Source organism: Ambystoma mexicanum, chromosome 13 (genome assembly GCF_040938575.1).
Source record: "Ambystoma mexicanum isolate Mex_15411 chromosome 13, UKY_AmexF1_1, whole genome shotgun sequence".
In the NCBI taxonomy this organism is placed as follows: Eukaryota; Metazoa; Chordata; class Amphibia; order Caudata; family Ambystomatidae; genus Ambystoma; species Ambystoma mexicanum.
Window position 1 is genome coordinate 71,006,736 of NC_090938.1, and position 72,089 is coordinate 71,078,824.

Here is a 72,089-nt window from a genome sequence, read left to right on the forward strand (position 1 = left end):
AGGGTCCCTGAGATGCAGGCCTGCTTGCGGGGGATCCCATGCACTGTTTGAAGGTTGCATGTAATCGCGCCCACAGGAGCACGCAAAGGTAGCTGTTCTGCTGTTTATGCTTTGTGTGAGGGTGTGTCGGGGGCATTCCGGGCGCAACTTGCAAATACGGTTACTTTGCGCAGTAAATTCCATGAATATGCAGGGCATGCATTTTTTATTCTGCATGCAGGCTCGCACAGCAATTGCATGAGAAATGCACACTTTTCCGTGAATCCGGCCCTTAATTGGAGTTGTAACATGCTACTGGTGTAATAAAAATATCTTACCAGGCATGCTTTCAACAACTCAATTTATAAGCACTCTGCGTGTACTTTACTGAAGTCCTGTTAAAAACAAGAACTGGCAAAGCCACTGAAGTCTTGTTTGAAACAAGCTTTGGCAAAGCCAACATTTCTGTGGCTTCTGCATATGTTTTAAGCTTTTGCTTGTCACAACTATTAGATGCCTAGGTACTTGCAACGTCTTGCACGTGCCACCAACAAAGGGTAGTTAATGCCCCGATGGCTGTGCCTGGTGAGTGTCTTTCCCATGCCTATACAAAAGCCCAAACTGCTGTCATTGGGAATTCTGGGCAGGGTCTCCGAACAAAAAGGTACCCACAAGACCACTTGAAAGGGTCACCTATAGCCTCCGAAGTATATCCTATTGGGATCATAACAATATGGGTGCTTTTTGGCTGTGACGAATCAACTTCCGGGGGACCAGTGGTCCAGGGATGAATATCGGTTTCTAAACCATCAATCAACCCCACACCTCCAGTGCACCAGAACAGATCCCAACAGATTGAAAACATAAGCAAATTATAAACCTCCTTGTACAATTTTGGTAAGCTTATCTCTGCAAGGTCATGGATCGTTGGTAAGTTGAAACACAGCGAAATTACAATTATTACCCAATGATAAAAGGGACTGTCCAGTCGAGGTTGTAAAAAATATCTACTTTATTATTACTACAACAGTCAGTTCTAGCACACTACAACTACAACACACACTGTAAAGGAACACAGAGGACAGACAGTTTCACGAAGGAAAGGGATGCACGCTGGATACTGACAGGTGAGTAGTTGGTAAAGTAATCAGTCTTACTGTTCAAGATTATTGGTTTAGGAACCAAGGGGGCAAAGGGTCGTGTCTGTCCCTATGGGCCTTTGGGGAAGGCCCAGGGGAGCAGAACTGCAATGTACCTGGTGCTGAAGGAGTTATTGGTGCTCGACAGCGTCAAAGGTGGTTCCAGGGCGCTTTGCAGCTCCTGAGACAGAGTTTGTTGTGGGAGACAGCTGCGGGTATAAGACGACAGGCAGTTCGGCAAGCAAGACTGGACGGACAGCTGCAGGCTGGCCGGTACAGTGGCAAAGGGCCAAGAATCATTGTCTGTGTGCTGGTTGGCAGATCTAGAGCGCTGGTCCAGGCGTATCGGATGGCGCTGGTGACTGCGGCATGACAACAGTCAGCCGTGCAGCCGGATGCGGTTCGAGGACTTGACTGTCTCAAAAACTGTCCTTAAAAAGATGGACGCAGGATGATGCTTGTTTGGCACTCCTCCTTGCTTCTTCGCAGGCCTCGTGTCGTCCTTTCAAGTCGGATGGCCCAAAGCTCAGGAGAGTGTTTGCAGGCACAGCCTTGTCCTTTCTCCAGAGACTCTCCTGCACTTCCCACCTAGGAAGCTTGCTGACAGAACCTAGCAGGGCACGCAGTGTGCTGGCTGGGTACTGGTTCTGGAGCTGCTGGACGTGTCCTCAGAGTCCCGTATCTCCCTCTGTTCCCTGGGAGATGTTTAGGGGAGGGATCTTGCTTTCTTCTTGGAACACCTGCCCTTCCTTCACTGTGGGAGATGTAAGGTAGACTATGCCTTCAGCCGGGTTCAAATGAGTCCTTCTTCTTACTCCTTTCAAAGTCATCAGATGATCTCCCAAGTGAGGGGCTCAGCCAAGTAAATGGGCCCCAGTGATTGGTGCAGGCTAAGCCCACCTTAATTAACCAATCATGGGTCCTCACAAACAATCTTCTATTATGCATGAGGCCAGGACCACAGTGCTCTGCAACAGGACAGGTAAGGGATGACAAAATATACCTAAGACCCACCCATCTCCCTGTCTGTTGTAGATCAAAGTGTCTCTCTGGTTAACTGAGCCCTCACTGACTCTTGATTAAAGTGCAGGTTTCCCTTGAAGCTTGTGATGGGAGTGGACTTCCTGTCTCCCCCAAATAACATCCTTCGTCCCTCTGAAAGGGGTCTACTCTGCAGGGACACCTGCAGTAACTGCTGCACCCAAAAAGGCCTTTCACTGCCTTTCATACAGAGAGTTGGGAACTAGCTTCAAGCTGACACATTGCATACCAAAGGGGTGTTAGCCCAACTTTCTTTTTGTCTTATTCGCAAACCAAGCCCCTTCAGACTTGCCTCAATTATCTCTCGTTAGTATGCACTGCCAACAGCCAAATAAACACAACAGGAAAGCAGATCCATGGACATTTGATATTTAAATTAGGCTTCCCATGGCTGGAGGAAGGTGTGCCTTCCCCCTTCTTGAGATGCTGTGATGTACCTGTGGCTGGTACCTTCCAGCTGAATGTAACAGAGGAAGACTACACTTGTAGGCTGTGTCTTCTTGGAGTACACAGGACTATGCCTTTTCTGCGGGAAGCAGATAAAATGTGTGCAGAATGGCCTCACACATTTCTTGGACGTTGATGTCCCATCATTCATTTACATTAATGAAAAATCAAAAAGCTCAGGCTAGCGTTCTCTCCCTGTGCGGGTGGTCGAATTCCTCATAGTGGCTAAAAGGAGGGAACATTTTATAGTTTGCCAGAAACATACTAGGAAAATCTCTCTAGTTTTCAAATTGTGATTCATTTTATGGAGCGCAAACGCACATTTGTCCTGTGCATTTTCTTCGATTTGAACTTTGAATATAGGCTGGGCGAGGTCTAGCGGCATGCAGGATGGCCACATAGGATTGCCCATTTGCTCCAGCAGCTTCTTTAATAGTGTTTCATTCTACTTATAAAGGCATTTGTCCGTACATTTACCTTATATTTTCTTGGTGGTCCACGGCGACAGTGTACAACAAGTCTATGCTACCTTGGAGGTGTGTTTCCAGGAGGTTCGCCGGCAAGGCCTCACGCAGCGAGGTCCCGTGATTGATGGTACGAGGTTCCTGTCAGCTGTTCGGTTGAAACACGTGTGGAGCCTATGCGTGTTGGGAAGCATTTTCTCCTCACAACACAGGCTGTCTATGTAAATAAAAGCCTAGAAACAAAGATAAAGTGGACAAGGGCTTATAGGGCTCCAAACCAAAATAGAGTCCAAACGACAACAACTTACTTGTAGCAAGGCTACCAGCCTCAGCACTCCTCCTACCACCGACACTAATTCAGGCTTCACATTCAAGAAGGTAACTATACCTGAAGTACAAAAAAAATATAGTCTCTCTGAAACCTTCCAACTGTAAAGGAGATAGTTGTCCGGCCCAGATTGTAAAAGATGCAGCTAGAGATCTATCCCCTTTCATCACTAAACTTATAAACCTATCTTTTTCTACCAACTCATTCCCTAGCAATCTGAAACAATCTTGGGTTCTCCCACTTCTAAAAAAACAAACATTAGACCCGGCCATACCCACTAACTACAGACCCATCACCACCGTCCCATTCCTGTTAAAAATCCTAGATAGAGTTGCTTATCTGCAAATTCAAGATTACCTAGAGACCAACCAACTACTGGGAATTCGTCAATCTGGCTTTAGAGCCCAACATGGAACCGAAACAGCCCTTGTCGACCTCCAAAACCAGATTGATGAACTTAAAGATAAAGGCAAGGCTTCCATCCTACTTCTGTTAGACCTCTCAGTAGCCTTCGACCTGGTTGACCACGAAATCCTCTGCAACCACCTATCATCAGCAGCTCACTTCTCCTCCTCTGCTGTCACGTGGATTCAATCCTTCCTCACTAACAGAACCATGAGGGTCTTCTCACCTGAAGCGGCAGCTGACCCTATCCCCATCACATGTGGTGTCCCACAAGGCTCCTGTGTTTCATCCACTTTGTAGAACATATTTACAAAGCCTCTTTTTGACAAGCTGGACCATCTGGGTGTCACCTACACCAATTATGCAGATGACACCCAGATACTCCTAACCCCATCAGGTAACTACAACGCCAACGTTACCTGGATCAACGAAATCTTCACCATCATTCAGGCATGGATGGCCACACACGGCCTCTGCCAAAACGATGAGAAAACTGAACTCCTCTTTGTCGGCTCTCCCAACAACCTGCTGAAACGCAGCCCTAATTACACTAGTATCATCATCGAAGGAAACACTATTCCCATTGTTAAAAGCGTAAAAACTCTAGGTTTCTACCTTGATGCCCACACCAACCTCTCTAAACAAATCAACATGACTGCCTCAGCCACTGCACAGGTTAGATGATCAGAACGTGTAGACCCTTGTTGTCTTCCAAAAGTTGCCTCATACTGGCTAGGGCCCTTATACAGTCCAAACTGGACTATTGCAACAGTCTTTACCTAGGTACTAACCAATCCATAATCAACAAACTGCAGATACTCCAAAACAGGGCTCTACGAGCGGCATTAAACATTCCCAGGCGAGAGCACATCTCTACCATTAGAAAATCATGCAAATGGCTCTCCATACAACAAAAAATCAACCTAAAAACGATCTGCCTCACATATAAAGCCTTGAACCACCAAGCCCCCCTTATCTCACCAACAAGTTTACTTTGAAACCTTCCACGAGAACCACAAGATCCACTAACACCCTATGCCTAGTAGTGCCCAGATTCACTCTAAAAAGAGCTGGAGGAACTAGCTTCACGACCCTTGCCTCCCAACTGTGGAACACTTTACCATTGAACATCAAATCCATCTCTACCTTTCAATCTTTCAGAGAACATGTCATCTCATGGCTACTGAATAAAAACGAACACTTCTCTCCCATATCCCCCCTTTTCCCTCCTCCGCTCGACATTCTTGCCCTCTATTTTGTTGTAGAACTTGCAAAATGTATAAAATGTATTCTGTAACCGCCTACCTAAGCGCCCACTTACCTCCGGGTCTGGAGCGCTATATAAATAAAATAATCAAACAAACAAACAGACAAGGTACTCTCCTTTCACCATTTTATGCAACGGTTTAGTGCTGGGGATATAATTCCAAGTATTTCAAGGCTCAATGAGGGAAAGTGAGTGCAAATCTGGATTTAAGCCACTGCACAATTTGTGTTAATAATGACAATATCCAGAAGGTAAACTTTATTCACAAGATTAAAACAAGTATGGAAGTAACAAACTGTTCATTTGCAAATGCCACTTGCATATAGGCACTGAATTAATAATATATTCTGGTGTAACAGAATATTATAAAGCATCTGCATATTCATACTGGCCCATATTTTGCGCCCTAAAGAGGGCTTTTATTGTTCGCACTTGTGATTTAAAATATATGATACAAGTCCGAGATTAATACGTGGCTCGTTATTGCTAATACAAATGGAGTAACATACTACTGCGAGTCACATAGGCTCATCGTCAATGTATCCTGCGTAACCCTCTTTGGCCCTGTAGTTTTTTCAAATGTTTAAGCTTTTACAAACTACGTGCAACAGCTAATTATGGCATCCTCAAAAAAGGGTAAAGCCAAAGAAATGACCTCCTCACTGTCTAACACTTTCAAATGGCAAAAAAGTGACTCACCCATGCCAAAAGAGGATTCTTTAGATCCGGCTATGAAAACCATTCTAATGGCAATTAGGACCCTGAAGCCCTTCATGGAGACCACTAACACTAAATTACAACAGCTTGATGATAAATGGTCTACTTTTGAGTCAAGGATGATGGAAGTGGAGCAACATGTGAGTGATGCAAAAGATGTTACCAGCAAAGTGGCAATGTTCAAAATCACAGTCAAATCTCTACAAAAGCAATTTGATAATCTTGAAAATAGAAATAGAAGGAACAATCTACACATTGTGGGCCTTCCAGAGGGGAATGAAAAAGATTACCATATCTTGTCCCTTACTACTATGCTCCCAAGGCCCCTTGATCTTCCTGCGTCAGTGCAACTAAATGTCCAGAGGGCTAATTGTGTGGGTCCTATTAATGCAGTGCACAGTACTAACAATTCTACTAGAACTCTCATCTCTGCTCTTCTGGGTTATACTCATGTACATCTTATAATGAACAAGGTGAAGAAAATTAAGCAACTTGTATGGGAAGGCAGAAAGATATATATACCCCATGGCGTGTCTAATGCAACGGCGCAAGGAGAAAAGAACTATTCACATTAAGACCAGCTCTAAGGCAACTAAATGCAAGAGAAGGTATTATTCATCCAGCAATCCTCAAAGTTACCCTCAATGGTCACACTGCTACCTTTGAAACCCCAACAGATCTGAGACATTTTATTCAAATCCACAAAATGGAGGAAATGGATACCTCAAAACCTACTCCAAAAACAGATTCATAAGATTTAATGGTTTATAACTTTATGACCTATCACTGATAATTTCAGCCAGAGTGGGGGTGTGGTTGCCCATCCCTCACTAGACTCTCCACCCCTGTCATATTATCACCAACATGAATTGGTGTGACTGTATCCTGTTAGCCAAGTTTTTATCTATAGATGCATCCTACTTTTTCTCGTGGAACATCTCCATGCTGACTTTGTTTGTCTATCCCTCTTCCTCATGTGCCTGACCTTCTGTGTTATTGTTATTTTGGCAGGGCAATCAGTCTATTTATGATAAGCGGTTTTCCAACTGTCTTTCTATATATAATGTCATGTGAGCATCTAAAATTATAATATATGTTTTTAATATTAGGGATCTTGATTTTTATGTGCAGCTAAGTCTAAGGGCCTCATTGCACGGACGGTGGTGGACCAAGGTGCTATTAGCACCTTGGTCCATGCCGGTAAAATACCGGCACCGCCTTGGTGGAAAGGAGAATTACCGCCCTATTCCAAGGTTGGTGGGGCGGTAATTCCCCCTTACCCGATTGCCCTTCCCCATTCCCATTTTTGCCCCATAGGGCATAATGGGAATGGGGAAGGTGCTAATTACGGTACCGCAAATTGCGGTACCGTAATTAGCTCTGTGGTCCCTTTGCGGGTTGGTTTTTAACGCCTGCAAAAAGCAGGCGTTAAATTCTCCAACCCGCAAAGGGACCTCGTAGTAAGGCGGTAAGGGTTTACCAGTACCGGTAAAATACCGGTACCGGTAGACCCTTACCGCCTACCGTGTAATGAGGCCCTAAGACATGTCACTTAATATAACCGCCCGGAATGTTACAGGAGTACACAACCCTATTAAGAGGAACAGGGTGGTATCCCATCTTAATAGGACAAAACCATCGATTGCATGCATTCAGGAAACGCATCTGTCACCGGATGAAGTTGCTAAACTTAAGCCCCTCCGGTTGAGTCAAGTTTTTTCAAGAGCGGAGCATGGCAAGTAGAATGGGGTTATAACTCTTATTAATAAAGCATTCAAATGCAAAGTTGTGGGGACTGACTCCGATAATATGGGATGGTGGGTATTAATTAAAATTTTAGTTAAATCAATGAATATACCATTCTTATTGTTTATGGTCCCTCTTCTCCAGATTCATTTGGTTGGAACTAAGGAACTATCCCATTGAATCTAACTCTCATAATTTAAGTGTGCGCTTTAAAAGCATTAGATCACATAAACAATTCTTAAATTTCATATCAGAATTAAGCCTCACTGACCCATGGCAGATGAATCATCCTTCTGATTTAGAGTTTACCTTTTTCTCCAATTCTCACAATTCCTTTTCTAGAATAGATTATATATTCCTTTCTAAATCTATGTCAAATCTTTTCCTCATTGCTGGTATAGAATGTATTTCATTATCAGACCATAATCCAGCCCACATTCAGCTTCCAATTTTAAAAAATAGTCATCATTCTAAGAGATGGAGACTTAACACAGCTCTTCTGAAGGATGAGTTATTTACGGCCTTCATTACTCAGTCGCATAGTCATTTCTTCGCTTATAATAGTCAATCTATTGTCAACAACTGGGATTGTTATAAAGCTGTTCTTAGAGGTCAAATGATATCAGTTATCGCTAATAAAAAGGAACAATTAAAAAAGAATCTAATGTTATTCTAAAACAATTGGAATCCCTTGAATCTCAATACACGTGTAGTAATACAGCTACTTTTAATGGCATCATTAAATTGAGACATCAATACAATAAAATTACTTCAGAATACATGTTCTAATTTAACAAGTAAATCACTTGCATTGTACCTTAAAATTATACGGCAAAAAGCTAGGGTGGCTGTTATCAAGGATCAGATATTGGATAGGAAGTTTTCAGATAGAGAAATAGTTGAAGTCTTTTCTAAATTGTACCAAAAATTATATTTGTCTGAGTCAAAGCATAATAACCCTCATTGTCAAGAATTCCTTCTGCATGTCCCTCATTCTACATATCCCAATGTAGATCTCAAATCATTAGATGACTCTATCTCCTAGTGAAATCTTTAAAGGCATTAAAGACCGTAAAAAAGATAATGCCCCAGGCCCAGACGGTTTCCCTATTTATTTTTACATGCGCTTCAATAACTTATATGTGCCTAAACCTAATGAACTCTTTTCTCATTTTATTGCAGTAAACAAAGCACAGGAATCTTTCAAAGAAGGCATGTTAATTGTTTCCCCCAGGTTTAATAAAGATCCGATCTTCCTCAAAGCTAACAACCAATTTCCCTCATAAACACTTACTGTAAAGTCTTTGCTAAGATTTTATCAAATAGATGCCTACCTCTTACCCAACTTTCTTAAAAATGACCAGGTCAGGTATGTCAAAAGGTAGACAATCCTCTTCTAATTTGAAGTTATTTCTGCACATATTAGATATTATTCATAAATCCAAAGATCCTTGCACAGCCTTATCCCTAGATGTGGAAAAAGCATTCAATAGCATTGAATGGGACTACATGTTTGAGCCTCTCAAGTGGCATGGAATAGGAGGCCTTGTTCTCTCCATGATTAAAGTTCTATATTCTAATAATAAAACAGCCATTTTTACTAATGGTCAAATGTCTTCATACTTTCCCCTTTTTAGAGGTACACGTCATGGCTGCCCCTTTCCCCATTTCTTTTTATATTGCCGATGGAACCATTTCTAGAAGCAATCAGACGGGATAATGACATACAAGGCATCGATGCTGGTGAAATACAAGTAAAACTTGCAGCGTATGCAAATGACGTCCTACTGCTCTTGAAAAACCCAGATATTAGTATAAAATATTTGTTGGACATTATTTCACGATTTTCAGTAGCATCCGGTTATAAATTAATCACAGATACATCTAAAATATTACCTCTTAACATATATTGCATTAGACATCATAGCCAAACCATGGGGTCCAAAGGGAATTCAATATTTAATTATTCATATTTCTTCATCTATTCAAGATATCATCAAGCAAAACACTACGCTCTTATCCAGAATCCGAGTTAGGCGATTCATGGTCACTGCTTCATCTATCCTGGTGGCATCATATTGAAACCATTAAAGTTATGACATCCCCAATTATTTTATATCTTCTCTATTTGCTACCAATCCCCTTCCTTCTTCTTTCTGCAAAGCCATCGATTCATGTTTAATACAATTTTATGGGGAACGAAGCGGCACAGAATATCAATAGCTAAACTTAAAAAGACCTTCTTTCACCACAACACGACACTCAGTTGGTATCGTATAAGTGCTGTTACCTGGTGCCTAGTTAAAAGGTTATCGAGCTCCATTAAGAGCCTATTGCAATCTGCCGGCAGGCGTAAGCCAGCCCCCTCTTGTAAGGCCACGCTTAGAAGGCCCCTGTCTAAGCCCCTTATAACCATCTTGCTGTAGGAGCTGTGTACTACGTTGAAAGGGCTGAAGTTGCCCCACCATTCTGCAGGAGCAGCACAGTAAGCCTATGGAGGAAGTCACCTCCACCCTGCGGCTTCATCCAAGAAATCACCTGATGCCTGCAATCTATGCAATTGCATATTTCAACCCCTCTGAGTTGCCACGCACCTTGATGGAACCTGATATGATGCGTAGTGGATTCCCTCTAAGCAATTGAGATGACCCTCGTGCACTTTGCAATCAACGCTAAAATGGCTGACTCCATTTCGGCATGGCACAATGCTCAGTTGGTATTGTTTTAGTGTTGTTACCTGTTGCCTAATAACAAGGTTGCTGAGCTCTATTAAGAGCCTATTACAATCCGCCGGCAGGGATAAGCTAGCCCCCTCTGGGAAGGCCCCACTTAGAAAGCCCCTATCTGTGCCTGTCCATGCAGGGTGTGCCAAAGAACATTCCCTCATGGACGCCGAACACTTGCAAGGGACATGAACGACTCAGCGATTCAGAAACTAAGTAAGTCCTTATACATTCGACTGTAACTGAAATACTTCATGACAATATACTGCTGCACAATGTATAGCCCTAGTTTCCATACATATTTTATATACCTGTATGCCAGGCGATTAACTTATAGAGACCGATCAGTCTAAGAACAGCACAATGTTGATTGAACTGCATTTATGATTTCAAACACTGCCACACCTATATGTACAACTCGCACATATAGCTGCCCTAAATTGTTTATTTAATCAAATTTTATGGAGCATCTGATTCAATATTTATTAATTTGTTCATGTGACTATGTATGGTGATGTTTGCATGTACACGGGTACCGCTGGACAGTTAACCTATCCATTCCTAATTGACATCCCCATTGGTAATGCCAACTACTGAGCTAACCAGACATATTAGTTAAACACTTCTTGCTTCCATAAGTGCTAGGGCAACACTGCTAAATTACAGGTCACCTATTGGTGCCTCTTACCTCCAGTCACCGACCAGATATTATTACCACTTAACCATGGTCAAGTCCACGGGGCAGGAACTAGACAGCCATTGGCCCAAGTCCCACACTTTATACAACCCCCACATATTCAATAAGTATAAGATAACACTAGCTATGTCCATTCAACTACCCCAAACACACTCCATACCACCAACACATTTCTTGCCCACACTACAATCTAACATCCTACAGCCCATATAAAAAAAGGGACCTTACCTGATGCCAACTGCCCACTTACTCCGATCCAATGGATCCTGCAATATGCCGGTCGACCTATTCCTAACCAACTGTGCTCAGTAAATATCAGGAATAACAGACTAGGATCTCGATTCATGATAGCAAAGTATCCTCATACAAAATGGCCTACTAACGAGAAATGCTTAACATCAAGTATCAAGAATTAGCCCATAACAGCCAACACAGACAAACATAACCCTGACAAACCTTGTAGCAAAAATATGCAAAACAAGTGTTAAAGACGTTCACTCCAACCCAAGAGATTTGTGTATACCCACAACTGCAAGGGATAGTCCTTTATCCAATTTACCCCAGATCTCCAACATACCTAATCCGGGCACATCTATAATTAAGGGTACCCTCATTAATGCTAGATCGCTTCTAGCACATGCTCTAGAGATTTCTGACCTTATCCTAACTAATAACTTGGACTTCCTAACATTCACGGAAACCTGGCTACATTCTGCGGCAGGCCCAACCCTCTCTCTGGCTATCCCGGATAACTATGCTATTCTCAGAATGGATAGAGAAACAGTAAGGGGGAGGATTAGCATTCATTGCTAATAATCAGCTTGTCTGAGAGAACTCCATAGTCAAGTATTTGCCTCTGGGGAACTCCTATCCATCAAACTTCCTCTCACTGCCCCCATTCCCTAACTATACACCTTATCTACAGATGCCCTGGCCCCATATCATCATTCGAGGAAGATGTCATACAACTCCCCACTTGGAATACGAAACCAGGATCCCAAATTCTGTTGCTTGGATACCTAAACCTAGGCTGTAATGATGTCAAGGACGACAACGCCATAGCCCTAGCCAACTCCATCACTGAATTAGGCGTTGTGCACCATATTACCAACCCCACGCACAACAAAGGTAGAACACTGGACTAGCTAGCAGACCTAAACTGTGAGACTAAGATTCTTTCCAATACCTCATGTGCCTGGTCCGACCATCACACCATTACCTTCACTATTCAGGATACCCCACTCCTCGACACAGGTGCCACACAAGCTCCCACAGCAGTTACTAGAAATAAACGGAACATTACAGCTGAGAGACTACTTCCTCTGTTGCACCCGATTACCAATCACTCTAGTCATGCTAACATGGAGCCATCCTCTATGGTAGAGCTCTATAACCGTACACTATTACAAGCAGTAGACAAAGTAGCCCCCCTAAAATTGCACAAAGCTAAACCGTTTGCATACCTAAATACTTGGTACATTACGAACCTTAAAACATTGCGTAGCTCCAAAAGAGCAGCTCAAATGCACTGAAAAAAAACCACGTCAGTGAATAAAGAAATGTTCACGACTGTATCGAACAAATATAAAACTGCCATCATCCAGACCAAAAGTGCTACTCACAAAGAAAGAATTATGAATGCCAATTCCAGTATTAAGGAACTGTTTGCCATCTTTCGTGAACTAGAATCACTGGCGCCACCACATGAATCGTGCACCAAACTTGGTGTACTAATTTACAAAAAGCTCTGCTAGACAAAATCACACTTCTGCAAAAAAAAATTTAAAATAAAAACTTAGCCTGCCACTGGACTCGGAACTATCTAAGCCAATAGACCTCCCCCAGAAACAGATCACTCCATTTGAGTTCACTACTGTCTCAGGAACCGAAGTAAAAAAATAATCTCTTAAACCATCTAGATGTCAAGGAGACATTTCCCCAGCCACAGTTATCAAGGAGGAGGTAGAAGAGCTCACTCCCTTCATCACCTCCCTAATAAATGCATCCTTCGAAACAAGTACTGTCCCAACAAACCTCAAAGAGGCCTGGGTCCTTCCTCTACTAAAAAAAACAACACTAGACCCAAACATCCCTACAAACTACCGGCCTATAACTACGGTACCTTTCTTACTGAAAATTTTGGACAGGGTGGCCAACCTGCAAATACAAAACCACCTCGAAGACAACAATCTTTTGGGCCTACGACAATCAGGCTTCAGACCAGGCCATGGCACTGAGTCAGCCCTGCTAGATTTAAAAATCCAAATGGATGAACTTAAACATAGAGGGAACCTGGGGACCATAAAATCCTGTGCAAACATCTGACATTAGCTGGTCAATTCTCTGATAAAGCCTCTATATGGATAAAATCCTTTTTATCTAACAGAACAATGGGGGTATTCGCCCCATCTACAGCTGCCAAACCTGCCCCAGTATCGTGCAGAGTAACTCAGGGTTCCTGTGTTTTGCCGACACTTTACAACATTTTTACTAAGCTCCATTTTGACCATTTGGACAAATTGGATGTCACCTACACTAACTATGCAGATGACACCCAAATCCTCATTCCCATCTCTGCTTCCTATGACACTGATACTAAACTGAGCTACTCCTTATCGGATCTCAGAACAGACTTAACAAATTAGATTCCCAATTTAAATCTTTTAACATTGACAACATCACCATAAATGTCTCTAAAGAAGTCAAAAAGTTATCCCTCACACTTACAAGGCAAGTAAATGCTTCTGCTTCGACGGCGGCCTATACTTCAAAACTTATCAATGCTGCTAGATGCTTCCTCTCCTCAGAAAGTTGCATAACCCTAGCCAGAGCCCTCATAATGTCTAGACTGGACTATTGTAACGTCCTGTACGCTGGCACCTATAGTCGCAACTTTATAAAACTTCAGGTATTACAAAACAAAATGCTCTGAAGGTAGCGCTCAATATCCCAAGAACCAGTCACATAACAGCGGCAAGACGGAATACCCATTGGAACCCGGTCAAGATAGGATCACCTTCAAAAAGTTATCACTTACTCATGAATGTCTTTCAAATTCAGCCCCAAAATACCTAACTAATACATTCTCAAAAAACCAAACCAACAGAACTATGCGGTCCACAAAAGCCCACCTCCTAACCATACCAAGATTCAAACTACAAAAAGCAGAAGGCAGCAGCTTCCCAGTACCAGCGGCAAAACTTTGAAATACCCTGCCTCTGACCTTAAGAGAGGAACCATCCAGCTGGACTTTTAGGAAAAAGTTGGAAACCTGGCTGATCGCTCAGGTGTAGTAATATACATTGCTGCTCTGGCCTATGATTGTAATTCCACTGTCAATTTCTACTGTACTGCGTCTCGTTACGAATTATTACTGCATGACTAATGCCAATCCTATGTGTAACAAACGACAACATAACAATGTTTTGTGCTCACTACGTCACTCTGCACTGAAATTGAATGTAACCAAGATGTAACCAGAGACATATGGGTTTGCTGCAGTATAAAAAATAAATAAAAAATAATATGGTGGCGTAGGGTTCCCTGATTTAAAAAAATATCATTTAGCTTTTGTCTTGATGAGGCAGACGCAAACGTGGTTTGCCCTGGCAGATTATAATAGCGTTCATGTGTGGTTGCTCATAGAGAGAGATGTGGTTTCTCCTTTAACTCTTGCTGATTGCTACACCATCAAAGGGAAAAATAGATCATCAAATGTATGAGTATAATCTTATCTGCCCATTACCTCAGAACCTATTTGTAGCCCTCTATTGTTAAGCCCTCTCAGTTTGTCTCACAATATCTCTGGTTTAATGCTTTAATAAGAGTAAATGGTAAATCTTTTTTTTGGAAACCATGGCACTCTCGGGGCATTAAATATATTAGTCAGTTATTCTTAAAGGCAGTACCAGTGACCTTTAATCAATTTGCTGAAAGGTTCTTGACTCTGGTTTCTTATGTGCATCAATATGCAGCAATTATCAATGGAGTATTGGAATTGTATGATCTGTTACAGTGCAAGTCATATACTCCTCATGAAGTGAGCCACCTCATGCAAAATCTTAATTGGCAGATGATGGAGCGGGTTACATGATGAGGGATCTTTTAAGCATATGTTTGTGGACTGTGACCATGTTAATACATATTGGAAAAGTGTGTGGAGCACAATGAAACCTATTTTCAATATACAACAGGGCTTTAGTTTTACATTTCTTTTACTAGACAGGGCACTGCTACATGGTGTTTTGTAAAGTAATGCTTGTTATTTGTTGCACCTTTTTATCCTAGTTACAATTCAAACTATATCATCGAACTGGAAAAATCTGGATCCCATTTATTATAAAATTTGGTGAAACTCTATATGTCACATCCATAGATTAGAAAGATGTAATGCCTCCTCCCATTTCCTTCTATAAGTGTTGTATCTTGGGTGGCAGCCTAGAAGTCCATCAGTGGCATTGATGGATGGAAGGAGTATAGGGATTGTTCTGTTGGTGGAGTGTGTGTAGGTTTGTGGTGCGGTCTTCTGTGGTAAGTTAGTTATGCCTGCTCGGGCACCTCCATCTTTGTTTAAGGTGTTTGCATGGTGATTAGAGGTGTTTGTCAATGTGTGAATGTTGTGTCTTTGGTGAAAATGTAGGAAAGGAGAGGTGATGTGTTCTGCTTCCCCTTGTGTTGGTGTGTTCTGTCTCTCCTTGTGCTGGGGTTTTTTGTGGTATGGTAAAGGATGGGAGGAGTATTGTATCTTGTTTCCTCCAGTGTTGGTGTTTGCTTGTAACATTGTAACATGTCAAAGGAAGGAAGGTGTGCTGAATCTTGTTTCATCTACTGCATGGAAGCCTGCATGAAAGCTGTGATGTCAGTGGAATCTAGTGTGAGAAGGTGCAATGTTTATGTTTGTCTCAGAGTTACGAACCAGGCAGTTGGTGGAAATGTAGCCTAGGTGGTGGGAGCCATTAGGCTCTCCCCATAACACCTTTACTCCAATGATTATACTACTTGATCTTGATGACATCTGATTTACTATAAAACTGAATAAACTACCTTAAAGACATACTGCTGCCGAAAGAATATTCTTTACAACAGTAAGCATTAATTGAAGTGTCAGCTGTTACTTAGATTCTTATCTAATGAGGCTCCTAATTGGTGATGATGTAAGCAACTAGTTATTATTTCCTGCTCAACTCCCCCTCCTTTTGTGTATGTCTGTTTCTCTGTTTTTGTCATTGTTTGTCTTGTTATATCTCATACCTTAAATCTGTCTTTCTCATCAATTTCCATAAGTATACTTGGCCTTGATGAATTCTCATTACTAATACTTGGATCAGTTTGGATCATCTATTATAGTATTTCTTTGTCTTTTTTTATTATAACCTCTGGAGTTATTAAGTGCCTTGTATTACCCTATTTTCCAATAAAAAATGTCAAACTAAAAAAAAGAACTTTGAATGTTACTTTTCGATAGGTTCGCTTCCTATGACGTCATGCATGTCAATGAGTCCCCTCACTTTATTTGGACTTGTGTCCTCATACAAATGCTCCTACCTTGGTCCCCCTGATGCACTAGTACCTGCTCCCATAATCACCTGGGGTTAAGGTTGGCTACCACTAAAGAGTAGTGGTTAATCTGAGCGTGTGTGCTCCAAGTCCTGGGACAAAAGAATAGAACAGAATCATGTGCAGGCAGATTCCATTGGTCACATTTGCATAAATGATGAGGCCATTGGCATGGGATCCGCTCCAGACTAATTATGGCATTATTGTATGTAGGGCAATCCCTATGGGTTGAGCTATTTATTATGAAACATGATGTGCGCCAGCACCCTTGGGCAAAAGGTCTCGTAACATCAGTACATAACACATTGTTAGAATTAAGCAGCTGTATTCAGGACATGCTCAAAATAATGTTCAAAGTTTAAATATTTGAACAGCTCGAAGCAAGGAAGAGGGCAGAGATCCTGCCCACGTAATGCTGCAGGGGTTTGTAGAAGACTTTGAAAGTGAACGGAGGTAGAAACCAGAAGCTGGATAGCAGTGAATTTGAAGGTGAGGACATGGTAGTCAGAGGGAGGGGGCTGACGGGATAGACCTGCAAAGAGGGAAGTTATCTAGCTTCCTGCCTACCTTGCAGAGTCACACTGCCTATCTCCCAGCTCTCTTCCCACTGTCCATCTCCCAGTTCTCTTCCCACTGCCCATCTCCCAGCTCTCTTCTCACTGCCCATCTCCCAGCTCTCTTCGCACTGCCCATCTTCCAGCCCTCTTCCCACTGCCCATCTCCCAGCTCTCTTTGCACTGACCATCTTCCAGCTCTCTTCCCACTGCCCTTCTCCCAGGTCTCTTCCCACTGCCCATCTCCCAGCTCTCTTCCCACTGCACATCTCCCAGCTCTCTTCCCACTGACCATCCCCCAGCTCTCTTCCCACTGCCCATCTTCCAGCTCTCTTCCCACTGCCCATTTCCCAGCCCTCTTCCCACTGCCCATCTCCCAGCTCCCTTCCCACTGCCCATCTCCCAGCTCCCTTCCCACTGCCCATCTCCCAGCCCTCTTCCCACTGCCCATCTCCCAGCTCACTTCCCACTGCACATCTCCCAGCTCTCTTCCTACTGCCCATCTCCCAGCCCTCTTCCCACTGCCCATCTCCCAGCTCTCTTCCCACTGACCATCTCCCAGCTCTATTCCCACTGACCATCTCCCGGCTCTCTTCCCACTGACCATCTCCCAGCTCTCTTCCCACTGACCATCTCCCAGCTCTCTTCCACCTGCCCATCTCCCGGCTCTCTTCCCACTGACCATCTCCCAGCTCTCTTCCCAGTGCCCATCTCCCAGCTCTCTTCCCACTGACCATCTCCCAGCTCTCTTCCCACTGACCATCTCCCAGCTCTCTTCCACCTGCCCATCTCCCGGCTCTCTTCCCACTGACCATCTCCCAGCTCTCTTCCCACTGCCCATCTCCCAGCTCTCTTCCCACTGACCATCTCCGGGCTCTCTTCCCACTGACCATCCCCCAGCTCACTTCCCACTGCACATCTCCCAGCTCTCTTCCCACTGACCATCTCCCAGCTCCCTTCCCACTGCCCATCTCCCAGCTCTCTTCGCACTGCCCATCCCCCAGCTCTCTTCGCACTGCCCATCTCCAAGCTCTCTTCCCAATGACCTTCTCACGGCATCCTCCAAAGCACACAGCCTTTCATTCATCTTTGACAGCAATCTCAAACTCCAACAATTGTGCACCCTCGCCACCACTGCAGCCTGCCTCAACCTCATGAACATACAGAATAACCACCATCATCATCTCTTCATCACCTACCGACATTCCATGCCAGAAAATCTCTAATATTTGCTGGTGTACTCAGTCGACTTGACTGCTCTTCTGGGCAACGTCTGGGCCTCCCTCTCTTCTCTTTCTCTCCTCTAAGCAAAATGTTAAATGTCACGACTCACAATCTCTCTAACCTCTCCCACTCCTTTCCCACCTCACTGACTTCCGACGGGATGGCTTTCCATGCAGCACTGTTGCCTCTTCAAATTGCCAACACTTGTTTTCAAAGGTATCCAGGGTATTGCCAACATGCCCAACCTCTACTCTCCCATCTGCACTCTTTGCTGTAATGCCACAATCAACTTATCTGTCCACTGCATACCTCCACCCAATTGTTCTCTTTTTCTCACTCGTTGTCCCGTTGTCCCTCTTCTCTGCTTTCTCAATCTAAAACACTAACATTAAACTCAGACTCAAATACGCACTGAAGGGCTAGATCGTCCCCCATGAATGATACCCCCCTCCCGATCTGTTCCTTTCGCCGCTCCACAGAAGTTCTTTCTATACTTTAAAGAGTGTTTCTTTGTGAATTGTCCTGTAAAAGGAATTCTTTAAAGTGGGGGCGAAATTAGACATCAAAGATGACATCACAAATGTCATTGATGACAGCACTGATGATATCACATATCTGGCCCACTTATTTTCATTCACTGAAATATCTAGGCCAGGTGGTTTTGTTCACTGACAGTCAGTATATTAAAATTCAAAGGGTGCTGTATATCGAGACGTTAACCTTGTCATATGTTCTTAAAGTACTTTCCCTAGGGTTTGGTCTCAGCTCATGGTGCACATACATGGGAAAATGAGCAGGCCTCAAACACACAATTCATTTGTATACATGAAGATAAACTTTGATGTCATTAACTTTTTCTGATTATGCTGTTTCTTTCTTCCTTACTTTTGTTTCCCTGTATGTGCCTCCGATGTGTATGCATTGTGGGTCTGCATATGTATTGTTTGTACGAGCACAAGTGTGTAGTAAGTCTTGAATTGTTAGCTAGTTATTACATGTTTAACATTACACAATCCTGACATCTTGTTACCAACATTATAAACACAACCCCTTGTAGGGACTTTTCATTAAAATTAATTTCACATGTGATGTCATCAGTGACATTTGTGATGTCATCTTTGATGTCCTGGGTGTTAGTTTTACCAGTGTACGATGGTGGCGCGAGTTATGGTTGCTTAGCTTACCATAACTGGCGAATTTCTGAGGTTTGTCGGTTTTACCTGTAACCTTAACGTCCCTGTATCAACATTTTTCCATTGAATTTCATAGGTTTTTATTAGTGCAACTTAACCGTAATGTCCCTTTAACAAAGTGTTTTCATTGAATATTAGTTTTTGATAGGTTCGCTTCCTATGACGTCATGCATGTCAATGAGTCCCCTCACTTTATTTGTACTTGTGCCCTCATACAAATGCTGTCACTTTAGTCCCCCTGATGCACTCGTACCTGCTACCCTAAACACCTGGGGTTAAGGTTGGCTACCACTAAAGAGTAGTGGTTAATCTGAGCCACTGGCGTAACGGGGGCTCCCGCAGCCCCCGCAGTGTGGGGGCCCCACTAGCACATGTTCTGGGAGGTGGCCCCACTTGGAGAGAAAAAAAGGGGAAAAAAAGTTTTCCCCCCCCCAAAACTTTTTTTTTTCTTTTTGATTTCACTTTGCATTCATAAAGACATTAATTCTGTGACAGAAATAATGTCCTTATGAAGGCAGAGGGACTACAAAAAGAAACTTTCTTTTTGAAGTCCACGGGATCCCCCCACATCATGCAATAGAAGACCTTTGGCTGGAGGCCTCCATGTCATGGGGTGAGGAAACCCTATGACTTCAAAAAGAAACAGTGGGCCTCATTATGAGTGCGCTGGTCTGAAAACAACAGTACCGGTAAGTCTGCCGGTACTGTTGTTTCTGGACTGGCAAACTACGAGTTCTGCGAGCGTGCACCTTTCAGCCCGCCAGGTCTGACCTGGCGGGCAGAACAGCACCGCCACTCAGAACTCAACGGATGCACCGGCACCATTGATTAATGGTGCCGGTGCATCCGGCCTCCCCATTCCAATTAAGTCCAATGGGACTCAAATGGGACTGGGGAGTAATATTTTCCAGTGCACGGGAATGGGCAATTACTGGGTCTGCCGGGGCTATAATGCACCGGTAATTGCCCATTCCCAGGCACCAGAAAATTCATGACTCCGGCAGCAGCAGTGTCGGTATTTACCGGCACGGCTACCGCCAGGGTCATAATGACCCCCAGTATCTTTTTGAAGTCACTCTGCATTCATAAAGACATTATTTCCGTTATGGTTCAGTCCTTCAAGGAAATCATTTCTTTATGAAGTCAACGTGACTTCAAAAAGAAACATTTTCTTTTTGAACTAATAGGGCTCCCATTAACCCCATGACGTGTGTGAGTGTATGATGAAAGGGTTCACATTTAAATGTATGCGTGGCTGCCTGGGTGTGGCTGTATGGTGACAGAGTGCACACTTAAATGTATGGATGGCTGGGTGTGCATGTGTGAATATGGTGAATGGTGTTTGTGCTCGTGTTCAGGGGTGCACCAAAACCTACATTTCGGGGGGGGGCTAATCCTTCAAATGTTGGGAGAGGCGCCAACTTCACGGGCGGTTGAGGAGGGGCAAACTTATCTGTATGGTGGAATCCAATTTATTTACGCATTTTAATGAGACTATTCTAGTGCAGCTTCAATGTTACACTCAGTTAACTCTCTCCCACTTATGAACTGCTGCGAGAATTGAGTGGTCTCCTGTTCCCTCTCAACCCTTCCAATCACTCCCCTGGCATGCAAGTACTAAACCCACAACACGATTTCAATTGGCTAAAAAATGTGGCATTTGAATGCAGGTACTAACAGTGAAATGCTTTATGTTAGTAATTGCTGGGCTCTTGTTAACAGTAAAACCCAGGTGCAGTTTAATATCTTTGTCCTGCTCTGTCCAGCAAGTGCTCTGAAGGTCAGCCAGGTCGAGTCAACAAAGCCCAACATTTCGTGGGGCGGGAGGGGAGGAGTGCTGAATCCCAGTCAACTCAATGGTGTTGCACCACTACTAGTGTTTAATGCCTTGATTACTTATTTGGTAATCTTCATTATTCCTAGCCCTATTCTTCCTCGTCCCACTACTTGTGTATGAGGCACTTTGCCTCATACACAAGTACTGGGATGAGATAGAGGTACATGGAGGTAATGCCTCATTTAGCTGCCTGTAATCTTCATTATTCCTAGTCCCACTTTTCCTCATACCCATACTTACCTATGTGTGAAGGAGCCTCATATGTAAGCTCTGGGACAAGGAAGAGGGACGTGGAGGTAATTCTGGGCCAAGGAGCCGATTTTGGAGGTTGGGGTAGGGGTGGGAGGGAGAGGGGATGTTTGTGGCAAGGCGAGATTGTGTGACAAATCATAATGGTTGTCCATCTCCAGTCTAAGCAGGCATGATATGTGGTATTAGTGGCTAGAGAGGCATTTTGGTGCAGCCAGTCTAGTCATTCCTCAGTTTGGTATGACTTTTTTTTATAACTGGGCAGTTATGATAAAGCAGTCCTACTAAGTTTAATTACCTGGCTAGACTGGCATTTTCGGTGCTGTCAGACTAGTCGTTTCTTACTGGGCATTGGATATTTTTCAGGGAATCTGTGATAAAATTCTATGATGTAAGTCATTTATAACGCGCCAGTGTACAAGTGTTTCGGGGCGTGACAAGACACGGGAGGAAAGATAGAGGGAGGACAAGACAAACAATCTTACTAGGCATTGTGTCATTTGGATCATGCAGGTGTGAGAACGAAAAGTACAAGGTGAAAGGGAGGGGGGAAGTGCAAGGGAGAGGGGAGGACAACACAGGGCAGCAATTCTCTGAGTAAGTGCAACCAGGGCAGTGCAGTTCTGAGTAGTGCAAGGAGAACAAGGGACTGTAGGGTTACAGTTACAGCCCCTATGTGTTGGTAGGCCCAGAGGCAGTGCAGGGGTCACTGATCAAGAAAGAGTCTGGACACAGTGAGACTCTGAGAGTAGAAGAGCAACCAGTCGGTACAGCAGACAAGTAGGTCAGGTAGGTCAGCAGGGGATGGTGATAGAAAGCCGAGGAGAAGAGGAACGTTTTGATCTGCTTCCGGATATTCAGGTGGTCCGGCTCAAGTTTGAGAGGGACAGGGAGGCCTTTCCAGAGGGAGGCACCTGCAGAGGAGAGAGATCTACCCCCGCCCCCCACTCTCTACCTGGGGAAGTGTCTAACCCTTAGAGAGTTGGAGGTAGCTGAGTGAAGGGCTTGAGAAGGAAGGTATTTTGGAAGAGAGCGATAGATGTAGTGTGGGCCCGGGCCCAGAAATCTTTGTTGACAATGCAAAGGGTCTTGAAATTGATCCTTGCAGCAACCGGGAGCCAGTGGAGAGATTTCAGGGCTGGAGAAATATGATCCCTCGGCTTGAGGATAAGTCTTGCAGTCCTGTTCTGGATTAGTTGCAGAGGGCAGAGAGTAGAGGAAGGCAGGTTGAGAAAGAGTCTGTTGCAGTAGTCCAGCCTAGAGAGAACCAGGGCTCTGGAGACAGTGAGCTTCTTGGGGAAAGTGAGAAAGGAAAGAATCGCTTTGAGGAGGAGCAGCTGGTAGTGGGACTTCTTGGCGATGTCCGAGATGTGAGGAGAGAAAGAGAGAGTGGAGTCAAAGATGACAACCAAGTTTTTTGCTTCACAGGAAGGTGAAAGAAGGGGGTCCAAGGTGGGCGGAGAGAGTACGAGAGGGAAAGCAGGGGTCCCAATGAGAAGGATCTCCATTTTACTGGCATTAAGGAAGAGATCGGTGGATGTGCACCAATCCTGAATCGCAGCGAGACAGTCAGGAATGAGAGAGAGAGGAGAGGAGTGTGAGGGGAGCCTGAAGGAAAGCTGAGTGTCATCTGCATAAGAGGAGAAGGTATAGATCAGGAGGGCCAAAGGGGCCAAGAAGAGGTTAAAAAACAAAGGTGAGAGGATGGAGCCCTGGGCAACACCACAGGTATAGATAAATGAGGGAGAGAAAAAGGGATCAAGGTGCACCTGGGAGGGACAGTCCAAGAGGAAGGAGGTCAGCCACTCAAGGGCCTGATCCGTGATGCCCGGGTTCTCATGGAGTCGATTAATCAGGATGGCGTGGTTGACCCTGTCGAAAGCAGAGGAAATCTCAAGAAGGATGAGGACAGAAGGAATGCTGTAATCAAGGTTAGAGAGCAGATCTTCACAGGTATTCAGGAGAACTGTTTCCATGCCTCTGGCAGCTCTGAAGCCAGACTGGTTGTGATGGCGACAACCAACAAATTCAGTGTGGAGAGTAAGCTGGAAGATGGCCAGTTTTTTTCCAATAGTTTGCCCAGGGAAGGGGTGATGGATATTGGGCGATAGTTTTCCAGCCAGACAGCTTCTTGAGGAGTGGGTGCACAAGGGAGTGCTTAAGGGGAGGAGGGAACATACCAGTGGTGAATTAGAGATTACAGAAATCAGCCAAGGCTGGAACGAGGGTGTCAATATGGTCCTTGATGGTTCTAGAAGAACAGGGGAGCACCTGTTTGGACAACACATTCAAAGATCAGAGTTGTCTAGAAACCTCATCAGGTATTGTCAGAGAGAAAGAGGAGAAAGGAGGAAGAGGAGTATAGCTGGCCAATGGGGGGTCAAGAGAGGAAAAGGGAGAGGAAGGGAAGATGTGGGACTGGATGTCCTGAGTTTTAGCAGAGAAGTGAAAGAACAGAGCCATACAAAGGGCCTGGGAGGGAACAGGAGAGGTAAAGACTGCAACAGGATTGACCAGTTACTTACAGATTTTAAAGAGTTTTGCCGTGTTGTTAGAGGCCACAGAGACACACGCTTGAATGTGTGTTCTTTTCTTGATGATTGTTATTGCTTCGACTAGCATTTTGGTGCAACCAGTCTAGGTATGTCTAAATGTGGCCTGGCATGCTTTACTGTAATGGGAATACACTGGTCTACATGCTGTAGCCAGTTGGACATGTTTTCATTGTGCCATGGCATTTTTAATAGCAAAGCATTAATGTTCCTGTGCACTGTTGGTGACTTGCATGTATTGGATTGGTGTTACCCTACAAAACCATTGCAAACACTCTGGCTTTTTAGCCAATTTTTCTCAGAAAGTGTGCTGTATATTGCATTAAAACACATATTTATATCTTTCTCCTAGTGCAGTGTGTTGCATACCCCTTCAACAGCACATTTGTGCGTATTACCCAAGCATGATAATCTAGGCCAGCCCAGAGTTGGCGTGACCCGTGATTTGTTGCTCAGTTGGGGGGGCCCCCTCAGCATGGCTCGCATGGGGGCCCCCACATTTTGTGTTATGCCACTGTTCTGAGCGTGTGTGCTCCAGGTCCTGGAACAAAAGAACAGAACAGAATCCTGTGCAGGGAGATTCCATTAGTCACATTTGCATAAATGATGAGCAAATCGGCATGGGATCCGCCCAAGACTAATTATGGCATTATTGTATGTAGGCAATCCCTGTGGGATGAGCTATTTATTATTAAACATGATGTGCGCCAGCACCCTTGGGCAAAAGGTCTCGTAACATCAGTACAGAAAACATTGCTACAATCAAGTAGCTGTATTCAGGACATACTCAAAATAATGTTCAAAGTTTAAACATTTGAACAGCTCTGAGCAAGGAAGAGGGCATAGGTCCTTCCCACATAATGCTGCAGGGGTTTGTAGAAGACTTTGAAAGAAAGGGGAGGTAGGGACCAGAAGCTGGATAGCTGATGGGATAGACCTGCAAAGAGGAACGTTATCTAGCTTCCTGCCCACCTTGCAGAGTCCCAATGCCCATCTTCCAGCTCTCTTCCCACTGCCCATCTCCCAGCTCACTTCCCACTGCACATCTCCCAGCTCTCTTCCCACTGACCATCTCCCAGCTCTCTTCCCACTGCCCATCTCCCAGCTCTCTTCCCACTTACCATCCCCCAGCTCTCTTCCCACTGCCCATCTCCCAGCTCTCTTCCCGCTGCCCATCTCCCAGCTCTCTTCCTGCTGCACATCTCCCAGCTCTCTTCCCACTGCCCATCTCCCAGCTCTCTTCCCACTGCCCATCTCCCAGCACTCTTCCACCTGTCCATCTCCCAGCTCTCTTCCTACTGACCATCTCCCAGCTCTCTTCCCACTGACCATCTCCCAGCTCTCTTCCCACTGCCCTCGTCCCACTGCCCATCTCCCAGCTCTCTTCCCACTGCCCATCTCCCAGCTCTCTTCCCACTGACCATCCCCCAGCTCATTTCCCACTGCACATCTCCCAGCTCTCTTCCCACTGACCATCTCCCAGCTCTCTTCCCACTGCCCATTTCCCAGCCCTCTTCCCACTGCCAATCTCCCAGCTCTCTTCCCGCTGCCCATCTCCCAGCTCTCTTCCCGCTGACCATCCCCCAGCTCTCTTCGCACTGCCCATCTCCCAGCTCTCTTCCCAATGACCTTCTCACGGCATCCTCCAAAGCGCGCGGCCTTTCATTCATCTTTGACAGCAATCTCAAACTCCAACAATTCTGCACCCTCACCACCACTGCAGCCTGCCTCAACCTCATGAACATACAGAATATCCACCATCATCTCTTCACCACCTACCGACATTCTGTGCCAGAAAATCTCTAATATTTGCTGGTGTTCTCAGTCGACTTGACTGCTCTTCTGGCAACTTCTGGGCCTCTCTCTCTTCTTTTTCTCTCCTCTAAGCAAAATGTTATATGTCACGACTCACAGTCTCTCTAACTTCTCCCACTCCTTTCCCACCTCACCCACATCCGACAGGATGGCTTTGCATGCAGCACTGTTGCCTCTTCAAATTGCCAATACTTGTTTTCAAAGGTATCCAGGGTATTGCCAACATGCCCAACCTCTACTCTCCCATCTGCACTCTTTGCTATAATGCCACAATCAACTTATCTGTCCACTGCATACCTCCACCCAATTGTTCTCTTTTTCTCAGTCATTATCCCTCTTCACTGTAAGCTGTTCCTTTCTCAATCTAAAACACTAACATTAAACTCAAACTCAAGTAAGCACTGAAGGGCTAGCTCGTCCCCCTTGAATGATACCCCTCTCCCGATCTGTTCCTTTAGCCGCTGCACTGAAGTTCTCTCTATACTTTAAATAGTATTTCTACGTTGAATTGTCTGATGGGTTCAGGTGTGCCCACGAAATCCCTTGAAACATTTATATGGGACAGAAGAAGAGCACATTTTGTGCCATAGAACCGGCATAGCTGTTTTTCCTGGACTGAGTAGTTTAAGAGAGGCATGGTATCACAGGTATGACACTGACACAATAGATTAAATTCCAAAATCTTCATTCAATTTTCAGGGTTTGGAAAAACTTCTGCATTGCCTTACAGCTAGGATGGAAGTAGTCTCTCCCACCAAATAATAATGAAACACTGTCCTAGTCAGTCTCTGTCAAATCAGAGATAGCCTATACTATCATAAATATAATGCCTGCCCTATCTCTTGTACAAAACGTGTGTGAAGGGGAATATGTATGCAAAGGAAACATAAAGAATCAATGTGGCTGAGTCAGCTCTCCTTCACGTTGGACAGGGAGTAAGGTGGTGCCTGTAAACAAGACGGCACACTCTGGCTCAGGTTCTCAAAATAAAGGCAGTTCAAAACGTCAATCGAGGCCCGCTTGGCCTTCCACGTTAAAGTCACTTATTTTGGTTTTCAAAAGTTCTTTCACAGTTTAACAAAGATTCACGCAGGCTCCCCAAAATTTGGCTCGGACCCTTCAAAGCAAAAAGTTCATGTAGGTCTCCCTCAGTCAGGCTCGGACCTTTCACTCAAAGCACTTGCAGGGCTTCCCTTCCCCAAGCTTAATTCACATTCTGTAAGGGTTCCCTTCCCCTAATTTAGCACACGTTCGGTCTCCGTCAGTCGGGCTCTGACCTTTTCCTGATGGGAAGACTTTAGAATGTGCGAGGTTTTTAGTATAGACCTTCGCAGGACCACTCAGACTTTCCCTTCAGCTCAGACTCTTGTGTTGTTTGACCCAGTGTCTCTTGGTCCAGGTAGTTCAGTATCACAAGCACAAAAGTTCAACATTCAGCTTTTCACTTCCCCTTTTCTCTGGGTTATCCTTGATCATAACGCATTTTAAAGTTCATTCACTTTGTCGCTTTATGACAACACATTTCACCTTTCACAGAAACTTTTGAGTCGGCTACTTCCTTTCGCTCGGACCACTCTGCTACTCTGTATCACTGGCTTCACAGTTATCGGTAATTAAATGTTCCCCACAGGTCTGCCTTCCTTTGCGTCTCATCCACGCACGTGCAGCCTTCAATTGTGAGATATGCAGTTGCACTTTCAGTCTTTCCTTAACACACGCCGGACTTTCATGTCTTTTCTGTTTTAATTCATGAGTCAAGGTTAATTCAACGGGCTTGGCCTCGCCTCCCCAACTCTGCCGTTCACCCAGGAGGGTCGCTGGTGCCCTTGAAACACAATGCAGTCTTCTTGTTTAGGATTTGGCCTTCTCAGCATATAGTGGTTGTGTAAAAAATTGGGGGGGTGGGGGGGGAGTTCAGACGTTGGAGGATCCTATAAAATTGTATCGGTCATGGCTACAGGAAAAGGGGGAATATCGCGCCTCACCATCGGTTGTCTCACCCCCACTCACCAAAGACCCCTCACCCAAGTGATCCTCCCGCACTGGTCCACCACAGGGTCTGGATCCAAAGGTGATGGCCGTCCCTGGCCACCTAAGAGATCCCCGGGGGCTAGCAGGTGAGCCTCCCTTTGGTTTCTCACAGTAGGGAATGAGTTGTAGGTTATCCACATAGCGTTGTGTGGAAGCAGCCTCTTGATTATGATCATTTTAAGAAAACTCTGGATGTATGTTATTGTTATTTTGCATTTATATAGCGCCTTATATACCATTGGTATGGTCTGAAGGCGCTGGTAGGTTGAACGCCCTTGGGAACCGAAGTTCAGGTCAGTAGAGAGAGTAAAGAGAGTCCAAAGGTGCGTGTGCGCACCAGGTATGTGTGCAGCTGGTGCGGAATTCGTGTGGTAGCTGCTTCTTAGCGGTAGGTGTGGTGTTTGAGAGATCAGGAGTATGTGTTCGCTCTGGCAGGATTTATCCAGACCGAGTGTGGCTGCGTTAGGCCTGAGGTGAACGCCTGGCTGGGGGGTGTGAAACCAGCAGTGTTTACTTAGAGTGATGGTGAGTGAGCGGGAGATGTTGATATGAGAACAGTTATACCGAATGGTGTCATAGTATCTCTGTGTTCTAGTTGAGTGGTGGTGTAAAGAAGAGAGTAAGCGTGGGGTGTGGTATGATATATGCTCTTACAAATGTTCCCTGCGTTCCAAAGCATAATATGTACGTCACGCAACTCTATGGGGTCAGGTCCGTTCTATGTATTTTTATTCCTTTCATGCGTTCAAGGTTGCCCTACACATTCCTGTCAGCTCGACACACTCACGCACTCTAGTCCACCTTGCGTGCTCTGGTTTGTCCCTCATTCTCCAGTGTGCCCCACGCATACACTCATGTGTTCCATGTATTCCAACTTTCGGAGAGGCTATTGGGCATACTTTTAAATGCAACTTTCAAAGAGAGTACACTTCTAAATGCAATTGGGCACACTTCTAAATACAACTTTTCTCAGAGAGGCTATTGGTCACAACTTCTAAATGCAATTGAGTACACTTCTAAATGCAACTTTCTCAGAAAGGCTATTGGTCACAACTTCTAAATGCAATTGGGTACACTTCTAAATGCAATTGGGCACACTTCTAAATGCAACTTTTCTCAGACTGGCCATTGGTCACAAATTCTAAATGCAATTGGGTACACTTCTAAATGCAATTGAGTACACTTCTAAATGCAACTTTTCTCAGACTGGCCATTGGTCACAAATTCTAAATGCAATTGGGTACACTTCTAAATGCAGTTGGGCACACTTCTAAATGCAACTTTCCTCGGAGGGACTATTGGGCACAACTTCTAGATGCAGTTGGGCACACTTCTAAATGCAATTGTTCTCAGAGAGGCTATTGGGCCCAACTTCTAAATGCAACTTTTTCTCAGACAGGCTATTGGTCACACTTCCAAATGCAATTTCACAGAGAGGATATTGCCAGACATCTAGATGCAGCTTTCTGAGAGGCTATTGGGCACACTTCTAAATCCACAGAGGGGTTATTGGGCACACTTCTGAATTCACAGAGGGGCTACTGGGCACACTTCTAAATGCACCTTTCACAGAGAGGATATTGGCACACTTCTAGATGCAACTTTCACAGAGGCTATTGGGCACACTTCTAAATTCACAGAGAGGCTATTGGGCACACTTCTAAATTCACAGAGAGGCTATTGGGCACACTTCTAAATGCAACTTTCAAAGAGAGGCTATTGGTCACAACTTCTAAATGCAATTGGGTACACTTCTAAATGTAACTTTCTCAGAGAGACTATTGGGCACAACTTCTAAATGCAACTTTCACAGAGAGGATATTAACACACTTCTAGATGCAACTTTCAGAGAGGCTATTGGGCACACTTCTAAATTCACAGAGAGGCTATTGGGCACACTTCTGAATTCGCAGAGAGGCTATTGGGCACACACTTCTAAATGCAACTTTCAAAGAGAGGCTATTGGGCACACTTTTAAATGCAACTTTTCTCAGAGAGGCTATTGGTCACAACTTCTAAATGCAATTGGGTACACTTCTAAATGCAATTGGGTACACTTTTAAATGCAATTGGGCACACTTCTAAATGCAATTGGGCACACTTCTAAATGCAACTTTCAAAGAGAGGCTATTGGTCACAGCTTCTAAATGCAATTGGGTACACTTCTAAAAGCAACTTTCACAGAGAGGCTATTGGGCACACTTTTAAATGCAACTTTTCTCAGAGAGGCTATTGGTCACAGCTTCTAAATGCAATTGGGTACACTTCTAAATTCACAGAGAGGCTATTGGGCACACTTTTAAATGCAACTTTCAAAGAGAGGCTATTGGTCACAGCTTCTAAATGCAATTGGGTACACTTCTAAATTCACAGAGAGGCTATTGGGCACAACTCCTAAATGCAACTTTCACATGTAAAGGACAGAGTTTCTGAGTGCAGATATAATGAGTTTACAGTGGTGATGCTTTGTTAGATGGGTGGTAGGGTAGTATGGCCTGAAGTAGTTGCTTCTGGCCCCGCCCTTGCCACACTTACTTGTTGTTGGCTTCTTGCTTCTCCTGCGGATACCTGCAGATACGATCAGGAGCTGTCCACTGTATGCGCCGTCCTTTGCCTCGGGTCCTTAGCCGCAGGGGCTGCACGGGCAGAGGGCTGCCCGGGGAGGACTGGAAATGAATGCTGATCTTCTTGATGGGACCAATCAGGGCGCAGAGGCGGGTCAGGGGGCGGGATTGGTGGGAACCAGGAAGCGGGTGGTGGCGAGGGCGGATTTCGGGGCCTGGGGCTGTCGGGTTGCGCTTTGGAGCAGGGGCGCCTTAATACAAGTAAAATGGAGCACAAGCGGGGGCACACTCACCGATGGAAATCAGCTGCATTATGAGGGAGAACGCTTCCCGGAGCCATATTCCATTGAGACCTCTTCTCAGGTCTTCGACCACCGTAGCCTGCACTTCGGGGCCTTACTACTCTGTGTGGTCTCTCTCCGGTGTCCTTGTCCATTGAGGCAGACACCCTGCATTCTTAAAATCACTGTGGAATACACCATGTTCAAGGGACTGGCGGTCCATCACGGAGGTCCCGTGGTCTCGCCACCACCTTCCTACCGGTTTCTGCCCTGCAGGTTTCTCCTCTTCAGGTTTCTTGTGCAGGGTTGGCGCTGGTGTCCCAGTCCCTACCTCTGGGTTCCTTTTCTGCTGGTTTCTCGTACTGGCACCCCAGTCTCTCTACTCAGCGTTCCAGTTTCCTGCTTCAGGCAAGTTTCAAACTCGCAGGCTTCGAACGACTGTGCCTCTTGTCTTCGGGCGTTGAGTATCCATTATTTAATCCACTCGCCCCAGTGAATGTGATATTGGGATTTTAAAAAGACATGGTTTTTTCCCTTAGATTTTAAACATCTATTAAGAGTCATCCCAGTCATGATGCTTAAAGGTTTCTGGTGTTGTGGAACATGCCATGTAAGCCATAATGTGGGCATCTCAGCTCACTAGCCTCACCTTGGGGAGAAAGGGTAAAATACCTTGACTCATTCATTTCCCAGAAATGTAAATTATTTCTGTAGTAAGGTATTCTGTGTAAATCTGGCTGCGTTTACAAGTGTAATAGTAAACAAAATTAAATTTACTATTTAGTAGCAAATAATTTAACAAGTAGTGGGTTCTGTAAAAACAGATTGGCACTGTTACACAGATTTATGGAGAATGTATAGGGAAGCTTGCACATCACTAATTAAATCAAATGACGTAACCTATTATCTCCACTGATTGACATTCCAGCTATATCGTTAATCTTGTTAGGCCACCTAGTAATTGTGCCCAACAACAAGATGTGTCCCCCTTCTTAAAGAGCAGCACAATTATTGCTCAATTCCAACTCTGTGGGATGCAATTAGTTTTTATTGTATTAAAACAAATATAAGTAGCACCGCCCACAGGTCTACTACTCTGAAGTCAATAAACGAACATAGCAGGAAACTGTCGCAAGGTGGTTTTAATACAAATGCAGCCAGTGTGTTGCCACAAAGCACCGAGTCAAATACAAAAACTATGAGTTATGCATACACCAGCAAAGAAAATGTTATTCTAAAAATGTGCAATAAGAACCAAATAGCAACCAGAAAGAAAAAAAAATCAAAAGCAAATACCTTGCGAGCATTAGGCATGCCAACACATGCCTGGGACCAGACAACACAACAGTGGGACACCATTAACTACTAAACCTCAATATAAACTGGATGAAAAGCATAATTTTCTGACAGCGAAGTTTCAATTGACAGGCTTACAGTACAGCAACATCACACTATGCCAGCCACTCGGATACTGAAGTAGACAAAAGGAGCAGCTGGACCCACTTTTAGGTATCAGACACATTCTGGGATAGGGAAGGGTGCAGAGAGGTTCTGGAAGGCAGAAGACGGGGCAGTCAGGTAGAGGGAAGTCCAAAGCAACCACCCCAGGAGGCTGTGTTACTACCGCGCATAATTCTGTAGTGTCCTTGGCTTTCTACCTCGGTTCCAGAGTGAAGAGAGCTTGTGAGAGAAGAGCAGAGTGTGGAATATCACTGCTAAAGGCATTGTCTGTTGTGCAACACAATGATTGCAGTACTAAGCAAACACACGTGGTTCTAAATATATCATCCACGCTCATTACTGTGTGAAAAAACACTCCCAGGAGATTTCTCCGAACTAATACACATGGCATAGAAGATGCCCAGGATAATTATGGACTTATGTTATGTATATGTAGGGCAGGGCTGGTTAATATGATGAAAGAATGAGTGCTAGAAGTCTTGGGTAAAAGGTGTGGTTTCGCCATTATGGAGCCAAGTGCTATTTTGCAGGCCCGACTGAACCAAACGGTGCTGGAAGAGTCTTACCCGAAACAGACTCATAGTTTAAAGAGAACACTTCTTCTCAGCCTTTTCCTTCCAAGGAACTGTAGCTCAGATGTCTCAAAACTGAGCCAGAAGCATTGCAACTCCACCTGGCGGTGGCAAAAAAGCCACGCATTTCATCCATCATGCAATATACACACATTTAAACTTGCAATCACTATTCTTGTGACACGTATTATGGATGCAAAGCAACTTCTTCTGTTGGGACCGTAGCCCCCTCCAGCTCCTGCCCCACCCAACGTTCGATGCTGTTTTAAGACCAGCTATTTAAGTACTAACATTAAAAAAGCAAAACAAATGTACAAGTTCCCCAAAATCGGACCACCAAACTGATTATGGGTCGAAGGAAATCAGTCCATGATAAACCAACAATTGGCACCTGCCATTGCCCCTCCCCCCCATGGTGAAAAAATAACCAGCCAGAAGGATTCTGGTCAAGCAACCTTGCCCATGGCCAGTAACTGTTCTCACTCAAAGCCCCACAGTGCACACCCAGGTAATGGAGTGTAAATACACCCGCCCGCGATGGAGATACTTTAAGGCGATTGTTGCCGAGCGCTGAAATGGTGATAGCTGAAATCAGAAAATGGCTGGGGGCAAACCTTCCCCACTGGGTTTGCAAAGTGAATAGTTCACCCCCGGTTGAACCAGCTGTTCCAAGCCCACAGGATGAGTGGCAGGAGACAAGATATTGAACCGGTTCAGAGAATATTCCCGGCCAATGCCAGGCTGCACAGCTCTGGGCAGGAGAGAGGGCACGTGCCCTGTCCAGGTAATACTGCACAGCTCTGAGCAGGAGAGAGGGCACGTGCCCTGTTCAGGTAATACCGCACAGCTCTGGGCAGGAGCGAGGGCGCATGTCCTGTCCAGGTAATACTGCACATCTCTGAACAGGCGATGGAGTGTATGACCTTCCTAATTAACACTGCACAGCTCAGGGCAGGAGAGAAGGCACGTGTCCTGTCCAGGTAATACTGCACAGCTCTGGGCAGTAGAGAGGGCACATGTCCTGCCCAGGTAATACTGCACAGCTCAGGGCAGGAGAGAGGGCACGTGTCCTGTCCAGATAATACTGCACATTTCTGAACAGGCGATGGAGTGCAGGAACTGCCTAATTAACACTGCACAGCTCAGGGCAGGAAAGAAGACATGCCCTGTCCAGGTAATACTGCACAGCTCTGGGCATGAGAGAAGGCGCATGTCCTGTCCAGGTTATACTGCACAGCTCTGAGCAAGAGAGAGGGCACGTGTCCTGACCAGGTAATACTGCACATCTCTGAACAGGCGATGGAGTGTATGTCCTGCCTAATTAATACTGCACAGATCAGGGCAGGAGAGAAGGCACGTGTCCTATCCATGTGATACTGCACAGCTCTGAGCAGGTGAAAGGGCACGTGTCCTGTCCAGGTAATACTGCACAGTGTCAAGTTAGTCCAAGTCTTGATCAGGAGGCCCGGTAGAAGAACTCGAAGAGTAGTCGTTGAGTTCTTCCTACCAATATGTCCCTTTGTATTTCCAAAGTAAACTACAAAGGGACCGATTAGTCGAAAGATGGATACACTGGAGGAGATGGGGATGGACACGGACAACGTGGAATGCAGAAAAGGTAGCTGACTCGGAAACGCTGCTGTGACTGTTGATGTGTACGGACAACGTGGACTGTAGAAATGTAAAGCCGTATATCAGAAAAGGTCAAGAGACATAGCATGAGAGAAAAAGTCAAGAGATGAAAATAAGCACTTTTGTTGTAGGTCTAACAAATAATAAGCATGGATTGACTTACCAACGGGCAGGCACCGGGAAGGCCCTACCGAGGAACTCTGCAAAACCCAACCTATCCCTAACTCACGACGAAACGAGGACGCCTAGGCGGGATTGAGCAGTCTCTAGTCCACAGACTACCCCGACGAAACGAGGACGCCTATCGACCTGAGCGAAAGGGGTCAGTCTCTAGTTCGTGCGCTATTCTCTTGGGTTATGCAGATTCACTCAGGTAAAATGGTTGGGATGATGCCCAAGTAATGCCGTGCTGTCGGATCGTTGTTCCTTTAACCCGGCGGGATGAATCCAATTGTCAATCAAGGGTGAATACTTATTGTGTTGTTGCAAGGATGATCAAGAATTCCGGAGTTTAACAAGGTGCAGGCATTGCAGTGTAGATAGACAGGAGGCAAGGAAAACCAATAGCGTTCCGGGGTTCAGCAATGTCCAGACAGTATAGATAGAACAGTAGGCAAGGCAGGTCAAACAGCGTTCGGGGATTCGGCAACGTGTAAGCAGTTCAGTAGCAGACAAACAGTAGGAAAAAGGCAGGTCAAGAGCGTTCCGGGGTTCGGCAGCGTGTAAGTAGTCCAGTAGCAAACAGGAAAACAAGGCGGTCAAAAACACAGACTGCGATCAAGGTCATAAAACAATTAGCAGGCGCATTCAAGGGAAACAGGACATAGGTACGAGAGCTGTGATTCAAACGAAATCAGAAGCAGCGAGTACGGCTACCTGGAAGCGTTATAACGGGTAGCCGTGACCTCGTTTCGCTCCTCCTCCTCCCTATAGCGCGGTAGTCTTGCTTGTGGAGAGGACACCATAATCGCCATGGTAACATGGCAGCACGTGTTCGGAAAGAGCATTTTGGCTCGTTAAGAGAGAGGCGGAGTTTACTTGAGATGTGCAAAGTACGCTGTTGTAGACTTAGGTCTGAATGTTTTGTGGTAATCCTGACACGCAGCTCTGAACAGGCAATGGAGTGTATGACCTTCCTAATTAACACTGCACAGCTCAGGGCAGGAGAGAGGGCACGTGTCCTGTCCAGATAATACTGCACATTCCTGAACAGGCGATGGAGTGCAGGACCTGCATAATTAACACTGCACAGCTCAGGGCAGGAAAGAAGGCACATGCCCTGTCCAGGTAATACTGCACAGCTCTGGGCAGGAGAGAGGGCGCATGTCCTGCCCAGGTAATACTGCAGAGCTCTGAGCAGGAGAGAGGGCATGTGTCCTGACCAGGTAATACTGCTCATCTCTGAACAGACGATGGAGTGTATGACCTGCTTAATTAACACTGCAGAGCCCTAATTAACACTGCAGAGCTCAGGGCAGGAGAGAAGGAACGTGCCCGGTCTAGGTAATACTGCACAACTCTGAACAGGCGATGGAGTGTATGACCTTCCTAATTAACACTGCACAGCTCAGGGCAGGAGAGAAGGAACGTGCCCTGCCCAGGTAATACTGCACATTTCTGAACAGGCGATGGAGTGTATGACCTGCCTAATTAACACTGCACAGCTCAGGGCAGGAGAGAAGGCACGTGTCCTGTCCAGGTAATACTGCACAGCTCTGAACTGGCGATGGATTGTATGACCTTCCTAATTAACACTGCACAGCTCAGGGCAGGAGAGAAGGCACGTGTCCTGTCCAGGTAATACTGCACAGCTCTGAACAGGCGATGGAGTGTATGACCTTCCTAATTAACACTGCACAGCTCAGGGCAGGAGAGAAGGCACGTGTCCTGTCCAGGTAATACTGCACAGCTCTGAACAGGCGATGGAGTGTATGACCTTCCTAATTAACACTGCACAGCTCAGGGCAGGAGAGAAGGAACGTGCCCTGCCCAGGTAATACTGCACATTTCTGAACAGGCGATGGAGTGTATGGCCTGCCTAATTAACACTGCACCAGAGAGATGCAAGTGTCATATCCAAGTCATTCTGCAGAGCTCAGGAAAAGAGGGAGAGTGTTGAGAGGAATATAAGTATGTTATCTTTAGCTTCTGCCCCACCCCCAGCCCAATATTGCACAGGTGAGAAACATTACGCACTAAGGCAACTGGAGCACCCTTATCCCAGGCAGGTACAGCAGCAGATGGATACAATCTAACTCTAAGGATGGCACAAGAAAACGAAACCAACATTATGGCAATATGTGTGCATTGACTAGACACAAAGCAAATGGGCACTCAAAATGAAGAGGAAGAACACTAGGAAACACGTGCATGTATACATAAAAAATATTAACATAGCATCCATAGGACATGATGAATACTAATATAAGCAACGTATAGCTGAATGCAACATGAACACTATGCGAATATAATTCAATGATATAGCAATGCAACAGTAACAGACAGCCATCTTTTCCAAAATGGAAGCTGTGACATGCTTCTAAGTAAACAAAAGGCCTCAAGGCTTCATGAGAATTTAAATTACGGAAAAAAACAAAATACCGATCCGTGCAGAGCTCAGACAGGAGTTGTTAACCACAGATAAGGTTACCGTGAATTTGGGGAGGGTCAGAAAGTTGCAGTGAAAGCTTGAGATAGCAATTACCAGGACGCAAACAGGATACTCCTAAATTAAATAAGGTTTTATAGGGGAACAACCAGCCTTTGTAAGCCAGGCGCAGGAAAATTATATGCCCAAAACACTCCATGGGAATGGCTCAAGAGTGTCCCCAGTGGTAAAAGAAACCATAACACTTGCATCAATACTAGCTAAAATCCTAATAAATGCAGGAGGAAATAATTATAAACCCAGTCCCATAACACGTGACCTATAATTGAAGAACACTGTCTATTCATTAGTAGCGGACACAGATAAGGCACATGTCTTACTCCTTACACATATTCCCAGACATAAGACGCTGCACAAGGCCAAATACAAAGGGATCACACTGGCTCATTGCCTAGAAATGAGAGATGGTATCCTTTTTTTAATTGGAAGGAAAGCAGTCCTTGGACCTCTCTCCCCCTACTCCTCTCTAGCTCATGTATTAACAACCTGTCAGTTCTCCAAGTTTGGGTAGTACAAAGCCAACCAATGAAAACTCTGCAATGTTTTGCCGCACATTATGAATTATACCAGCCAATACTTTATTGTAGAGATGATGGGCCTCATTACGCGATAGGCGGTAAGGGATTACCGGTGCCGGTAATCCCTTACCACCCTACTACGAGGTCCCTTAGCGGGTCCCCTTCCTAACACCTGTTTTTACCAGGCGTTATGGAAGGGACCTGTTGAGGGACTTCAGAGCTAATAGCGGGTCCGTTATTAGCTCCATCCCCATTCCCATTGAGCCCTATGGAGGCTCAAATGGGAATGGGGAATGGTTCATGGAATGGGGACTTACCGGGTCCTCCAAGGTCGGAATGACCCGGTAAGTCCCTATTCTGGGAACACGGAGTCGGAATGCGGTAAGGGGGTAGCCATGGTGCTAATAGTGCCATGGCTACCGCCTACCGCGTAATGAGGCCTGATGTCTTTTTACTATTATCAATGTAGAGGTGGTCTCAGGAGGAGCCATCAGACAAGTGTAACCCAATTTGAAATGTAACCCCATAGAACGTAGCCACCATTATTATCCAATCCCTGTAACATGTAGGTTTTGGTAACTAAGATTACAGTATGATGTGAGTAATTACAAATATTGAATATAAAACCTGTTGGTTTTGAAAAACACGCCAAGAGTGATGCCATTTTAATACTTGTATGCTGTCCCTGCTTTATTTTGATGACAATAAAGCTGGTTTTGACTTGCACTTGTCTGATTCTGTTATTGAGTCTGGTTTGATCTGGCTCCAGAACCTCTGTGTAATTTGGTTTTCCCATACCGTCTTAACAGCTGGTAGCACGGGATGGTTCTCTAGAGTCGTCGGATGGTGTAGGGGTCCCTGCCTGTGGAGAGCGGGATTACACAGAACAGAGAGAGGGGTCATCAAGAGCCGCCTTGGAGAAAGCTCTGTTCGGTCCCGCAGGACGCCTCGAAGGGCGAAGGGCAGCTGGCTGTTAGGGAAGACTCGACACCAAAGACTCTCTGCCGATCCACAGGTGTAAGTATGACATAGGCCCGGTGAAACGGGCAGGGGGGATTGTTTGTATATTGGTGTATTGTGATAAAATAAAGAGATAAGCGATTAAAGAGTTATATTCTGATAAGGGTCAGAAGAGATCACATGGTACACCTCGTTATGGGGTAACAATAAGAGAAGGGTACCTCACCAGGAGTTGGGAAGACAGCCGTAGTGTATTAATTTGTGTATTAGTTGCTGGCGCCATACTCTTGTTGTAAAATAGCTTAAGTTTTGTGAAAAGGGAACATTTGTGTATATTGGTATATATTGTAGAGGATGTGAAGTTGTGGCGTGACAGAGGAGTATGGACTTGTGTGAAAGCAGTGAGATGTGGCTGCTCAGAGCATGAGTGACAGGTGTGGTGTATCTCGGAAAGTTTGGAGGGAACAGCGAAGTGGGCCTGTTCAGAGCATGAGTGGCTTTTGTGGTGCCACTCTGAAGCACTGGGTGACGCAGGAGGCATGGTCTCAGAGAAAGACGCAGAAGTATCACATGCAAAAGAAGTATTATTGGAGAAGGGTGAGTAAGATTTGAAATAAAAGTTGGTAAGTATCGGAAAGTTAAACTGTGAAGTGTTACCATGGGAGACATTCCGATTATTCACCTATGCAACGTATTACCCTGATGGAAGGACAAAATCCTTAAGTACCACATGCAGTGGGTGCGGAACAGTGCAGGCAAAATGTTTATCCCCTGGCCGCAAGGGACTCCTCTTCCTCAGAGAAGTGACACATCTATGGAAGTACAGGGATTATATCCATTACGAGCATTAAAAGCAGTGGTGGGGGTACACTAATCCCACATATGCGTCCCCCGTGTACAGTAGTGGAGACATTATAGGTGGGAAAAAAATAAGTAAGCAAAAACCAGTATCCACAAGCGTAGAATATAAAATGCACCACGATCTACTGGCAAAACTGATAGATGCCGAGGGGGTGCTCCAGAGAGAGAGAAAGGGAGGTAGGGCAACAATATGAGATAGCGAATTTACCGAATATATGGGTAGGAGGATAGATAATGCTCACATTAGATGGGAAGGGCATGATTTGAAAGAAAGGGAAAGGGAAGTTAAAGAAAGGCAGGAGAAAGAAGAAGAAGAGAAAAAGTAATAGAAGGAGAGAGATAATGAGCGGAAAAGAGAGTATAGAGAGAGAGAGAAATAATTCATGAGAAAGAGAAAAGAAGCAAGAGGCAGACAGTGAAAGGGAGAAGAGATGAGAAGATGAAAGAGAAAGAGAGAGACAAAGACATAGAGGGAAAAAGAAAGATAAAAAGAGAAAGAGAGGGACATAGAGAGACAACAAGAGGTGGAAAGAAGCAGGGAAATGTAATGAAAAGTTGTTAATGATATTATTAGGGGACGAGAGAGACAGGAAACAAGAACAGAGAGAAAGAGAGAGGAGCTCTTCCAGATGAAGGAGAGGAAGGGGCCACACAAAGGAGGATTGGCAATCTGTATAGGAATAGGAGGGATGGCACTGTCAGCATGGAGGGGAGTAGAGGCAGGTCTCCACAAAATGGGGAAGGAATACATTGGAGGAGGTAGTGAGTGGAACGTATAGGATTAGTCCCCGTGGCAGACTAGACTTTGAAGACAGAGAAGATGATGATGAAGGTGATGTTAATGATGACACTATGTTAGAAGATGAAGAGAAATAGGAAATCAAAGAGGGCGAGGGAGGGCGCATGAGCCCCTTCTACAAGCATGGGGATAGGGAAAGAGATAGCATGGTTAGATTTGGAAGAACCAGCTATAAGGCCACACCTTGTTGAATAGCCCAGACACCCAAAGGTGCGATCAAATAGTTTAGAGGAGAGAACACCATTCATGAACAGACTGAGGAACTTACCAGAATGAAAGAGAGCTAGTATGACAGATTCAGGGATAAAGACAAAGTATGCAGCTGCACTCTGACAGGGCACTGGGTTCACACAAGTCCCCTTATTAGAGAAAGAGGACGACTGCCTCAATGTATACTGTGGCCACAAATGGACAACATTAATGTAATTTGTAAATTGCCATCACTTACATCAGGGGCGGGTAAACAGATCTTTGAATTAGAGAGAATGATAACTGGGAAGACCTTATCAGTCAGTGACATAAAATGCTTGCTAACATATTGAGGGAGCAATCAAATAACATTTGGAAGTGAGCAGAACATTCTGAGGTGACAGCACAGATTACTAACCATGATGGAGCACCTTTTAATAATTGTCAAGCTAACGTGTGGAGAGCACTTAGGGTTCAGGATCCAGATTCGTCAGACATGAGCTCCATATTGACTTGTAAAATGAGAGCAGGTGAAGATCAGGCAGCTTATATTCAGGACATTCAGGAAAAATGGCGTTTAGAAACCAGAGAACCATGGGACAAACACATAACTATTATTGATCACATTTTATGTCAGGGACTTCCCAAAGTAGTGAAAAGACAATTAAGAAATATTGTGGGAATGGAAGAGTCAACTGACGGTTGTTCACCATTTTCGGTTAAAACAGGAAAAAGACAGAAAGAAATTTGGCGACTGTAAGATTGATAAAGCAAAGTTATTTCATAAGAAATTGTTAAATTTCTCAGTGGAATTAGCAGAATTGACAAGTGGAGGAGAATATGTTAATGTACAAGGGGCACAACAGGTACAGAAAGCGGTAAACTGAAACTTTTCAGGAAGGGGATAGTATAATTATTTCTCATGAGGGTTTGCACGCAGAGGCAGAGAGTTTGGATTTCAAGCATCAAAAGGAAAAGGGTTTAATGGGGGGGCAACCTAAACTTGGGGGACAGACACAACAATGTTTGACATGTGGGAACATGGGGCACATTTACGTGTATGCAGAAGCAGGGGAGGGATGCAATAGAACTGGCAAGCAGCAGATACAAAAGGGAGACAGCATACCCCTGAATTTTTATTGCATAGCAGATGCACATGAATATTTTGTTTCTGAAAATGTAAAATCCAAAAATTACGAATTTCTAAAAGGCAATAATCACGAACATCACCCTCAGCCCACTATCCCCCCTCTATTCACCTCCTGAAACCTTAATACTTACATACTTACCTCTGACACCCAACGTAACTTTTCTCCTTCACCGCAGTGCTCACCCTGCAACGGACGTTCTATCTCCACATCTAGACGCTGGACATCTGCCACAGGGTGCTTTTCTTTTTTCAATTTAAAAAAAAAACTTTTTGTTCCCTGCTTTCCTTTTCATGGAAGATTAGACACACCTGCAACCTTCAAAGTCCCATAATGTCAATGACATGGAAAGGAAACATGCCATGAACTGAAGGTCCATATGAATGCACAAGTAGTACATAGAGCTGATATAGTATCTGTCCACCCCCTCACCCTACTCGCTGTCTAATGTCTGTGCCTCCCCCATGTAGGTGACTCTGAATCCCCACATTTTCCCTGGTCAATGACCTCTGTGCATGATCCACAAACACTGCAGCATATTGCCTAGAACCACACTCACAGCAGGACCCGTGTGTGCATCGAGCGTACCTCTGGCCCCCTGAAGGCACATTTCCACTGCCTCGCCCGCACTGGTGGAGCCCTGATGTACGCTCCAGAGAAGGTGGGACAAATTGTGCTTGTGCGTGCCATGCTGCACAACTTATGCTTGAGGAGAAACATCCCACTAACCCCTGACGTGGACATGCCACACCCAGAGGATGAGGAAACAGTGTCAGTGGCTGAGGCAAATGCACGCATTGCCAGAGATGATGTGAGGGATGGGAGATTAACATGCCAGTTGCTGTTGGACAAATTCTCATGACACCTTCACATGGCACAAGCCATGCACGACTGTGTGACACCACACAAAAAATAAACAGGATAATGAAAAGTGGTGACACCAGGCTGGTGTCCCCCTGTGGCTCCATTTGCCCTGGCAGCAGGTGTGGGCTCCGTGTCTGTGCCTTTGGTGGCAGATATAGTGCAGTGTGCCCTGCACTGCTCCTGGTGGACCCTGGTGCCTCTGGAGATGCGTGTGTGCCTGTAGGGGACATATTAAATGTCAGGTATGGTTCCCCCATGTGTGTTGGAATGCAAGGCACAATTATGGTACAGGGTGTGACCCCACAGACATGGGAAATTGGGCATGGTTGGTCATGGCAATGCATGTGGGCCCAGTGTCATGGGGTTTCTTGTAGCGATGCGTGTGTGACCCATGGACTGTTGGTCTTTGACCTGTGTGTGGGTAGGGCAGGGTGTCCATGCTGGGGAAGTTTATGTCTGATATGCATCCTTGTGGTCCTTCATGGCCCCACATCCTCTCGCTGGGTTGCACTCACATGGTGGGGGGTGACATTGTCATGGCTCTCCGGGGCAAGGCTGTGTAGAAAGCAGGGCTGCACTGTGGTGCACAGTGATTGGCAGGCTATGCACATGTCGTTGTGTGGGATGTGTACTTCCCTGTGGCTTGTCTGCCATGCTGACATGGGGCAGGCCTACTGGGCCTGCAGCATGCTGGTGTGACTGCTGCACACTGCTGTGGTCGCTCACACATCTCAATCCTACTAGCACAAGGTGTGCCAGTAGGGGTGTGTCGCGCTGCTGTGATGCTTAGGGGTGCCCTTGGTTCTGTGGAGAGTGGATTATGTGCCACCCCGTCACTCTGCCTTGTTGACATGGCATGGGTCTGCTGACTTGTGTCACTGTACACTGGGGCATCTTATGCTGGGCTGTCATTTGTGCATGAATTTGTGTTTTGGCAGGGGTGGGGTTCACTCACTCCTGCCTACTGGCTGCTGGCACCCGTCTCCGCATTGCTGACTCCCTGTATACCTTCGAGGTGCAGCACTGTGCTGCATTCCTCCTCCCATGCAGTGAGTACCAGTGGCTCTACTGTGCCTCCTCCAGTCAACGGGGACTCCCAGCAGTGTTGGGACAGCAGACCCCGCACCCTGACACTCAGGTCCTTCCACCGCTTGCAGCGGTCCTCTCCATCACAGAGTATGCTTGAAACTGCTGTCATCTTCTGGCAGATGGAATTCAAGATGGGTGTCCTGCGATGCCCAGTGGTCTTCTGTCGGCGACTGCCGTAAAGTACCTCACAGTGGGCAATCACCACATCTGTGAAGACCACCAGATCCGCTCGCTGAATTTGGGTTTGCGCAGGAGATGTTCGGCCACCTTGCCTCTTATCCTCTCCTGGGACATTTTTGCTTGTTACCAGGACCAGATGGCTGCAGGAAGTGGAGATATTGAATGGATTGTGTTTTTGAAAATGGCTGCTGCAATGCTTCCCATTCCGGTGGTGACGCAATTTCCGCCAGCCCCAATAGCATCGGGATCGCTAGTGGTAGCGCTATTAGCACTGCATTCTCGGCGGTAGTCATTTTCTTCCACGCAGTTACTGCTGGGGCACTAATAGCGTTACTCCCGCATAGGGGGTGAGTTCACGCCAAGTTGTGATGCAGCGCTTCTACCACTGCATGATGCAGCATTAACTCTGTTTCAACCCGCTGGTAATTGCACCGGATTACCGCCAGACTTGTGATGAGGCCCACCGTATTTTAGCGCCTAGATGAGAGTTTATTCACATAGATTTGGAGAAAGTAGATACCGCAGCAATAAATATGATAATGTTTTTTAACATTTTGCAGTCTTTATTTAATGATTTGTGTTGCAGGAAGAGAAATGGTCATTCATAATACTGCTAGACCAGTAAACATGAGTATAACCACTGTAACAATAACGAACAAAGTGAACGCAGAAGAATTCCCAGTAGTTAACACATAGATGAATAGATTTTTAAAAAAGTGTGCTAGACGACTCTATGCACATGACCAAATATATTGAACAGTCAGCCCATATTACCAACAATATGTGGTATAAGCACATGAACAAAGTGGGGAGAGAGATGTCTAATGAGAGTTGCTTTGTGTGTTCCCTCATTCCCAACTCCATGAGCGCTTCTAGAATGTTCATAGCCACAGAAGTACCCACAAATACAGCACATTCTACAACACACCCTGTACTATTTATGACCCGAGGACAATATCAAGGGGTTTGTTTGTTTGTTTTTGTTTATTATTTGTAATGCGCCAGAATACCCTGGGGTAACAAGGCGCAGCAGTTACAGGATGTTGCGAAGCTTATTTGCAAAAATAATGGTATATACATACACATATACACAATAAAAATAATAGCAGGGAATATATACATATAAATAGGTTAACACATGTGAGTACAATATGTCCAGATGGCAAAAGGGAGATACAGGTCTTGGGCTCGTTATGCTTAGAGAGCGTGAGTCTTCAGCCAAGAAATAATGTTGGAACGGAGGTTTTGGTAGGGTAAGTCCATTCTGAGAGTGGGTGGTAAGGAGTTCCACAGTTTAGCCGCTTTCACTGGGAAGCTGTTGCCTCCTACAGTGGAGAGTTTGTAATTGGGAACGGAGAGGCAGTCTTAGTATATTGTTCTTGTCGGTCTCAGGGAGGTCTGTCTGTGAAATCTGTCGATCAGGTAGATAGGAGCAGCGTTATTAAGGGACTTGTGGGTGAGTGAAGCAGTTTTTAGGGAAGTTTTATCTAAGATGTGGATCCAATTGTTCTGTTGGCTGTGTACTGTGATATGATCTCTTGATGTTCTGGAGAATTTGTAGTTTATTAGTGGTAGCTTTGGAGGACCCAAGATAGAGAGCGTTGCAGTAGTCTAGACGGGATAGTATGAGGGCAAGGGTCATGCAGCTGGTGTCAGATAGAAAAGGTTTGGCTACACAGATCAATTTACACGTTTAGGCCTTAGAGGAGGCTAGTGAGTTCACCTGTCTATTGAAGGAGAAGTTGGAGTCCAGGTAGAAGCCCAATGTTTTGACTTCATGTCCCACCCTGATAGTATTGCCATCGATCATGAAAGAAGAGTAGGCCGGGCTTAATTTCTTTAGGCTGGCAGTGGTACCTAAGGTGATGAGTTCGGTTTTATCATCATTCAGGCATAGTCCATGTGTGGCCATCCATGCCTGGATGATGATGTACACTCTGTTCACCGAGGCCAAATCCTTTCCATAATCTCCAGAAAGCAGAAGGAGGATCTGGGTATCATCTGCATAGTTAGTGTAGGTGATACCAAGATGATCCAGATCATCGAAAAGGGGCTTGATAAATATATTGTACCATGTGGGGGAGACACAGGATCCCTGTGGTACGCCATAAGTGATGGGTATGGGGTCTGCTGCATCTGTAGGCGAGAAAACCCTCATGGTTCTGCCATTAAGGAAAGATCTAATCCATGTAATGGCTTCGGTGGAGAAGTGGGTGGAAGGGTGTAGGTGTGTGCCTAGGACCGCGTGGTCAACCAGGTCAAATGCTGCAGAGAGGTCGAGGAGGAGGAGTACGGCAGGTTGGCCATTATCTCTGAGCAAATCAATCTGTGTTTTAAGGTCAATAAGGGCTGTCTCAGTCCCATGTTAGGGACGGAAGCCTGATTGTCTGGCTCCTAGTAGGCGATGTTCTTCCAAATGCTTCTGTATTTGTACATAGGCAACCTTGTCCAGGATTATTAGGAGGAATGGTGACAGCCTCTATAGAGTGGGTGACAAAAGCAAAGTCTCCACAGGAGGATAGTTTCATAAAACAAAAGAACACCATGATAAAATCTGATATGCAAGACAAAGTAGTCAAATACCTACCAGTTATACATGAGGAAGGGATCAAATAGAAGAACATAACATGCTACAATGTAATGATGCACAAGGAAAAGAAATACCTGGGTGTTGGGACAGAGGACAATTATAAATAAAATGATACATACTTAGGGCAGAAGGATGGGGGAAGAGTAATATGTTGCAAAGCATAACGACTCCTAGAGCAACCTGAAGAAACTGTGCATAATGCTAATAAAGTGCGTTCTGCGGAGTGGCCCAAAAACACCAAATTGCTTACCTGGTTAAAAGATGAAAGAGGACCAGTATCCATAATAGCCTTGAAAGATGCCATCTTGTGCTTCAGAAATAATGGCACAGTGCGTGTTGGAACGAACCCAAAGTGTACGCGCATTTTCGATGTACCAGGCATGAAAGTAGGACCTGCCATGATAATGGACCACTATTGGGCTTGCGGTTCCGACCCCTACATGCAACTTCCCCCAAATTGGAGAGACCTATGCTCTCTGGTAATCTTAAGTGCACCCGCATTGGTAGTTCCCCAGAGTTTGGTGTAGAATGGTTATTTAACCAAAATAAACACACACACAAGAAATAAGAGGACCGTCATACTTGTACGCATGAAGAGGAGCAACTGCAATTCAATGAAGATGGAAGAGGCATATGATGCCATACCAGACGATCATAAATTCTTCAGTAGAACTGAAATGTTCTTTACATCTCTTTTTCATGTTGGGTTGCAAGCCAACACAAATGCAAAATGGCTGCAGGTAACCCACTGGGAACTGTTGAACACTATAAACACAACAGTAAAAGGCTTTAATACCATAAAAGAAGAGCTGAGGACAATAAGACTTATGACCCCTCAGAACAGGTATATTCTCAATCTGATAATGGCCATGGAGGAGGGCGTATGTGAAGAAATGTGATCTTTTTGCTGCACATACAGACCTGCCCACGATGAGGAGAAGGGCACCGTCACAGATGCAACAGCCACCTTATGAGAAATACACACAAGAATGGTAGAGGAGGGGGAGGATATTGCTGATGATGACTGGTTTAATTACTTGATCTCATGGGTACCCTCCTGGTTGGCTAATGCATTCAAGGGACTGGTGGCCATTCTTGTACAAGTACAATTTGGGCTCTGAGTTCTATGAATTGCAATAAGCCAGTGCAAAAAGACAGATAAAAAGGTGTGGGAATGAAAATAGTAATACATTTGGATACTCACATACACAAGTATACCCCAACGAGTTACCCCCCCCCTAGTTGAAGCAATAGAGAGCCCGATTGCCCCTCCAGGATCAAAATGATTTTGTCCCCAGGACCCTCACAATTACACCAATCCTATGAGGGGGAGAGTAGAAGGAAGAGTATGGATGAGGACTCAACTAGTGAGGGAATGTTGAAAAGGCAGATGAATACGTCATCATAACTTCTGCCCCTTCCAAGCCCAATAATGCACAGGTGAGAAACGTTGCCCATGAGGGTATCCATACCACCATTATCCAGGCAAGCACAGCAGGAGATGGATACAATGTAATGCTGGAGATGGCATGAGTAAACTAAGTCAACTTTGGCAGTACCTTTGCTTGCACTAGACATGAAGCAAATGTGCATTCAACATGAAGAACATGAAGCACGAGGTAACACGTGCATGTATACATGAAAAATATTAACATAGCATCCATAAGACATGAAGAATACTAACATAAGCAATGTATAAGCTGAATGCAACATGAACCATACGTGAATATATTTCACTAACATAGAAATGCAACAGTAACGGACAGCCATCTTTTCCAAAATGGAATACGCGACAGGCTTCTAAGTAAACAAAAGGCTGCAAGGCTTCACGAGAACTCAACATGCTAAAACAACAAAATACAGATCCGTGCAGAGCTCAGACAGGAGCTGACACCCAAGGATACCATAAATTAGGGGAGGGTTATAACATTGCTGTGAAGGCACGAGATAGCAATTCCCAAGTCCCACAGTGTGATCCATTAGAAGAAGATGCACAAAAGAGAACAAACAACTCAATCACCCCTCTCTCAGTCCGCCTCGATAGCTTGTCAGAAAAGGAAACGTATAGATATATTATCTATTTCACATATCCTATATGAATCATAAGTTGCCACATCATTTACACATGCTAAATACACTTTTTATGAAAGTATGTTCAATAAAAGAGGTAGTAGGTGCTTTCCACAAGGCACTCAATACAACCTAATTAAAAAGGTCCAAAGACATTCAATACTGAATGATATTGGTGACTTTAGTTAGTAGGTGACATAAACGATACATCACGCAGACAAATGCAAATGCTAAACTATTTTCATATTGCATTATGGGGGAATCATTTAATCTAAGGACCTTTGTTATTGTCCTTCTTTGGTGAAAAAAACAAACTACCCAAAACAAAACAACAAATAAACATGGCATAGAAGAGGTCAAAAAACAGAAACCGTGACCTATGTCTAAATCGAGTGAATAGAACAACAACGGAGAAAATAACATGTGTAACCACGTTCAGCCCCATCAGTCACAGTCTGCGCAAGCTGGTGATAAAAAACTGGCATATGATAAACACAGAAGACTTTAATCCAACAACACCGAGGTTCGCTTTCAAAAGACAAAAGAACCTTAAAGACAGCTTAGTCCACACTTACCCCATACATACATACGTTACCCCTCTGGTTCACAAATATGTAGTCAATAGTAGATACACTTTTTCCACATACGCCTGTATATACCAACTGGCCATTACCTGAACATAGACCATTTAGACGTAGAAAGCTGTAAGTCTCAAGAAACACAACCCAGGCTTTACCTAAGCGCTTATCTGGAACAGCTGAGTGAATAGGCATAGAGACGTGGGTCGCCAGCTGGTCTGGTGTAGGGAGATTTATGGATGCCTTGAAATCACCTACAATCCATATCGCTAGTACATGATGATAATTCGATTTGGGGGGGTCAAGAAGATTAATAAGGATAATACTGCGTTGGTCATGCTGGAGTTTGATGACTTGTACCATTGAGGAAGAGCCTTCGAGCTCAGTAAGGGACCAAGGCGGTCTCACTGAGATCAATAGTCCACCTTTAGGTCGACCGATAGGGCCTTTAGATGCTAATATCTGTAGAGTTGACTGTCCATCAAATTCCAATAATTCGGAAAACCAAGTCTCCTGTAAGGCGACAAAAGAAAACAGATCTATATTGGAAAAAAGGCCATCATCCCTAAAGACATGTGATGAACCACTTGTGTTCCACGAACATAATATGTTTGAGTCCACCTAATGATATGCCCCCCATTATGTATAATGCCAACCAATAGTTTAGTATAGAGATTATGTCATTTTACTATTATCAATTAAGAGGTGACCTCAGTAGGAGACATCAGACAAGCGTTTCCCAATTTCGCATCTCCGGGTCCAGAAGCACCTCAAGACCTTCCTCTTTTCTTCTGCCTTCGCTCCCCCTCTCCCTGATCTGTTCTCTCTTGCACTGTGCACCTGGCCACCCTCTGTCCTCCGGGCCCAGGTACCTGCTCACCCTGCCACCCTCCCGCACTGCCTCCGGGCCACCACTTGCACTGGGGTCTGTACTGTACCAATGCAGACCCCCCTTTTTGTTCCTGCACTCATCAGACCTACTCTGTCTGCTGCCTTAAACCCAGCACTTGCCACTTGCTGGCTGCACTACCACTGTTTGTTGCCTTTATTATTTATTTATTATTATTTATCTGTTTCTCCTTTGTTCCGCACTTTCCACTTCTCCCCCCTTCCATGCACCTTTCCCCTCCCCTTTTCCCATTCACTTGCACGTTCTCAATGTCACTGGGCCTAGTAAGATCGCTGTTTTGTTCTCCCGTGTTCCCCTCCCTTGCCTTGCTCTGTAACACTTGTGTACGAGCGTGATAGAAATAAAATATCAATATCAATCAATAGCAATTAGAAATGTAACCCCAAGGAATGTATATGTAGTCACCACTATTAACCCTGTATGATATGATAGGTTATTTAAAACACGCTTCATACCCAGAGATTTCTAAGCGCAGACTCAGGATCGAACCTGTGCTGCTCCGTGTTGTCTTGCTTCCAAGGCGAGCATGTTACCCCTGAGCTATCCTCCTGAAAATGGACCCCGTAGGTTTTGGTAACTAAGATTACAGTGTGTCAGTTATGACGAATATTGAATATAAAACCTGTTGTTTTCGATAAGCAGGCTGAGAGCAATGTTATTGGAATGCTTGTATGCTGTCCCTGCTTTATTTTGATGACATAAAGCTGGGGTTTGCCTTGCACTTTGTCTACTTCCGTTATTGATTCTGGTTTGGTCTGGCTCAAGAACATCTGTGTAATTTGAGGTTTCCCATACCGTCTTAACAAGAGCATATGTTCTGTCCAAGAAATACTGCACATCTCTGGACAGGAGATAGAGTATGTGACTTGTCTTATTTACACTGCCAAGCTCAGGGCAGGAAAGAATAGATGTGTCCTGCCCAATTAACAGTGCACAGCTCAGTGCAAGAGAGAACGCTTGTGTCCTGCGCAAGTAACACTGCACAGCTCTGGACAGGAGAGAAAGCATATGCCCTGCCCAAGTAACGCTGCGGGGCTCAGGGCAGGAGGGAGGGCATATGTCCTGCCCAAGAAACACTGCTCAGCTCTGGACAGGAGAGAGTACATAGGTCCTGCCCAAGTAACACCGCACAGCTCAGGCAGTAGCGGAGGCAGCTTTTGGTGCCGGAGTAGGGGGGCATAATGGGGCACCAGTGGGAGGCTGGCAGCGCACAGGGTACCAGAAGGGAGAGAGTGGAGGGTGGCTGCCTGAGCGGCCGCCTGAGCTCAGGGCAGGAGAGAACACATACCTCCTGTCCAAGTAATTCTGCACAGGTCTGGACAGGGGAGAGAGCATATGTCCTGCCCAAGTAACACGATACAGCTCAGGAAATCTAAAAGAGACCACATCTCAGACAGCAATTGATGCCTCTAATTGCTTCCTGTTGCTGCTTGCTGAGAATTCAAAGTGATTTCAGTTGTCACAAGGCCATGCATGGAATGCCCTGACATATAGCAAAGAGTTTGTCTCTCCTTATGACCACCCTAAGAAAACCATGCTCATCGTCCCTAGCACTAGTTAAAAACCCTAAATTCAACCTTCCTAACATTTTAGGCAGATCTTGCACCACTGTGGCTGCTAAAATCTTGAATGCCTTCCCCTAGATCTCAGACTTTTGAAGGAATTCAATACTTTCCATCGGAAATTGAAGACAGTTCTATTCAACTAAACCACTGTGATGAATCTTCCTGTCGTCCTGTCTTATTTTCATCTGTGGGTTCATGCTCCAGTGCCAGCGCCTTACAAATAAATAAAATAAGGCCTACTCCCACATTCTGCTGTTGTTGGGGTGGTCAGGAAAGGTCCCCATGTTTATGAGAGCTTCATGTTGTGCATGCCATATTAATAACTGGGGATGGTGGCAAACTGGGCGCAATGTTGCTATTTCATATGAATCATGGCGTAATTAATTATGTTGCTTAAGCATTATTGTTTGTCTAGAAATTAATACATATTAGCTTGCACGCGCATAGAAGATAAAATGTCAAACCCACCAAATGTAAAAACATACATGCACATTAATACAAATACATCGGGAATTAATGAATCTCAATATAGTGGGCTTTTCACAAATTAATCAAAACACGGTAGTCGAGGGCTGTTTTGCAAATTGAACTTTTAAACTGATTCTGTGAGGTTTTAGGAGCCGGGGATAGGTGAATAAGTAACTTCATAAGCCTTCATGGTCAGCACAGTTGTAGAAAAATGCCATGGGTTTTTATGGTCTGATAAGTATCTTAGATAGTAGATGTAATCTCCTGATGCCAGAGGGCATGACAAAAGGAGGTTTGTTATTTATTTTGGTGAGCAGTAAAACGCGAGGTAAGCCAGTGCCCAAGGCTTACCAGGAGTTTCAAATGTGAGATAAAGTGGCAGTTTTGTAGATTGGAATGTCTTAATGGAAATGTGGCCTGTGGAATGAGATAGTATCGCTATGTCAAAGAGAAATTATTTACCTAGTCTTCCTCAGATCGCTTGAAATATTTACACAAACCATGTTCAAATTAAAAGTTAAGGCAAAAGAGCTTAGGCCAGTTATTGCTAGTATTGAATTATGTTTCAATACCAATGTTTAATGATGTATTGATGTCATGACCTTGTAGAGAAGAAGATGTACACATCACTCATGCAGCCCACCCCTTCACCTCTGTCATATGATACCCGGTACTGTCCCAATACGGCATCGAAGATATGAAAGAAGTTATTCACTCAAACAACCCTACCGAATGTACCCTAGCTACATGGCTGCCTCCAAACTCGTAATGAGGCCCATAGACTTCTTGCAGTGCTTCTTGTCATCACATTTTGCACAATGTCTTCTCTTTACTTTCTTATGCTTGTAACGATTCATCAAAAGAAAAAGTATTATACAGATGGAGTGTTCAGTAATGAGACTTCCATTTCTATTCTTATATAAGCACATGTGATATTTTGCCTAATATTTCCTAAGAAATTATCCAACTTAAGACAGATGCTGGAGAAGATAATGAGGATATGAACTCATATCATGCTAATTCGGCCCATTTAATGAATAACATGCGCTACCAGCACATGGAGGAAGTGGGGAGGAGAACGTCAGACAAGAGCTGCTACGTGTGTTCTCTCATCTCTTATGCCATCTGCGCAGCCAGAAGATTCATTGCAAGAGAAATACCTGTACATGATGCAAAGTGCCTCAGCCATCTAGGAGCGTGCACAACAAGAGAACAATTGGAAGGAAGATGGACAACCATACGATGGATGTTGAAAAGAATGTTTCCATATGCAGAAGGTAACATGAAAGCAGAAAAAATGGAAAAAGAACTAGATTGGAAAAGTAGAACGCTCCTATATTCATTCAGTGGTATGACTGGAGAACAGATAAGGACTGTCGAACAAAGGAGACTGGGTTGTGCAGATGTACGGGAAACACCAGGAATGCCAGGATGCTGGGAGAGGCCTCAGCTATTGGTAGATGAACAAGTTGCCACCAGTAGTACAGGATGGGAAGACGGATGTTAGCATGCAGTGCACACTAATTTATGGCAGCACCAGTACATGTAGTGCAAATAGTAAATGATGAATGCCTAAAAGAATGGGCCAAGTATTTCAAATTATTAACATGGGTTGAAAATGAAGCAGGACCTGTGTTCATACTACCAATGAAGAATGTGACACTAAGTTTTAGAAACAGGGGACTGATGTAACGCTCACCTTGTGTCTCCACGGGGGCGCCTCTCGATAACCGGGAAGTTCTTCAGAACCCTTTGCCTGCCCCTGGAATCGGTAGAGGTAACACTGGAAGACAGGAGGGGCGATTTAGAAACTACTCCTTCGTCGAGACCCTCCACCCGGGTTCCCCCTGCAGTTTTCCCCCAGTGACGGCTCTCACCTTGTATAATGTAAAGATGCGCTCTCCGTCCTGCCACGCTGGGCAGGGGCGCGTCGATGTGGCACCGTATCGCTGAGTTATATCACTGGCGAGGGCTGGAGTTCAGGCCGCTGCAATTCCTATCCAGGTAAGTATTCAGGTGAGTCTTGACTGGTGGAACAATGTCTTTGGGTGGGGTTTTGGCGTGATGAATTTGCCGGTAGTAACCTTCTTACTATTGCTGCAGGTGATGATGCTGCGAAGTAGCCAAAGGCGAGTCCGAACAGGTAAGTGAACGCCAAGCGGCGCAGAAGCGTCCTTGCAAATGGCTAACCTGTGATTTGCTTTATCTTGCAGGCCAGGGCAGCCTTGAGGTGAATTGTCCTTGAGAATCCGGGAGGAGAGGGTACTGCGCAGGCGGTGGATGCAGCTGTGCAGGGAAGGGTGAAGACGAGACTGGTCTTGGAAGTCGACGACGCCGGAGGACACCATCTAGCTGACGGATGCAGAGATGCAGGGTAGGATGAAGAAGAGACTGGTCTTGGGTCGACAAAACCGGAGGACACCGTCTAGCCGACGGATGCAGAGATGCAGGTAAGGATGGAGAAGTTTCGGGCCTTGGATGTCGACAAAGCCAGAGGCCTGCTGGACAGGACCAGATGAGTGTCACGCTGCTAAGCAGATTAACGCGAAGCGCGTGCCTCAAGACGGGAGTGGTTTAAATAGCAAGGCGGTCTCCAAGGTGTCTTTGGGGCGGGCCACACCCTGCAAGCTAGACCGCAGGATGCAGTTCTTCTGTATTCCACCTGGGGGCGGCCATGCTGGTCAAATGCTCATTGAAACCCCGTTCCTGCAAGCGTCTCCTATGCCAGCAACGCCAAGACTGGCTCCAGGACATCCGATGCAAGCCAAATGAGGTCCTTAAGGGCCGTGACCCCTAGAAGGGGATAAGGTTGTGACAGCACTCCCCCCTAAGGCCCCTCTCAGGGTAGTTCTCCGGCCAGGTCCGGGTTTAGAGGGAAATGTCCGATGAAAGCATTGGAGCAAACGAGGGGCATGAACATGCTCACTAGGCTCCCACGTCCTATCTTGAGTTCCATACCCTTTCCAGTCCACCATGTAGTAAAGCTTTGATCCTACCTCCTTGGAGTCCAGGATGTCTTTTACCTCATACTCGGGTTCTCCTTGGATGATGATCGGGTCAGGTGGGGTTGTTACACAGGTTTCCAGTTTGAAGGGTTTCAGGAGAGACACATGGAAAACTGGGTGTATACGCATGTTGGCTGCTAACGACAGCCTCACCGCTGCTGGATTAATGATAGCTTCCACTGGGTACGGTCCCAAGAACCGTGGATGAAACGTTTGCTTTCCCTTGATTGGTACATGCTTGGAGGCAAGCCACACCATGTCTCCCACCTGATAGACAGGAGCTTCTGAACGATGCTGGTCCGCGCACTTCTTCTGGCGTGCCTTGGCTTGTCTGAGCCTTGGCGAAAGCTTGGGTGATGGTTGTATGCAGAGTCTCGACTGCCGGCATTTCCAGGGTGGTAGGGATGTCTAGTTCGGAAGTCGGTTGGTGCCGACCGTAGATCGTGAAGAATGGGGTTTGCCTGGTGCTGCTGTGTAACGAGTTATTATATGCGTACTCCGCGATCCATAGAAACTCTCTCCAATCCCCTTCTCCCTGGTGAAGCATGCAGCGCAGATACTGCTCAAGAGTCTGATTTGTCCTCTCGGGCTGGCCGTCGGCTTGAGGGTGGTGACTGGTGGATAGACGGATGTCTATCTGGGCCAAGGAGCAGCACTTTTTCCAGAAGCTGGACACAAACTAAGTTCCCCGATCAGATACTAAGACAGACAGGAATCCATGCAGGCGCACGACTTGTTCCAAGAAGACTTTGGCGAGACCGGAGGCAGTTGAGAGTCCCTTAAAGGGGATGAAGTGGGCCATTTTGGAAAATAAGTCCACAATCACCAAGATGGTATCGAAGCCTTGACACGGGGGAAGGTCGGTGATGAAATCCAGCGACAATGTGTGCCACTGGGCTGGTGGGATGGCCAGGGGCTGAAGGAGTCTGGCTGGTCTTTGCTTGCTGGACTTGTTTTGGGTGCACACTCCACACAAAGCCACAAATTCGATCACATCCTTCTGCCAGATGGGCCACCAGTAGTTCCTTTTGATTTTGGCTAGAGTCTTGGTGATTCCTGGATGGCCTTCCATAAGGGAATCATGATGCCCGGAGATGACCTGCTCTTGTAATTCCTTCACCGGGACGAATAACCGTTCACGATAATATGGCAGTTGGTTCTTGACACTGTAGTGCTTTCCTCTGGAGGCCCACTCTTGTAGCTGCTCCTGGGTGAGAACCTGTTGGATTTCATACAGAATTTCACTCTGGGTCAAAGTAGTAGTAATGCCCAGGATCCGATTCTCCGGTATGATAGCCACTGGATCAGGTGGCGTATGTGCCAACTCGTCTGTGCCCATGCAGGAGAGAGCGTCCGCTTTGCCGTTCTTGACACCAGGTCGATATGTTATTACAAAGTCGTATCCTGCAAAGAATAGAGCCCAACGCGGCTGCCATGAAGATTGGGCCTTTGCCCCTTTCAAGTATTGGAGGTTCCTGTGGTACGTTATCACCGTGATGGTGTGCCGGACCCCCAGTAGGTAATGCCGCCAGGCCTTGAAAGCCGTCTTTATGGCCAATAACTCCTTATCGGTAATTGCGTAGTTGAGTTCTGCCGGCGTGAACTTGCGCGACCAAAAGGCTACTAGGTGTAGCTGACCAGTTAGCGGATCCCTTTGGGACAAAACCGCCCCCATCGACAGACTGGAGGCATCAGTTTCCACCACGTAGGAGAGCTCTGGACGCGGATGACGTAAAATGGGGGCCGGGGTGAACCTTGTCTTGAGTTCTTGGAAGGCCTTTTCCGCTTCTTCGCTCCAGGTAAAAGTCTTGTTGCATTTTCTGAGCAACGAGGTGATTGGGCGCACAATCTGAGAAAAACCTGGGATGAAGCGACTATAGAAGTTTGCGAACCCCAGCATGCTTTGGACTCCCTTGATTGAGGTAGGGGCTGGCCAATTGAGGACTGCGTCCACCTTATGTGCCTCCATTCGAATGCCCTGGGGGGAAAGAACGAAGCCCAGGAACTCCACTTCCGTAACATGGAACAAGCACTTTTCCAGTTTCGCAAAAAGGTGGTGCTCGCGAAGCTTAGTCAGGACCGCCCGCACGTGCCCTATATGCTCCTGCTCGGACGTAAAATACACCAGGATGTCATCAATGTATACAAGAGCACAGACATCAATGAAATCTCGGAGGACTTCATTCATGATGTATTGGAACGCGGCTGGGGCATTGCAGAGGCCAAACGGCATTACTTGGTACTCGAATAGGCCGTACTTCGTACGGAAGGCCATCTTCCACTCGTCCCCTTCTCTGATGCGCACCAGATGATAGGCCCCTCTTAGGTCCAACTTTGTGTAAATCTGGGCTTCCTTAACCTGGTCCAGTAGCTCCGGAATCAAGGGCAATGGATAGCGGTTTTTGACAGTCACTTGGTTCAATGCACGATAATCGATGCATGTTCTCAGTTCACCTTCCTTTTTTGGTACGAAGAATAACGGTGCCGCCGGCTCAAGACTTGGACGGGCGTATGAAGCCATTGTCCAGGTATTGCTTTAAGTATGCCTTAAGATGTTGATTTTCAGGCTCAGTGAGCGCATAAATGCGCCCACGCGGAATCTGGGCTCCGGGCAGCAGGTCGATTTGGCAATCATAAGGTCTATTGGGAGGCAACGTGTTTGCCTGTTCGTTCTGGAAAACGTCATGGAAGTCTTGGTAATGAGCAGGCAAGGTCACAATCCCTCCAAGGGTGTGAGCCAGTCCCTCTCGAGCCGGTGCACTTGCAAGTTTGGCCTTTCGTCCCTTTGGGTAACAGGTATGTGTACAGCTATGGGCGAAGACCAGTTCCTCGAGCCAATTCGAGGATTGTGAGCCACTAACCAAGGCATTCCAAGTATCAGCCGGAATTGGGGCGCCTTAATTAAATCAAAGGCTATGATTTCACGATGCCCATCTTCGCACAGAAGGGTAAGTTCAGTGGTGCACTCTGAGACGGGGCCTGAAGCAATCTCGGTGCCATCAACCGTGGTAACCGTCTCTGCAGTTGGTTTGGAGCACAGGGCTAGGCCCACCTTTACTGCAAGGTCCTGATCGATATAGTTCCCTACTGCCCCGCTGTCGAGGTAAGCTTCCAGTGAATGCATTTTGGTCGACTGCTGGTGGGGAATTAAGATCACCGGTAGCGTAAAATGGGAGGTCTGAAGCTGGGTTTCTCTGCTCCACAATTGGACCCCTACAATTGCCGGGCTTGGTCGTTTCCCCGATTCCTCTTCCAGAGTTTCCTTATCGGTGGCACTGAGTGCTCGTCTGGGGGGCTTAACCGGGCATTCCTTCAAGAAGTGGCCTGCTTTGCCACAGTAGAGACACAGCTATATCTCCCTTCTTTTCTCCCTCTCGGCCTTGGTTAACGGAGGTCTGGCACCTCCTATCTGCATGGGTTCACTGGTTCCCTCAGGGCCCCGCAAGGAGTGTTCCTTGGGATGTGAGAACAAGGGACGCGAATCTGATCGCCCACGGTCACTCTTCCTATCCTGTAGGCGACGATCCAGTTGTACCACCAGACTGATGAATTCAGCACAATTCTGGGGCGGGTCCACCACTTGGGCCAAGACGTCCTTTAGCTCTCCACGAAGACCCCGATGAAACAAGGTAGTTTGTTTATCCTCCGGCCAGTCAGCCTCGACCACCAGCCGATTGAATGTAGTGATATAGGTTAGCAAGTCCTGACTCCCCTGATGGAGTGATAGGAGTTTGTGGTCTAGAGCCTGCCCATGGTAGCGTCGAGCGAAGAGTTTCTCCAGCTCCCGTTGAAACCCATCAAAGTCTTGCAGCCGCGGGTCTTCTCGACTAATGAACGGCACAGACCAATCCGCTGCACTCCCACTGAGGTAAGATAGTACAAAGGCAACACAGGCTTGGTCCGTAGGGAAGGCCCCCGGTCGGCACAGAAAATGGAGGCGGCATTGGTTCATAAAAGTGGCGAACCACCGGGGATCTCCCGCAAAGCGCTGAGAGGAGCTAGTGCCACGGTTCCAGGGAGATTGATTTGAACTGGATTACTGGCGGTAGCTGAGGTGGACGGACCCAATCCGGGCAAGGGAGCCTGTCCTGCCTGGGATTGAAGAAGCTGCCGCCCTAAGTCCTCCGTACTCTCTTTGGCGACAATCAGTTCCCTTCGTAACACGTTGGTCTCCTGCCACGCGGAATGGACTTCCGCACGCAACTGTCCCAATAACTGGGCTAGCTGATCTGTTTCTGAGGTTTCCATCCTAGACGCCCAGGTGGATGATTAAGTTAGGGCTTTGCGTTCTGTAACGCTCACCTTGTGTCTCCACGGGGGCGCCTCTCGATAACCAGGAAGTTCTTCGGAACCCTTTGCCTGCCCGTGGAATCAGTAGAGGTAACACTGGAAGACAGGAGGGGCGATTTAGAAACTACTCCTTCTTCGAGACCCTCCACCCAGGTTCCCCCTGTAGTTTTCCCCCAGTGACGGCGCTCACCTTGTATAATGTAAAGATGCGCTCTCCGTCCTGCCACGCTGGGCAAGGGCGCGTCGATGTGGCACTGTATCGCTGAGTTACTTCATTGCCGAGGGCCGGAGTTCAGGCCGGCTGCAATTCCTATCCAGGTAAGTATTCAGGTGAGTCTTGACTGGTTGAATAATGTCTTTGGGTGGGGTTTTGCTGTGATGAATTCGCCGGTAGTAATCTTCTTACTATTGCTGCAGGTGATGATGCTGCGAAGTAGCCGAAGGCGAGTCCGAACAGGTAAGTGAACGCCAAGCGGCGCGGAAGCATCCTTGCAAATGGCTAACCTGTGATTTGCTTTATCTTGCAGGCCAGGGCAGCCCGAAGGTGAATTGTCCCTGAGAATCCGGGAGGAGAGGGTACTGCCCAGGCGGTGGATGCAGCTGTGCAGGGAAGGATGAACACGAGACTGGTCTTGGAAGTCGACGAAGCCGGAGGACACCGTCTAGCCGACGGATGCAGAGATGCAGGGTAGGATGAAGAAGAGACTGGTCTTGGGTCGACGAAGCAGGAGGACACCGTCAAGTTGACGGATGCAGAGATGCAGGTAAGGATGGAGAAGATTCGGGCCTTGGATGTCGACGAAGCCGGAGGTATGCTGGACAGGACCAGATGAGCGTCACGCTGCTAAGCAGATTAACGTGAAGCGTGTGCCTCAAGACGGGCGTGGTTTAAATAGCAAGGCGGTCTCCCAGGTGTCTTGGAAGCTAAACAGCAGGATGCAGTTCTCCTGTATTCCACCTGGGGGCGGCCATGCTTGTCCAATGCTCATTGAAACCCCATTCCTGCAAGCGTCTCCTATGCCAGCAACGGCAAGACTGGCTCCAGGGCATCCGAGGCGATCCAAATGAGGTCCTTAAGGGCCCGTGACCCATAGAAGGGGATAAGGTCATGACAACTGATCACAGTTAGAGAAAATAAAGGATGCAAGCAAATAAGTGATATACCAGGAATGAATGGAGGAACTTTTTATGCTAATGGACCACTTTTGGACCTGTGGAACCAAAGCTTATATGCAGCTACCTTAGATTTGGGGAGGAATATGTTCTATAGTGATCATACATGTTCCTGCATTGCTCATTACCCCAAGTTATTTCCACCTCTCTGACTTTCCAAAAATGCATGCACACCATAGGAAGAAGAAGTTACTTAATCTCACCCGACAGAAGAGAGAGAACTATTTTTGGCAAAATAAATAGAAGCCTACCGTGACATTCCAGATGAGCACAAATTGTTCAGTAGAACGGCAGTGATATTTAGAGCCATATTCTTGCCAGGAATATAAACTGCAGTGAACACCATCTGGTTACAAATCACCAGGTGGGAATTGCTACAGACAATCAACACAACAATACAAGGATTTAATGCTATTAGAGAAGAATTGAGAGGCATCAGGCTCATGACTTTCCAGAACAGGCATGTCCTGGAATTCATTACAGCAATGAAGGAGGCATGTATGCCAAGATCGTGCCTTCTTGTTTTACTTCTATACCTGCCCACAATGGAGAAAATGGAACCCTGACAGAAGCAATAACTATGCTGTCGACCCTGCATACGGAAATGTTTAAATAAGTAGATGAGACTGAAGATGAAGACTGATTTTCGTCCCTGTTCTCATGGGTTCCAACTTGGATGGCAAATGCCTTCAAACTACTGGGAGCAATACTAGTGCTGATGTTGCTAGGATTCTGTCCTGTAAGAAGAAAGTGAAAAAAGCGATTGGTGTGAAGATAATGATTGATATGAATGCTGTAACTGATGAGCACACACAGACTGAAAGCACCACCCTTGAGCACCTGCAAGAAAGTCCCCTGGCACCCCCAGGAACACAGTTTTATTATCCCAAAGATCATAAGAAATATGTGGGACGTTTGGGTTTCTGTCAACCAACTGGGGAATGTTACCATATGACCTGGAGTGTGTAATAACACATAATGAATGCAGATGACCTGTCAGGGTGACAAAGATGTGGATTCTGGAGAAACCACTGTGTGAAGAAAAGGTGAAGAAGAATGAGGAGGTGGTTGAGGACTCGACCAGAGCAGTGAATGTAGAGAAAGAGATGTGCACGTCACCCATGGAGCTCACACCCTCACTTCTGTCATATTGCAAGAGCAAACAAGAAAGCACTGTGCATGACACCCGGTATCGTACTAATACTGCATTGAAGATATGAAAGACATTATGTGCTCAGACAACCGTACCGAATGTACCCTTGAACTGAAGTGGTAGAAGGAAGTCTGCAGACACCACCAGACATAGAAGAACTATAAGTAAAATCTGACAGGTGTAAAGTGATGTCATGAGAAAAGGAGACATGGACAAACTGAAATGATATAAGGATACTCAAAGATTGAAGATGTGACTGAAGTAACAAAGTAAATTAACATGTGGATACGATGAAATCATATATACTGAAAAGATAAGTAAGAAAAGATGCAGTCGATTTTTGTATGCAGGAACGCAAGGTAGATAAGAAATATAGAAGCTTGCTAGAGTAGAAAATATAACATGGGTAAAGCAGCCATGTTGAGAAAATGGAAGTCGGTTTCATATAATAGTAGGCTAAAAGCCTCAAGGAGAGAGACCAAAGCTGAAGAGCTGAAAGGCACTGAAATACACATTTGTACAAGAACAAAGAATATTTGTTTGGCTAATGATCAAGGAGGCCACAGCAAGAAGCAACTGCAAGGTACAAAAGGAGTTGAAGAGGATAAGCCATGTACCTAAGGCATCTTTCATAAAGGAGTGACTGTTTGCGAGTGCCAAAATTTGTACATGGAAAACATATGCAAGATGTAGCAACCAAGTCTCCAGAGGCCAAGAAGAGTAATAACACCTAGTATAATTGAATGAAATACCACTAAATAAAAGGAAATAATGGACAAATCATGGTCTCCTCACAGGTGGTGCAGGACCAGAAAACAAGGCCTATTCATAATGTTACAGACAAAGAAAGCAATGTACTTTCATTCCCTTTAAAGTTCCAGATAAGAGAACAGTCAACAAGGTCAACCACAAAGGAGAGATTGTAGGCTAATTGGCCAAGTGGGCAGTTGTCTGATGTTGTTTCCCGCACCTGGGTTTCATTTTGCTTACGTGCTGCTAACGAGCCAAATGTCCAAGTTTGGAAGAGGATGCCAACCAATCAGGATGGTCTATGTGATGAAGACTGTACTTTGTTGCAGAAGCCCATCCACTGCTGTTATTCTACTATTATATGTAGTTAGAGGTTGTTCCAGGCGGGTCTACCCAATAAGGGGCAGCCAATCATGTTAAAAACACCTAAATAAGCAATAGGTATATATGTTCCCTTAACCACTACCTCTGCCGAATAGGTTTTTACTATTTGCCACGTCAGATGACATCATAGAGATGTATATTTAGGTATGAAGCCTTTGTGTAACTGAAATGTAGTCGAGAAAGTGTGAGCTGCGATTTGTATATGCTTGCCAGATTTCCCTACTTTATTGAACTGATAATAAAGTAGGACTTTGTCAAATTCTTAGAGTCTGTCTGGTTATTTGAGCCCGTAATCATTTGTCATGGTAACCCCGTCAAGCACTTGATTTGCTCCAGGTGCTACTGCACAACCTGCTACGGATGAATCCTAAAAAGAGGTGTGTTCTATATATGATCTGAAAATGACAATTCAGATAAAATTGGCCAATGAAAACATAGGAATTGGGAAAATATGTGGTTTCTTTGAAGAGGTTTTTGTCCAATCATATGTGGGGGTGGTTTGCAATAAAGCATCTGGGAGTGTTTTGTCTGTTGCAATAATGTATATAAGATGTGAACTGATGTGTGTTGTTGAGACTGGGGTTAGTTTGGTGCTGCAGCACCATAAACTGCCCCCAGATAATTGTACAATAAACTTGCTTTATGTAGAACCATGTACTCACTTCTTAAGTGGTGGTCCTGTTTGGGTTAGGGTGATTAAAGGCTGATCTGCACATTGTCTTACCAATCTCTTATCTCAAGATCTCTTACCACCTTACACTTATCAGACAACCCCCCCTCCACACAAGTCCATCCCAGGCCTAGCCATGAGCACATCAACACTAACTGAGCCACGGCTAAGCTTTCCTCTATTGTTCATGTTGCATTCTCCCACATCAGCAGCTAACCAGACCCAAAGCGCTCTAACCTTTCATATCTCGGGTTCTTCCCTGTGGATAACATACTCTCAAGTTTCTCTGCGAAACCCATAAACAGCAAAATGCCACTCAGGAACTGGGCACTTCCGATCTGCTCCCATCAACACCACAGGTTTCGCATCTGCCTTTCGCCCTGTCCCACATATGAACCCCAACCCCTTTTTTCTTACAGAGCCAAGCACAGGCCATCAAAAGTGGCAACCTGGTTGTATACAAGGCCACTTCCATTACATTATAATCATGTAACATTTTTATTGTGGTTTCATCATGCTATTTATTTGTTACTACAATCTAAATTAATGATACTCAAATACATTGAAAGGGAGTGGTGATGGCTGGAAAATTTAAAAATTAATTATAACATCTTCCATTGCTCTGGGCAACCATCCAAACTCAACATAATCAACCATTAATGGATGAATGGTTGAGTCAGTCCTGTCAGCATAAATAAATATGTTGCCGGCTAGGCACAGATGTCAGAGGCGTGTACTTCATTAGACCATAATCATGTAGCCAGACTTATCCATAGTTGGAAATGTCCTGGGCACACTACTCCTGCTCTGCAGTCCCTATGCTCGCTCCCCATTGGATACAATTATCACCTTTAAAACCCTGGCCCTCACCATCTCACAGGGAACACTAGTGGCAGGATCCCAAAAACCTGCAGAAAATACACTCTGTGTAAGAACCTGAGATGCTCAGTTAGAATGGGAAATCACTATGGCATCATTCAGGAGAGAAACTCTGATTTTGGAAATGCACAGGTCACAACAGGAGAGCCATTGGGAGTATGTGCATGCACATGCATGTGTGTGTGTGGTGCATGCATGCGTGGTGCATGTGTGTGTATGGTGGTGTGTCTGGCACCCTAAACTGACCCCTCACTCCTCCTAAGTCTATGGCTTTCATCTCCACTCTCACAGCTGACGACCTAGCTGAATACTTTGCTGCAATCATTTCCCAAATCAGAGATTCTCTCCTGACCTTCCACACACTTCCTCCTCTTACATTCTACACTCTGCCTACTATACCATCATCCTGTGTCTCTATCTCCCACTTTTGTCACACCACCTCTGGCGAAGTGCCATCTCTACAGATGAACGCTAACCCCTATCATGCCCCCATCAGACCCTCTTGCTCCACAGCTAGTCAAGCCTATTGCCCCTTTATTGGCCTCTCACCACACTGAACTCTCCAACCTGTCCTTGGACTACACTTGCTTTCCCTCTGTTTTCAAAACAGCCAGGGTCATTCCTCTCCTTAAAAAGCAAGCGCTGGCCCTAACCTGCCGGCTAACTTTCACCCTGCATCTCTCCTTCTGAACTACTTTAAAGTCCTCAAAAGGGTTGTGTCCAACGGTTTTACCAATTTCTTAGAAACGCACAACCTTTGATACCCACTACAAGCATGTTCTCGCTCCTGTCACTCAACGGAAAATGCTCTCATGAATGTGTGCAACTTCATCACCTCTGCTAATCACTCCAACCTATCCTATATCCTAATTCTCCTTGACCTGTATGCTGCCTTTGATACTGTTGATCACTCTGATATCTAAATACTACTTCTCTTCTTTGGATTATATGATTTGATATGATGTGGCATTTATAATGCGCCTGTACACAAGTTTTTCCAGGTGTGATAAAACAAGGTGGGGGAAACAAAGGGAGGACAAAATAATAATCTTACTAGGCCTTGTGTCATTCAGATCGCGCAAGTGCAGGGAAGAGAGAAGGGGAGAAGTGCTGGGGGGGAGCGGAAGGGGGAAGATCAGTTAACTCACAAGTGCAGCCAGCGGGTGGCTCGTAAGTACAGAGAGAAGGGACTGTACGGTTGCAGATACAGACCGTTAAGTGCTGGTGAGCCCAGAGAATGTGCAACGGCCAAGTTTAGAGGGTGACCATTGCACAGGTCAGTCAGGTCAGGTGAATCAGCAGGGGAGAGGAAGAGAGAAAGCGGAAGCGAAGTGGAAGGTCTTGAGTTGCTTCCGGAAACAGAGGTGGTTCTGCTCAAGTTTGAGAGAGGCAGGGGGGCTGTTCCAGATGGAGGCCTCAGCCAAGGAGAGATATATCTGCCCCCAACTCTCGGCTTGGAGAAGCGTCTGACCCTCAGAGAGTTGGAGGTGGATGAGCGGAGAGCTCGAGAAGAAAGATGTTTTGGAAGAGAAAGTTGGAGGTAGAGCAGTCCCAGGCCCCAGAAAGCTGTGTGGACGATGCAGAGGTTCCTGAACTTGATCCTTGCAGCCACTGGGATCCAGTGAAGAGATTTCAGAGCTGGAGAGAAATGATCCCTGGGTTTGAGGCCAAGGACAAGTCTTTCAGTCCTGTTCTGGATAAGTTGTAAAGGTTGAAGAGTAGATGTAGGAAGATTTAGAACAAGGTTGTTGCAATAGTCCAGCCTAGAGAGAACCAGAGCTCTTGAGACAGTGAGCTTCTTGGGGAAATTGAGGAAAGGAAGAATACCACTGAGGAGGTGCAGCTGATAGTTTGACTTCTTAACTTCTTAGAGACATCGGAGATGTGAGGAGAGAAGGAGAGGGTGGAGTCGAAGATAACCCCAAGGTTCTTAGCCTCACATGTAGGAGTAGGAAGAGGGCCCAGAGTGGGCGGCCAGAGAGAGAGAGAGAGAGAGAGAGAGAGGGGGGGAAGGAGGGAGCTGGTGTCCCAGTGAGGAGGATCACAGTCTTACTGGCATTAAGGCAGAGATCATTTGTGGTACACCACTCCTGTATTGCGGCCTGATATGACAATTAAAAAAAGAAGGACAGTCTGATATGAGATAAGAAGTGGCTGAGGGGAGCCTGAAAAAGAGCTGAGTGTCATCATCATAGCATTGAAAATTGGAGCAGAAAGTAGCGATGCAGTGGGCAGGAGGTGCCAACTAGGGGTTGAATTGCCAGGGAGAGAGGTTAGACCCCTGGGGAACACAGAAAGTAGAGAGAGAGATAGAAGAGAAGAAAAACCCCAGTTGGACCTGAAAGGGTTGATTGTTCAGAAGGAGGTCAACCAGGCCAGGGCCTGATCAGTAATAGCAAGGTTGTCGTGGAGGTGATTGAGCAGGATGGCATGGTTGACCAGGTCAAAAGCCAAGGATATATCATGGAGAATGAGGATAGAAGGGAGATTAGAGTCAGGATTGAAAAGCAAGTCTTCACGGATGATTTCAAGAGAGCAGTTGCTGTGCTTTTGCCAGCTCTGAAGCCAGACTGGTCGTCATGGAGGCTACCAACAGATTCAATACATAGATTAAGCTGGGAGGTGGCCAGCTTTTCCAAGAGTTTTCCCAGGAAAGGAGTGATGGAGATCGGGCGTTAGTTAGCCAGAGAGGAAGGATCGGCCGTGAGCTTCTTTAGAAGGGGGTGCACAAGAGAATGCTTAAGGGGGAGGGGGAAGTTCCAGTGGCAAAGGATTGTTTGCAGAAATCGGCCAAGGCTGGAGAAAGGGTGTTGATGTGGTCCTTCATGGCTCTGGATGAGCATGGGAAAACCTGCCTTGATGAGCCTTTCATATTTCAGACTTGTCTACAAACATTGTCAGGGGTGAACAGGGAAAGGAGGAGAAAGGAGGAGGAGAGACGGCCTCAGGTGGGCCAGGAGTGGCAGAGAAGGAGGAAGAGGAGGTAGTGGAAGAGAGGGTGGACAGGATGTCGCGTGTTTTAGGAGTGAAATGAGAGGCCAAGGACGTGCAGAGGGCCTGAGAGGGAACAGGAGAGGTAGAAACTGCAGCAGGATTGGCCAGCTCCTTGCAGATTTTGAAACGTTTGGCCGAACTGTTAGATGCCGCAGAGATGCAGGCTTGGATGGAGGCTCTCTTTTTAGAGAAGACGGAGAGTCTGTACTGCCTTTGGAGCAGGCGGCAAGCCAGTTTGTCAGGGGGTGCACCCAATGCCATCCACTTCCTCACTGCTGCCCTATACTTGCGTTTAAGGAGGGTGAGGTCGGAATCCTACAAACAGTTGCACTTGGTTTGGGATTCAAGCGGATCCTCATGACAGGGCCAAGGACATCAAGGGTGTTAGAGATAGAGAGATGAAGTTTAGAGAGGGCTGTGTCTGAGTGTGAGTCAGCCAAAGGTACAGGAAGAGGAGAGAATGTATCAGCAAAAGCCTCAACTGACACACGCTTCATGAGTTGGATGACTGAGAAGGTAGGTGGCAGTGCTGGAGTTGACATGACCTGTGGGGAAGAGAGAGAGAGGTGGGAAGAAACGAGAAAGTGATCACTCTAAGAGAGGAGTGGTGAAAGGGTTTATGTAAGGGAAGGTCTAAGGAGATAAGAACATCCAAGTTGTGCCATGCAGAGTGAGTCGGGCCAGAGGGAAGAATAGAGTGAGAGAAAGAATCGCAGAGGTTGCGAAGACGTCCTGAAGAAGGGCTGGTAACATCCACGTGGATATTCAAGTTTCTTAGGAGGAGAATTTGAGAGGTGGAGGCAAAGAGCGAAGAGGAGAGGTCTGCCTACTCAGAGAAGAAGAGGGAAACCTGACCAGATGGCCGGTAGATAGTGGCCACAATGCGAGAGAGGCCAGGAGAGATAGAGAGCCTGAACACCAGTCATTCAAAGGAGGAGTAGTGCTGCATTAAAATGATGGAAGCAGGGATCCACTCTGGGAAAATCAAGGCTACACCCCATCGGGACGGTTAGTTCTGGTTTCAGAGAAGTTCTTGTAGCCATTGCGAAGGAGAGTGTCAAAACTCATTACAGAGTTGGCCATGAACCAAGTCTCTGTGAGACTGAGTACATCCAAATCAAGCTCTTCCAGGAGACGGAAGATGTCAGAGGAGTGTTTGACAGCTGAACGAGAGTTGAGAGTAGCGATGTGGAGAAGTTTGCCACATTTGAAGGACTTCCGGAAGAGGGGTACAGAGAGTGCAGAGAGTGCCAGAGGGGTGGCGGAGGAGGGAGGCAACAGGGTGGCCAGGGAAGCAGCAGGTGGTGCCAAAGAGGTGGCAGAGGAAGGAGGCAGAAGAGGAGCTAGAGTGGGCTAAGAAGGCATAACAGGAGAGGAAAGGAAGTTGATAAGGTGCGAGAAACATCTATCAAAGGGGAGGAGATTGACTTGAGGGCCATGCAGGGACGTAATTTCACCAAAATGCGTGGGGTAGCAGAGGTGACACCACATGACCCTTGACCTCTGATGACATCACAGGAAGTGATGGCATTTGACCCCACCCCGATGTGACATCACAGGAAGCGATGGGACATGGCGTTTCACCCCTCGACAAAACAGGAAGTGGAATCAGATAGCATTGTTTCTAAGTACACTACAAAAAATATGGTTACGATGTCACTGTAAAGTAATATACATTTCATACAAGAATGGATCACCATATGTATCGTTAATATCAGTGCATATAGGTCGATATTACCAAATCACTGTGAATGCAAGCAGACGTCCAAGGCCAAACGATAATGATGTGTTATTATATAGCCCTTGCTCTTAAGCGCTTTATACAGAGAAAATATACACACAATATCAGTATGAAAGGCTGAATTGACCTTGCTGGGAGTTGAACCTGCAACCTGCAGATCACACACACATTACAGCAGCCAGTGCTCAACCCACTGAGCTATTTTACTGGCTATGTCTATCAGAAAACCGCCCACTCCAGAAACAAAGAGCCACATGCTGCTGGCCACAGCCCATGAGCCTCAATTAAAAAAAAATAAAATCTTTTTTTGTCCTTTTTCTTTTAGGGGTAGGAGGGAGACCACAGGGATAGCAAGGGACACCTAAGAGGTTGCAGTTGCAACCCCTGGTCAATCCCTAAATGATGTCCATGGGACCTTGGACCAAGACAGTGCCATTCAAGTAGGCATTAATTATGGTCTTAGAGTGGAAGGGGGCCAGGAGGGCCTCCCACTGGCTACCACCATTAATGGGAGAAGAGTAAAAAGGAGAGATAACAGAAACCATATGGGGGTCCATAGGCCTGGAGAGGGAATGACAAAGAGTATGTTGGTAAGGGTCTGTCTGGAGGAAGCACTTGTGTAGGTATCGGCGATAGGGAGGCCTGAGTTGGAGAGCAGGATGTCCCGTTTGAGCTTCTTCCTGCCAGACTTAGTGAGAGGGATAGGGAAGGAGATAGAAAAGCAGTTATAAAAGAGAGGTGGGACAGAGAGCACCACAGGGGGTACGGGGAGACGAGAGAGGGGGGAGTGGAGGTCACGTAGAGGGGGCAGACAGGAGGGGGCACAGGGTGGGACACGAAAGGGAAGCCGGACACAACAAAGAACAAGAACAACAGAACTACAAATCAGATGCAGTACAGAACCATCAGAAAGAAAAGAGCACAACGGGGAAGCTGGAAGTAGAGAATGCAGATGTAATACAGGACCTAAAGCAAAATAACGATATCAGCAGGGAACCTAGAAGTGAAGAATGCAGATAATTGCAAAACGATGCCACAAACCGTGGATAGCAACACAATGGGCCTCATTAGGACCCAGGCGGTAAGGGGTTTACGGCGGCGTAAACAGCGCCGACCCTTACCGCCTGATTCCGAGGTCCCTTAGCGCCATGGAGGATTTAACACCTGCTTTTAGCAGGTGTTAAAATCCATGGCGCTAAGGGACCTTGTTGTTAATTACGCCACCGTAATTTACAGTGGCGTAATTAACGCCTTCCCCACTCCCATTATGCCCTATGGGGCAAAAATGGGAATGGGGAAGGGTAAATGGGTTAATGGGGACTTACCGCCCCGCCAACCTCGGAATGGGGCGGTAAGTCCGCCAACCACCATGGCGGTAACTTACCGCCTGGGTCGTAATGAGGCCCAATATCAAGAACTGTAAGGAGCAAACACAAAGTCAATACAGTCAACAAGGCAGAGAAAACAACAGGAACCTAGAAGAAGAATGCAGGCAATGCAAAGTAATGCCAGAAAAACAGTGGAGCACGAGACAATGTTAGAATAGTATACAATAGATCTACGAGGGAAGGGCTGAGATATGCTAGAGGAACTGCAAAGGAGACCTTGCTTGGATTGAATCCTACATTGTACCTCACCAATGCTCTGTCTCCTGGAGCAACAACCCCTCCCAACTCACTCTAACTGCTGGTGTTCCACAGGACTCTGTCTTGGGTCCACTCCGATGTACACTCTACAAATCTGCTCTTGGTGCACTAATCTCCTCCTTTGGGTTCTCATACCAACTCTTTGTGGATGACACCCAAATCTCCTCTTTTCCTGAACTCTCTTCTAATCTCTCTATCAATGTTTCCAACTGTCTCTCTGCCATTAAATATTGGATGGATACGTACTCTCTGATGTTAACCTCTACCAAAACAGAGGTGGTCTTATTCCCTGTAAAAATCTCTCCCTCTGCCAAATAGTTCCCACCTTACACTCTCCCCTACTCTTCTTCAGCTACATACCTTGGCATCGTCTATGACCCTTCTCACACCTTCACTACTTTCAACACCAAAACTGGAACAGCAGTTCGCCTCAATCTTCTAAATATTAGAAAATCAGGCATCTTCTTCCTTTTTAACACCACCATGCAACTCTTGCCTTCTCTAAACTGGACAACTGTGCCAGCATCCTCCTTGGTTTCCCCAACTATGCTTTCTGTCCTCACAACATAATCATTAAGTTTGCGACCAGGAATCTCTTTGAACTGCCTCACTTCACACCTTCTTGCTCGTACCGTCACCAAGCTGGAAGGCTGAAGATGCAAATAGGTGTTAGATTAAAATGTCTTCTCCTGGTTCACAAATCTATCTATGTTAAGTCACCACTCCATCTATCTGTCATGTGCCTTGCCCCCTGGGGCTTGTGGACTGCTTGGCGGCTGTTCCGCCATTAGAATTTTCCGCTCTGTATTTTCCTCACTTCCTGGTTTCTCGGACTAGTCTTTCTGTTCATGGTGTTGTTCCTTTCCTTTGCCTATTTAGCCATGCCCCCTGTTTCTGCGTTGCGTTGCAACCCTTTCGCTTTGATTCGGGTTTACACGCTAGTGCCTTTCTCACCTGTTCAGCCTTTTTGGCCTTTTGGTCTCTCTTCCTTGCTCGCTACCTCAGCGGTCCTTGCCTACGTTTCCATCTTGCTTCCTCCACTTTCTGGGTCTCGTCCCATTCTGTTTTCTTTCTCTTCTGCCTCCTTCACTGTGTGCCTCTCCTGTGCCCTCTCTCTATCCGCTCTCTCCTTTTGGCTAGGCTATCTTTTCTCGTCTTTCTTCTCTCCTGCTCTCTGCCTTTCTTCAGGCTGCCCCTTCTTCCCTGGTTACCAGATACCTTGGATCCTGCCGTTCTACATCCGCCTGTGCTTGCCTTGCCCCTCTGGCGGCATATCGTCCTCCTGATGGTCTCTTCCGCCATTCACAGCAGACCCATTGACTGTTTTCGAGATACTTTACCTGGACTCTTTCATCGACTCACCGTCCTCCTTGCCACCTGACCAGGAGTCATCTGTGCCATACCACCTGCTCTGGGATCCTCTTTGTGCCACCCAAGCCATTGGAAAGGAGAGGTTTTTTCTGCTCCAGGCTT